At 32.6% G+C, this 69,330-nt stretch overlaps 1 protein-coding gene across 5 annotated transcripts; it reads right to left on the bottom strand.

The window, feature by feature from the left end:
* Positions 1-40,598: 40,598 nt before the first annotated feature.
* Positions 40,599-46,548, bottom strand: LOC105114550 (uncharacterized). Of its 5 annotated transcripts, none has more exons than XM_011011124.1 (5): positions 45,913-46,548; positions 45,031-45,751; positions 44,862-44,965; positions 41,261-41,390; positions 40,599-40,961 (listed from the first exon to the last, which is right to left on the bottom strand). In XM_011011124.1, exons 1-4 carry the CDS (start codon positions 46,413-46,415, stop codon positions 41,306-41,308), a joined length of 1,413 nt encoding a protein of 470 aa, XP_011009426.1. In that variant the 5' UTR covers positions 46,416-46,548; the 3' UTR covers positions 40,599-40,961; positions 41,261-41,305. The 5 variants fall into 5 exon arrangements, with proteins under 5 accessions (XP_011009426.1, XP_011009425.1, XP_011009422.1 ...); XM_011011123.1 differs by having other exon boundaries at positions 40,599-41,006; XM_011011120.1 differs by lacking the exons at positions 40,599-40,961; positions 41,261-41,390 and adding exons at positions 44,359-44,579; positions 44,633-44,789 and having other exon boundaries at positions 45,913-46,545.
* Between the last annotated feature and the right edge of the window lie 22,782 nt (positions 46,549-69,330).

The following is a 69,330-nucleotide window of genomic DNA, read 5'->3' on the forward strand; positions in this document are numbered from 1 at the left end:
ACGTCCACTCCTTATCAGTTCGTTCCCCATCTGTATCACCTCCCATTGCGTCAATATCTACATTCAGCTCATGACTATTAAGAAAAGAACCTGGTTCACGGTCGCACAATCAGATGTAGTGGAGATGGCTAAACTTTGATCTGAAGCAGTACATGTACCCCCCTGCTCCTACTTCATGTCTCCTTGTGAACTCTTCAAAACAAGAGGAGATGTAGGATTTTCATCTTCATAACAATCAGCATTGCTCACATCTGATGCAGCCTTCTCATTCATATTACGATCAGAAATATTTGTACCAGATGTCGAACAACCATTCTCATTACAGTTACGCACTTTAGATGCCAAAGGACCATTCTCACCACTCACAGAACCCTTATTTCGTTTAGCAGCTACCTGCCATTGAAACTGATTCTGCTGTTTATCCGCAGATTTAGAGTTCGCAGCTCCTAGTTTCCTCTTACCCTCTGCCTCCATTGTAAGATTTTCACCGTTATTTGTAGCACATATCGCTGTCGTGTGTCCAAAGACATTACAATTATTGCACTTCGATGGTATCCAGTCGTAATCAGCTGAAATTGTTATGAATAACCCATTTGGACAGCGAAGGTCGTATTCCTTAACCAGCGTCTTCGTAGCATTAATCTCAACACAAACTCTTGCGTAGCTAAGCCTTTGACGCAACAATGTAGTCTGATCAGCATGAAGAGGAACCCCAATAGCATTCGCTACACAACTCAACCCCTTAATAGTCCAATACTCAAGAGGAACATTATACAGCCTAACCGATACCGGAACTTTGACCAAATCACCTTTCAAAAATTGCATGTTCGGTTGCCAACGTTTAAGCACCAAAGGTCTGCTTGCCATGTGCCATGGGGCTCTTTCCAGCACATTAGTGGCATGATCAACAGAATCAAAAGTGAATAGGAAGAAACCATTATCCGAAGATAAAACTTCTGATAGACCGTAGGAGCCCCAGATTTTTTTGGCAATAGAATTAACAACGGGATATGGTAATTTCTGACCCACAAAATGACCAACTAGGGTGGATTTCCAAAGTTCGCAGCCATCCTCAAACACATCAAGTGGAGGAGCTACTGTCACACGACCATCAGTCATAGCAGGGGGAGCAAAATGCAAATTACGAACTAGAGAAATACCAAGGTTCTTGCTACCCTCATTGTTATCAACATTAGAACCCTTCAAAGCATTTAAAAAATTCAATTTGGGGCGAAGGCTTTGCTGGTCTTGTTTCTGAGACCCTACCTTCAACTCATCAACTTTAGAACCCAACATATGATTCATTTCTGAAACAACATTAGAAGCTTGAGAATTAGAGTGTTTCTTCTCTATGCTAGCTTCAGAATCAGCTTGATTAACACTAGTAAACTGAGAAATCCTCATCCCATGGTTGTTCAACATATCTTGTAGCTCTAATCTTAATATATGTCCAGACTTGACTTCATTGTGTTGTTCATTGTTAGAGGTAACCATTGGAACAGAATCCACAGCAGAACATAAGGACATTATGGCAGCATACAAATACTAGAGATACCAAATTCTAAGAAGAGAAACTGAGTCTAAGACGTAACCTAAGCTCAGAAACAACAACAATGTAATCTCAGAAACAACAAGATTCAGATTTGTTCATGAAGGGAGAAGAGAATTACAGAATTATGAGGCCGGTATCTTCGCGATTATTGATTGGAATGATGATCCGTGCGGTCAAGCTGTAGAGTATGTTCTGACGAACAACATACTAAACAATGGTGACGATCCAACGGTGAACAAAGAAGATCAAGCTTCAACAAAACCCAATTCACGCTGTTGCAACTAAAAATGCAGAACAGTAGAAATATTACGAGATCAATATCTCCCACCTCGTTGATTGGCATGAAGATCCATTCAGTCAATGTTTCTAGAAGGCTGGAATGAACAGCATAGTAAGAAATAAGGATGATCCAACGGTGGACGGAGTAGATCTAGCTCCGACAGTTTGATTTCTAATTTCTCTCTCTCTCCAGATCTCTCTCTCTCCAGTCTCTTCTTCTTGTTTTTTCCCCCTATTTCTGTTTTCTTGTTCTATGCGTGAATTGCTTGTACGTGAAGCACATGGAGGCGGGTTGATGGGCCATTTTGGTGTTGTTAAGACTTTGGATGTGTTGCATGAGCATTTTTATTGGCCTAAAATAAAAAAAGATGTGCAACGCATATGTGATAAATGCATAACTTGTAGGAAAGCAAAGTCTAGGACTCAACCGCATGGCTTGTACACCCCTTTGCCTGTTCCGAAAGAACCTTGGGTAGACATTTCGATGGACTTCGTCTTGGGTTTACCTAGGTCAAAATGGGGCAGGGATTCCATCTTTGTAGTTGTTGATAGGTTTTCAAAGATGGCACATTTCATTCCATGTCATAAAACTGATGATGCAACTAACATTACTGATTTGTTCTTTAGGGAGATAGTATGACTTCACAGGGTCCCTAAGAGCATTGTTTCTGATAGAGATGTTAAATTCCTTAGCTATTTTTGGAAGGTGTTATGGGGGAAAATGGGTACTAAATTGTTGTTTTCAACTACTTGTCACCCCCAAACAGATGGACAAACCGAAGTAGTTAATAGGACCTTAACACAACTTTTGTGTGTTGTCATTCAAAAGAACTTAAAGAATTGGGAAGATTGTTTGCCATTTATAGAGTTTGCATATAATCGTAGTGTGCACTCTACTACTGAATTTTCACCATTTGAAATTGTGTATGGATTTAACCCTTTAACTCCAATAGATTTGATTCCTTTGCCTATTGATGAAAGGGTTAGTTTGGATAGTAATTGTAAAGCACAGGTGGTGAAAACTCTTCATGAGAGTGTGCGGCAACAGATTGAAAAGAGGAATTGCGTGTATGCAGCCAAAGCTAATAAGGGGCGCAAACATGTTATCTTTCAGCCTGGCGATTGGGTTTGGGTGCATATGCGCAAGGAGAGATTTCCGGCCCAGAGGAAGTCAAAGCTACAACCACGAGGAGATGGGCCATTTCAGATCCTTGAGAGGATCAATGACAACGCTTATAAAGTTGATTTGGGTTATGCCTTTATTTATACTGAATTTGAACTTAAAGAAACCCTAATGAACCCCCCTTAGGTGGACTTATATGTAGCCCACTTACAATTGACCTAAATAAGTAATAATAACCCAAAGACTATGAAGAAAATAATAAAAATATAAAAATCCGAAAATTACTATCCTAAATATGCTAGAATCAGATTTGTCACCATTAAGAAGTCCTAAATAGACTAGGAAATCTGATCTGAAGGTAGAATGTATTCTAAAGTCTTCTTTCCTTTTGTAGCTCGGATGAATAAGGAATCCTTGTAAGAAAAGGATTCTGAAATAATTAGGAATCCTTGCCACTTGGAAACTATGTTGCAGCCCATTAAACATCCTTGTAGAATTAGTATATTTGCAAAATAAGCTGCCACATCCCTTTAGGAAAAGAATCCTAGCCAAATAGGAAGTCCACAAGTCAAAAGGAAGTAAATAACAAAATCCGTACAGCCTCTGTTGACCCGTATTGAGATACCTTCCCGAACTCTGATTGACCTGAAATTTTAACCCAAGGTAATACAATATGTCAGGAGACTCCACGTAAACTTTCAGCGCGATCCAACGGTCGGATTGAGAATTATGACTATTGCCGTAAAATTGGATAGTTGCACATTTTACATCAAAATTCAAATTTGACCTTGCTTGAATCGTATCAAAAGGTTTATGAAATAAAAAACACAATTAATTTTTTTTTAATATCAACTACTACCCTCTCTCCCCAACCAAAATGAGACATTGTCCTCAATGTTTTAAGGTAGAAAGATAGAGTATAGAGAACATTACCTGAAACAACGACTACTAACAAACCTGAAATACACTTAAACAAATATAAGAAACAACAAAACTGATGCGGATCAGCCTAACACCAAACGTAATCATGCCAACAACCCATTGGAGGTGCCAATTGGGCCAATCACAAGAGTTAGGGCTAAGAAGCTTAAAGAAGCATTGAATGGGCTTGTTCAGAAGTTATGGAACAAAATGGACCTAGAGGGGCTCGGGACATTTAAGGAGCATGAAGGACAGCCTTTAATTCATTTATTTCAGGTCCAAGAAGAGCCCAATTCATGTGGAACAAGGGGTTGATGTGTCCGGCCCAATACCAGCCTTGTTAGGCTTGTCTTTTTCTAATACTACAAGGATAAAGAGTCAGCAATTTATTCTCCTAACTAAGTAAGGAAGTTGGCCAAATCTTATTCCTAAAGAGTGGAGGACTATTTAATGCTTTTCCTCACTTAGGAAGGAAAGTAATTAAATCAGCAACAAAGGAGAAAATTTGTTTTCTTATTTGTCCAAGTTAAACAAGGAATTCCAAGCTAATCAAGGACATCAAAGGGGGCAGCAACACAAATTTTCCAAATCAGATTTTTCCAATTTTGTTTAGGACTTCTTAAGGGTGACAAATCTGATTCTAGCTTATTTAGGATGGTATTTTCGGATTTTTAGTATTTTTAGTATTTTCTTCTTAGTTTTTGGGTTATTATTACTTATTTGGGTCAATTGTAAGTGGGCTTCATATAAGTCCACCTAAGAGAGGTCCATTAGGGTTTCTTTAAGTTCAAATTCAGTATAAATAAAGGCATAACCCAAATATGTAAAGGTTACGCAATTTTCAGATTAATAAAACTTCTTTGCTGCACTTATTGTGTGATGGTGGGATAATCTCCCTTCCTTGGTTCTCTAAAGAACTGAAAATGACATATCGAAGAACAACTGTCTTCGTGGCGTCATCCTTATACTTCTCGTTCGCGAATCAATATTCGTTGGGTGGGGGTTTTCGTTTTCAATAGTGCTGGTGCCTAGATACAAGTTATCTTTATGTCACACTCCTATCAAACCTGATTTACTTGGCTTTCCGGGAATTGGCGTCTTTGCGTGTGGGTTGCGTGACCATGTGATCACGAGGTTCGCATCAAAAACTCAAATATTATGCTTTATTAATAAAACCAAAAGATATAAATTTTTACAAATTAAGACTAAAATCGTAGTTGTGATTGTGGCTCACACCTTCCCTTGGTTTTACATCCAAGAACGGCTTAAACGCCCTTTATAGGTCAGGGATAGGCTTCATGTTCTTTATGAAAATGGGGCCATAAATCATGAATTGCACGATGCACATCTCCACTAGGATGCGTCTCAAGAGTTAATAGAAGATTATCAAAAGACTCCTTACTTAAGCCATCCTTAATGAATTGTATTTTATCTTTACGGTTTATAGATACTATTCGTAAAGAACGACATGGTGCATTACAAGTCCATCTGCACATCGATGACAGACTTTCAATCATTTTACACGACGTTTCTTTGTAAAAGTACTTTTACATGTTTTAGGCATGTGTGAAATGAAAGAATTAGAGAACTCACCTAATAATCGGACCTTTGCTTTAATCAGTCATCGAATATCTTCAGGAATTCCATGATTCATTAACAACCTCAATCTTGCACATCTAGCACAATAAATTTTTGTAATTGCATTTTGAGGCAAAGCGGGAACATACATTTTCAATTTTTCAAGAGTGATGCCTATTTTCAAATGAGATTTGGAAGAGAGATTCAAAGAATTGCACAAATATATACACAGATATTAGTTATTATAGGAAACTAAAAGAACCGACTTAAATCATAGAGTACCATTGTTCGTCATTTGACCAGGGTGAGAGAAATTAGCAAAAATCAGTCAAAAAGAAACTCAAAAATAATGCGAGGAAAAAAATCAATCTTTATATACAAGATCACACCCAATTCAATAGTCATTTTCAATTGAAAAATTATCAAAGTAAACTTTCAAATGATGTCCATTTACCTTGAAAATATTGTCATTCTTTGGATTCTCGATATCACAGGCCCCATATGAATACACATGTTTCACAATAAAAGGACCGCTCCATTTTGATCCTAGTTTTCTAGGAAATAAATGGAGTCGAGAATTAAAAAGCAAGACTTTTTGACCAATATTAAATGTTTTTCTCAGTATTTTCTTGTCATAAAACTCTTTGATTCTTGCTTTATGAATTCTTGAATTTTCATATGCATCATTTCTTGTTTTCTCAAGCTTATTTATTTGTAATTTTCGTAGTTGACTAGCATCATTAAGATTTGAATTGAAAGCTTTAATAGCCCAATAAGCTTTACGTTCAAGTTCTAAGGGCAAGGAACAAGGTTTTCCATAGACTAGTCTATAAGGTGACATACCTAATGATTTTTATAAGCAGTTCGATAACTCCAAAGTGCATTATTAAGTCTTAAAAGACCGGTCTTTCCTATTAGGGTTCACTGTTTTTTTTTAAGATCTGTTTGATCTCTCTATTAGCAAGCTCTACTTATCCACTTGTCTGAGGTGATAAGGGGTGGAAACTTTATGCGTGATTTCATATTTTTCATTAAAGACTCAAATGACTTGTTGCAGAAATGTGTTCCACATCGTTTATCAGGACTCGAGGGATTCAAAATTGACTCAAAATATTTCATTTCAAAAACTTTATCACTATTTTATGATCATTATTTTGACTTGGAATTGCCTGTATCCATTTTGAAACATAATCTACTACGACTAATATGTAAAAGAAACAAAATGATGGAGGAAATGGACCCATGAAATCTATACCCCAATAGTCAAAGATCTCAATGACAAGAATAGGATTTAAAGGCATCATGTGATGTTTTGAAATAGATCCCAACTTTTAACAATTTTCACAAGTCTTGCAGAATGCATGTGATTCCTTGGACATGGTGGGCCAATAAAATCCACTTTGTAAGATTTTTGTAGTTGTCTTTCTTGATGAGAAATGGTCCCCACATGCTTTAGAATGATAAAATTTAATGACACTACTTACCTCATTGTCAGGAATGCATCTTCAAAATATTTGATCAAGACAATATTTGAATAAATAAGGGTCATCCTAATAAAAGTTCTTTACTTTGTTCAAGAACTTTCTTTTAACAAAGACTTCTTCACAATGTTCAGTCCATTCAAAAATATTATCATTTGTTAGAATATTACTTAAGGGCTTAGATATTATACTAAAATCTTTGATGAACCTTCTATAAAAACTAGTATGTCTTAAGAATGATCTAACATCTTTAATAGATTTTGGTGTTGGCAAGTTAACAATTAACTTGATTTTTGATTTGTCAACCTCAATTCCTTTTGATGAAACAATGTGACCAAGTACAATTATGTTTGTTACCATAAAGTGATATTTTTTCCAATTCAGTACAAGATTCTTCTCTTCACACCTACTCAAAACCTTTTCTAAGTTAGTCAAATAATCATTAAATGTATCGCCAAAAACAGAAAAATTATCCATAAAAATCTCAAGAAAATGTTCAACCATATCACTAAATATACTGACCATGCATCTTTGAAACGTGGCTGGTGCATTACATAATCCAAAAGGCATCCTTCGATATGCAAAAGTACCAAATGGAGATGTGAAAGTAGTCTTCTCTTAATCTTCCAATGCAATTTTTATTTGGTTGTAACTTGAATAGTCATCTAGGAAACAATAAAATTCATGACCTGCAACTCTTTGTAAGATTTGATCCATGAAAGGTAATGGAAAATTATCTTTTCTAGTCATTGAATTAAGTTTTCTATAGTCCATGCACATACGCCAACTAGTAACAGTTCTAGTGGGAAGCTAAAAAGGCTTTATATTTCAATAAAGCTAAAAATGCTTTCTTTTTCACATTCAGTTTTCTCTTCACAATGTATAGATCTTTTAAAAATTTAGCATAAGAAGGAACCTGTTTAATAGCATCTAGCAAAGGTATATTGATCCTTACCTGTTTGAAAGTTTCAAAGATTTCAGAGTTGTGATTAACTTTTCTTTGTTTGGTCATGACATGAGGAAATGGAAATGCTGGCGGGGAATCAGTCGTTTCTTTGTAATTTTCAGATTCAACCCCTTTCTTACCCTCAAAAATTGACTCATCATTTTTATCACAAGGTTTAAGAGTGGTTTTTTAATAACCTTACCACTACGAAAAGTAGTGACTGATTGACTTGATCCATGTGTTAGCTTCCAAAACTGCTTGCATTTGCATTGTATTGCCTCTTGGGATTTTATTGTGGTTGAGATGGAAACTTACCTTTCTCTTAGAAATTAAGAGTAGATGTCACTTTTGCAAGATTATCTTCAAAATCTATCATGCTTCGAACAAGTTGAGTATTGATTGTCTCTTGCTTTTCAATGAATGGATGCAATGTTTCTTTAAAATTTCTTATAGGAGGTAAAGCATAAGGAGGTGCATATCCATGAAAATTTTAAAAATTATGATGTGTTTGAAATGGTGGTTGTAAAATTTGTGCATTATTGTTATCACTCTTCCAACTAAAATTTGAGTTATTTCTCCAACTAGGGTTGTATATTTGCAAGTATGGGTTATGATTGGGCATTTAAAAACTATTTAAAGCATGGGCTTGTTCATGGAGACATTTCTTAAAAGAAGGCAAAGTTAGACAGTCATTAGTTGAGTGATTTGTCTTTTAAAAGAGTTTGTTCTGTGAGATGGGAAAAACTTATTTAAAAACCATTGTTGCATTTCATCCCAAGCATAAATAGATCTAGGTCTCAAATTTTATAGCCATGTTTTAGCTTTATCTTTTAATGAAAAAAGAAAACGCTTTATTTGATGGTGTTCATGCTACAATTTGAGTCATTATATGTTCCAGACCTCCTCAAATTCCCTTAAATGCAAGTATGGATTTTTCAAATCTAAGCCATGAAAAGAAGGTAAAAGTTGAATAATGTCTGGCTTAAAATTAAAATGAAATGCATTAGGAGGGAAAACTATTCATGATGGTGCACTTTGTGGGATTCATGTGATCTCTAAGTGTTCTAACACGGTTATTCTCATTATAAAGTGACTGGTTATCTTCTTCGGCCATAATTTTTGAAAATGATGAGGATAAAGTCTACCACTTAGTGTATGTGACTACACTCTCGTGCACGTGTAGGAATATATGACACGACTAAAAGATTGATGTCTTCTCCCAAGTGCAGGAGTGTCAAAGTAATAAATAACCCGTCAAGACCGGGGTCGAACCACAGGGAGGTTAGTTGTACAAATTATAAATAACAATAATACAACAACAACAACAACAATAACAACAACAACAATAATAGTAATAACAACAACAACAACAACAACAATAATAATAATATAGTACTAATAATAGTAGTAGTAGTAATACTAATAATAATAATAATAAAGAAAAAGAAAAAGAAGATGATGATGAGAACTTTGAGATAAAATATTAACGTAAAGATTTAACAACGATAACAATAAATGTCAAGGTTAGAGGATCCACTAATGGTATGTTAAACAAGTATAGTATAAACTCTTATTAGTCAATTGGAAACCACACACAAAGGAGGTTCCAATCAGATTATAGATTGTTAACATGATTACATTAGTCATCTTATTCGATTAATGCTACTACTTGTAAATCTCGTCAAGCATTCATGATTATAACTTATGTTAACAACAAATCAAGTTCCTTTCATAGCTCAGGTGTCGGTTATACCATACAGTATGGGCTATGAAAGTGTCAAGCATTTGTTGTACCAAGTGTTATACAACACAAATCAAGATTAGTCATTTAACAAGCAAATTATTAAAAAGTGAACAAGATAACAAATACAAAACATGTTAGTATCAAATATTAAAGTCCATATTAAGTTTACAATATACTTATTCTTACACTATTAGAGTAACCTTTTCACCTTGACATAATAAACTTAGCTAGACATAATGAAAGAAAGAAAAATAAATAAACAAAATAAGAACATAAATAAGATAAAAGTTAACTAAGGAAATGAAAGGCATAAAATTGATATTAATGAAAGCAAAACATAAACATTACAAAAAATACAAAGAGAGAAAGCAAGAGCATGATCTTGATCTGGAAACCAAGATGCCTAAATGCATGGCAAATGCCTTCTTTTATAGGCTAAAATTGGAAACTATTTATTTGATGACTAATTGATAAGTGGGTGACCAACTTTTGACTTGGTGACAATCCTTATCTTTTCTTGTCTGCCCAACACGTCATTGATAACGTCAAAATTGGAGCCACTTGAAAACATGAAAGTTGTAGGAAATTGTCTCAGCTTTCTTGTGTAAAATAGTTAGCTCATTTTGACTTCTAGAACTCCAGATATGACCAAAATACTGAACAGTGCTTGGGCTAGAGGACAAATTCGGGCTTTTTTGTTGTTACTACAATTTGGACTTGAAAATGACCTTTTTAGATCTTGGGCTCTATATGAAAGTTGTAGGCCTATGTCTTACATTTCTATCCATATAAAGTAGACCTAAATTTGAGATCTATAGCTGCAGATATGACCCAATTACCGAACAGTATTCTAGTTTGGAGTGCACGGACATCTCTTTTCTAAGTTTGGCCATCTCTTTATCCTTTCAATTTCAGTTCTTAAATTCATCAATCAATCCTTTCATTTATGTGATAGGCCTACATTTAAAATAAACATTTACCACAAATTAAAGGTATCTTATATTATTAGATATATTATTATAAAACATGCTTTAGTTAAGGAGTTATTGATACTTTAAGTGTAAAATGATGATATAAAATATTGATAAAAATACACTTTTAAGTATCAATCAATATAATAAAATGAAGAGAAAAACAAAAGTAGAAGAAACAAAGGAAAAGTGAAAAGAGAAAATAAAATAAACACTATAATTTATACAACTTACCTCCCCAGCAATGGCACCAAAAACTTGACACGACCAAAAGATTGATATCTTCTCTCAAGTGTAGGAGTGTTGAAATAATAAATAACTCGGCAAGACAGGGGTCGAACCACAGGAAGGTTAATTGTATAAATTATAAACAACAATAATAATAGTAATAGTAATAAAACTAGTAATAATAATAATAATGATGATAATACTAATAATAATATTAGTAGTAGTAGTAATAGTAGTAATAAAGAACCAGTGTCTTTGCCAACCCCTATGGTCCATGGAGAACCGGTGTCCAACTATGAGACTACTGATTTCAGACAGTGCTGCTATGAACTTGGGCTAACTAATCTCAACTACTCTGGTTGCCATTACACATGGTCCGATGGTAGGGTTTGAAGCATACTGGACCGAGTCCTTGCCAACCTCCTATGGTCTCTTGTTAATGTTTCAATCCACGTCCACTTTGATAACCCTGAGGCTTTCTCTAATCTTTCTCCTGCCATGGTTTCCTTCCTTTCTCAGCAATTAGTCGATAAGCAATACTTCAAATTCTTTAATATGTAGGCAAATTATGCTGGCTTCCTAGAGTTGGTTGCCAACCAATGGAATCATGCAGTTCATAGGTCCCCCATGTTCATTCTTAGTAAGTGTCTTAAGCATCTTAAGGGGCCTCTCAAGGCTCTCAATAAACTGCATTACAGTCACATCTCTAAAAGGGTTGCACATGCCGAATCTGCCCTTGATGCTCACCAAACTCTTTTCTCTCATGATCGTGACAATGCTCAGCTTTATGCAGTTCACAAGCACCTTCGGCAAGACCTCCTCCATCTTAAAGAAGTAGAAAGGTTCTTCTTTTCCCAAAAGCTTAAATGTAATTTTCTCAAAGAGTGCGACAAAGGCACTTCTTTCTTTCATGCCCTAAAGAACCGGAAGCATTGGCAGAATTCCATTCCTGCCATTCAACGACATGATGGCACTATTACTACTTGTATTGATGAGGTTGGGGTTGTTTTTGTGGACTTTTATAAGCAGCTTCTTGGCACTCCAAAGCAAACTCTTCTTATTGATTCTAATATTGTTCAGCATGGCAATCATCTTGGATGACTCTTTACATGCCTCTCTTCTTGCTCTAGTTTCTGATTTGGATAACAAGCATATGCTTTATTTACTATAGATGAGGCTAAAGCCCCTAGGCCTGATGGTTTCTCTTCTGGCTTTTTCAAAAAGGCCTGGCATATGATTAGTGAGGATTTTTATGCTGCTGTGCGGGATTTCTTTATCTCTGGTGCCCTCCTCAAGCAAATTAATCACTCTATCATTACTCTTATTCCTAAATTAACCCATACTACATCTGCTTCAGACTTTCGCCCCATCTCATGTTGCAATGTCATATATAAGGTGATCGCTAAGATTCTAGCTGGGAGACTATCCCATGCTCTTTTGACTATTATTAGTCCAATGTAAAATGCCTTTCTAGGTGGTCGGTTGATGGCAGGCAATATTCATCTTGTCCAAGAGTTGCTCAGGAACTATGTTGGTCTATTAGGAAGTGAAGCTCCTGATTAGTACTTAAAAGTGCATTCTCATTAAGGATTTATGTCATCATATTGCACCTAAAGTATCATTAAATTCCCTAACAAAAGCATGTTTTATATTAGCAAGTCTAAAAATATAATATACCTTTAATTCATGGTAAATGTTCATCCTAAATGCAGGTCTATCACATAAATAAAAGGATTGATTGATGAGTTTAAGGATTGAAATTGAAAGGATAAAAAGAAGGCCAAACTTAGCAAAGTGTTGCTGGTGCATTCCAAACTCGAACACCGTTTAGTAATTTGATCATATCTGGAGCTGTAGATATCAGATTTAGGTCCATTTTATATCGATGGAAAGGTAAGACATAGACCTACAACTTTCATATGAAGTCAAAGACTCAGTTCTGCCGTTTTCAAGCCCAAATCTTAGCAACAACGAAGACGTCGGAAGCTGTCTTGCAGCTCAAGCACTATTCAGTTTTTGGCTCATATCTTGAGTTCTAGAAGTCCAAATGAGCTCTGGTTTTTTTTTTTTATGGAAAGCTGAGACAATTGCCCAGATTCCACAATTCAGTTGGCTATAATTCTGATGTGAGCAATGACGTTTTGGCCAGCCAACCACAATTCAGTTGGCTGTAATTCTGATGTGAGCAATGACGTTTTGGCCAGCCAACAATATCAAAAATCAGCCCATAATATCAAAAAAACAGCAGCCATTAATGTCAAAAACCAGCCACCAAATCAATGGATGCCCACCAATTCTTCAATCAATCAATAGTTCTGAAACTTAGCCTATAAAAGGAGGCATTGTCCATGTATTTAGTCATATTAATTTTCAGATCAAAGTTATCTTCTTGCTTTCTCTCTACATCTTTGTAATGTTCAAGTTTTCTTTTATGCTATAGTAATCTCTTGTTTATGCTCTTTCATTTCCTTTCCTATACTTAGTTAGCTTATATTATGTTTATGTTCTTATATTGTTTATTTGTGTTTTTCTCCTTCTTAATGTTTAGCAAAGTTAATTATGTCAAGGTGAAAAGGTTTCTCTAATGGTGTTAGAATAGGTATAATATAAACTCAACATGAGCTTTAAATGTTTATATCCAAGAAAGATTGTTATTAACATGTTTTATCTTTTTATCTTACTAATTCTTAATGCCTTGCTTATTAAATGTTTAATTTAGATTTGTGTTGTATAATATTTGGTACATCAAATGCTTGATCTTTCATAGTTTTCGGCCGAAATTGTTATTATGATAGAAACTTGATTTGTTGTTAACATAAACTAGCAACATGAATGCTTGATGATATTTATAAGTATGGTATTGCTTATATAAGATAATTAATATGATCATGTTAGTAATTTATAATGAGCTAATAACGAGAAATCATCCGATTAGAACTTCCTTTGTGTGTGGTTTCTAGTTGAGTAATAAAAAGAGTTTATATTATATTTATTTGAAATATCATTAGTGAATCCTATAACCTTGACATATGTTTTATTATTGTTTAATCCTTACATCAATATCACATCCCAAAACTTTCTTCAACTCCTTTTCTGTTATTATTCTCTTCAAATCTTTTTCTTTATTTGTAATTTATATAATTCACCTCCCTGTGGTTCGACCCCGGTCTTGCCGGGTTATTTTACTTTGACACTCCTGCACTTGGGATAAGACATCAACTCTTTGATCGTGTCAGTATGTCAAACAAGTATAGTATAAACTCTTATTATTCAATTCGAAACCACATACAAAGGAGGTTCCAATCAGATTATAGATTGTTAACATGATTACATTAGTCATCTTATTCCATTAATGCTAATACTTGTAAATCTCGTCAAGCATTCGTTATTATAACTTATGTTAACAACAAACCAAGTTCTTTTCATAGCTCAGGTGTCGGTTATACCATACATTATGGGCTATGAAAGTGCCAAGCATTTGTTGTACCAAGTGTTATACAACATAAATCAAGATTAGTCATTTAACAAGTAAAGTATTAAAGAGTGAACAAGATAACAAATACAAAACATGTTAGTATCAAACATTAAAGTCCATATTAAGTTTACATTATACTTATTTTTACACCATTAGTGTAACCTTTTCACCTTGACATAATAAACTTAGTTAGACATAATGAAAGAAAGAAAAATAAATAAACAAAATAAGAACATAAATAAGATAAAAGTTAACTAAGTAAATGAAAGGAAATGAAAGGCATAAACTTGATATTAATGAAAGCAAAGCAAAAACATGGCAAAAAATACAAAGAGAGAAAGAAAGAGCATGATCTTGATCTGGAAACCAAGATGCCTAAATGCATGGCAAATGCCTCCTTTTATAGGCTAAAATTGGAAACTATTGATTTGATGACTAATTGATGAGTGGGTGGCCAACTCTTGACTTGGTGACAATCCTTATCTTCTCTTGTCTGCCCAAAACGTCATTGATAGCGTCAAAATTGGAGCCACTTAAAAACATGAAAGTTGTAGGCAATTGTCTCAGCTTTCTTGTGTAAGACATTCAGCTCATTTCGACTTCTATAACTCCAGATATGGCCAAAATACTGAACAGTACTTGGGCTGGAGGACAAATTCAGGCTTATTTGTTGTTGCAACAATTTGGACTTCAAAATGGCCTTTTTAGATCTTAGGCTCCATATGAAAGTTGTAGGCCTATGTCTTACCTTTCCATCCATATAAAGTAGACCCAAATCTAAGATCTACAGCTCTAGATATGACCCAATTACCGAACAGTGTTCCGGTTTTGACTACACCGGCATCTCTTTTCTAAGTTTGACCATCTCTTTATCCTTGCAATTTAAGTTCTTAAATTCATCAATCAATCCTTTCATTTATGTGATAGGCCTGCATTTAAAATGAACATTTACCATTTAAAATGATTTCTAAAATTTCTTTACAATAATAAATCATTCATGAAGAAAATAAGAAGATAAACATTAAGATTCATTCATATCCTAAAGAGCTCACCTCAATCACCATTATCCTTGATTTGGATCCAAAAAAGAGTTTAGCCAACCATGATTATATATAAGAACACTTCAATAAACATGAAAGAACTTGAATCCAACTGAAATAATAAGTTTTACAAACTAAAGAACCGAAATCTATAAAGAAGAACACAATACAATTTCAGAAAAAATTCGGACACAAATCTGACTCTAACTTTGGACAGCAATTCAACCCCCTTAGAAGCTTTTTTTCGAGAAGTCTATTAGAGACATATTTATAGGAAATTCTATTACCTTTCCAGATCATTAAGGAACAGCTCATTTGGACACCTGAGTCAAAAGGTATGGGCAAAACACCGAAAGGTGTTCTGAAAAATCAAATCAAGACAGCTTTACAACTACTTTGGTGCACGTTTTTCTTCCTCATTTATGAGGTGTCTCCTTCTTCTTTTTGACCCAAAATAATGTTAAAATATCCCCTCCAACTTTCCATCCATGTGCTTGCCTTCTTGGATCAATGGATTACCCAAAATAAATCATATGATATTCTTTTCTAGAATTGGAATAGAATTGATTTTTGGGACAAATTTGGAGAACTTATTTGAACCAAGATTTGCTTCAATCTTCAACTAAATGTCTCTTCAATTCTTTGTTCTGAATTCCGACGTTGAATTTTGTGAATTAATTCATTTAAGCTCCAAAAACCTATCGAAACATTAAAACAAACTTCATTACTAAAAAACACATCAATTATTATAAAAACAACCAAATAAAAACAATAAATACATATGTAAAAACAATAAACACATCAATTATTATAGCTTGAAAGACGAGACAAATGATCAGCCACTACAAGACCAATCAGGAGCTTGTATGATTGGTGCAGTTGTCAACAACCCTTTAAGCTTTTCAAAAGCTTCTTGACATCTTGATGTCCAATCAAATGGGACATCTTGTGACAACAAGTTACACAATGGTTTGGCAATGGTACTAAAAGAATGAATGAATCTTCGATAAAAACCAGCATGTCCTAAAAAGGATCTCACATCTTTCACAGTCTTAGGGGTAGTTAATTTTTGAATGACTTCCACTTTTGACTTATCTACCTCTATCCCTTTTAAAGAGACAATGTGACCTAAAACAATGCCATGTGTCACCATAAAATGACACTTCTCCCAATTGAGTACAAGATTGCTCTCTTCACACCTTTCAAGAACTTTTTCTAGATTCATTAGACACAACTCATAAGAATCCCCATAAACTGAAAAATCATCCATGAAAACTTCCAAAAAATTTTCCACCATGTCACTAAAGATACTCATCATACACCTTTGAAAAGTGGCTGGTGCATTACACAAACCAAATGGCATTCTTCTATAAGCATAAGTACCAAAAGGACAAGTGAAAGTGGTTTTTTCTTGGTCTTCTAAAGAAATCTCAATTTGGTTGTAACCTGAGTATCCATCCAGAAAACAATAGAAAGCTCTTCCAGCTACTCTTTCAAGCACTTGGTCTAAAAATGGAAGCGGAAAATGGTCCTTCCTAGTCACCATGTTCAATTTACGATAATCAATGCACATACGCCATCCAGTTTGGATTCTAGTTGGTACCAGCTCATTATTTTCATTCTTCACTACCGTGACTCCAGATTTTTTTGGGACAACTTGGGTTGGACTAACCCATTTTGAGTTTGCAATAGGGTAAATGATACCTACATCAAGTAGCTTAAGCACTTCACCTCTCACTACTTCCTTCATGTTTGGGTTCAATCATCTTTGCATTTGCCTCACAGATTTAGCCTCTTCTTCAAGATAGATTCTATGTGTACATAAAAGAGGGCTAATTCCTTTCAAGTCAGTAATTTTCCACCCAATTGCTTTCTTGTGTTTTCTCACCACTCTCAAAAGTTTTTGTTCTTGCTCTATACTAAGTTTTGATGAGATCACAATAGGATATGATTCATCTTCCCCTAGAAATACATACTTAAGATCACTCGGTAAAGGCTTCCTTTCTAGTTTATCAGGCTGGACAAGAGATTCCTCAACTTTCACTTGGGGTGAAATCAAAGGCTCAAATGATGGGGTCCATTGACCTATTGACATAATAGGCATTGGATCTAGATAAGTCTCGAGTTCTCTTACTTCCTCATCAACACATTCCAAAGAACAAAATCTTTCATCATGAATTAAAGTTCTCTCCAATGGATCCTTGATCCACACTCTCTCAAAGTGTTCTTGACAAACTGTTTGGATGAAATCTACCTCTCTAATGTCCTCATGTTCCCCGATTTGTTTGGAGACATTGAATATGTTCATCTCCACAGTCATATCCCCAAAAGACAATTTCATCACCCCATTCCTACAGTTAATTAAGGCATTGGATGTAGCTAGGAAAGGTCTCCCTAAGATGACTGGGATGGGGGCATTAGAACCTTGAATTGGTGCGGTGTATAACACTACAAAATCAACAGGAAAGTAGAATTTATCTACTTGGACCAACACATCCTCAACGATACCCCTAGGAATCTTGATTGACCTATCAGCTAATTGAAGGGTGATTCGAGTAGGCTTGATTTCTCCTAAACCTAATTGTTCGTAAATAGTGTATGGTATTAAATTCACACTTGCTCCTAAATCCAACAAAGCTTGATCTATCATATGACTTCCAATAATGCATGAAATGGTAGGACAACCAGGATCTTTGTATTTGGGAGGGGTCTTAAACTGGATGATAGCACTAGCATGTTCAGTTAGAAAAGCTCTTTCTTTCACATTCAATCTCCTTTTGACTGTGCATAAATCCTTAAGAAACTTTGCATAAGATGGAACTTGTTTAATTGCATCAAGGAGTGGAATATTGACTTTCACTTGTTTGAACAATTCATAGATTTCTGAGTTCATAAGATCTTGTTTAGGTTTCCCTAACCTTTGTGGAAATGGTGCTCTAGGAACAAATTCTAAATCACTCATTTTGACTCCAATTTTTCTTGAATCATCTCCTTTCTCACTCATCTCTTTCTCATTTATCTCACCTTCTTTGTCACTCAAATTCTCATTTGTCACTTGTGTTTTGATTCCCTCTTCACTTTCCCTAGATTTCTCCTCTATAATACCTTTAGGAATCCTAAAACCTACACCTTTGTCAACAATCTTTCCACTTCTAAGGGTAGTGATGGCTTGGACTTGTTCATGGTTTGAAGGTTCACTCGGTGAGGATTCACTCATGTGTACCTGACCTCTAGGATTGGGCATTGGTTGAGCTGGGATTTTTCCCTTCTCTTGAATGCTTAGTGATTGAGTCAACTTAGTTAGTTGACTTCGAATGTCATCTAAGGTCCTATTGGTTTGGTCTTGGAATTTGTAAACTTGGTTGTTGATTCCTCCTTGTGTTTGCATGAATTGTTGAAGAGTATCCTCTAAGGATCTCTTATGAGGTGGTTGGTATGTGTTATGTGTGGGAGCATGAAATGGTTGGGGTGGAGGCTGAAATGTTTAAGGTACTGAAGAGCCCTCATTTCTCCATCCAAAATTTGGGTGGTTCCTCCATCCAGGATTATACGTCTCAGAGTAGGGATTGCCTACTTGGTTTGGAAATGGCTTTCTAACATTACTTGAATTAGAAGTTTGGCCATATAGCACTTGCTTGAAGGCTGGAATGGTAGGACACTCAGTTGTCCTATGCCCTTTGCTCTCACAAACAACACAACTTTCCTCTTGTTGTTGACTTATAACATGCACTTTTTTAATCTCAAGAGACTCTACTTTCCTAGCCAATGAGGCTAATCTAGCATTAAGGTCATCGGTCTCTTTCAATTGAAACTTCCCACTTGAATGAGAAATGGTGTTTCTAGACTCAACATGAACTGGGAGAGAAGTCTCCCATTGCTTTGTATTTTCAGCCAATTGATCAAAAAAATCAAAGGCCTCACTTGGTTCTTTGTCATAAAACTCATCATTACACATGGTTGACACTAGCTTTTTAAAATCTGCGGTAAGAGAGTCATAAAAGAAACTCACTAACCTCCACATCTCAAAACCATGGTGAGGGCATGCATTTAACAAGTCTTTGAACCTTTCCTAAGCTTGGTGAAATGACTCATTTGGACTACAAGAAAAATTCATCATTTGACGTTGTAAAGCTGCTGTCCTATGCGTGGGGAAGTATTTTTTCAAAAATTCAGCTTGCATTTCTCTCCATGTACCTATAGACCTAGGACGCAAGGAGTTTAGCCAAAGCTTGGCTTTATCCTTTAGAGAGAATGGGAACAATTTAAGCCGAATGGTTTCCTCGGTGCATGTTCTATCAATAAAAGTATTACATACCTCTTCAAAGTCTTTAATGTGTATGTATGGATTTTCAGAATCCATACCATGAAATGTGGGAAGAAGTTGAATCATGCCCGGTTTCAAATTGAAATCTTGGCTTTATCCTTTAGAGAGAATGGGAACAATTTAAGCCGAATGGTTTCCTCTGTGCATGTTCTATCAATAAAAGTATTACATACCTCTTCAAAGCCTTTAATGTGTATGTATGAATTTTCAGAATCCATACCATGAAATGTGGGAAGAAGTTGAATCATGCCCGGTTTCAAATTGAAAGCTTGTTGGTTAAGAGGTAAGATAATACACGAAGGTGTACTTTGTCTAGCCGGGTGAAGATACTCTCTAAGAGTTCGAAAATTAGGTTGATCATTGAATTGTGGAGGTCCATTACCTTGAACACTCCCTTCACCCTCTACATCTTCAACATTAGCCATGATAAAATAATAACAATAACAATAATAATAATATAACAATTATATGAATATGAAAAGAAAGGAAAGAAAAGAAAAAAAAATTGCAAATAACAGTAATAGCTCAAAAATAAAAATACAACAAATTAAGAAATTCACTCTCCAATTAATAAACACTATTAACAACAATAAACATTAAAAGATAATTATAAGAAGCTTGAATAAAAAGGTGGTAATACCGGCCAAGCACTTCAAACAATAAATATAAGAAAAATAATCATAACAAAACAACAAAATAAACTGAAATAAACAAGAGGCGGTAATACCGACCAAGCACTTTAGACAATAAATATAAGAAAAATAACAACAATAAACATTAAAAGATAATTATAACAAGCATGAATAAAAAGGCGGTAATACCGGCCAAGCACTTTAGACAATAAATAAAAACAATATCAACCAAATAAAATGAAATAAAAAAGAAAAATATTAGCAACTAATAAGAATAGACAATAAAAGAAAAATGGTTGAACCAACCAAAATCCAACAATTAATAGTCCAGTCCACAGTCCAATATCCAAAACGTTAAGATCAAATTTTTTTTAGGCGGTAAAACCAGCCAATTTAATTTTTTTTTATATGATTTTTTTTAATTTTCCAATAATCAAATCTAAATTTGTTACCTTTGCTTGCTAGCTCCCCGGCAACGGCGCCAAAATTGCTTGACCGCTTTTTATGATCGGCTTGTTTTAACTCGCAAGTGCACGAGTGTGCGATGTAGCAATTAACTCGGTAAGATCGAGGTCATATCCACAGAGAGCTAGATCTGGAAATTAAGCTAAGTAACAAAAAAAAACTCAAGAGAAATTAAATTAACAATAACTTGGTTGAAAATAATTGATGGATTTGTTTTCAAAGATAAAAAAAATGTAAATAGATTTTAAATGACAAGAAAAGTAAGTCTTGGTCCAAATCAATTTTAATGGTGATGTATTGGTGATTTCTTCAACATATATAAGATAACTCAACCTAATCTCAACGATGGTGATATTAGATCGGAAGATATTACAATGAAGATTAGAAAGATGAAGATTGATTATTGCTTAAGAATGAACTAATACTTTCATATTAAGTAAGACATTGAATCAAGCAATCTCTATACCAAAACTAAAGTTTGTGCATAAAAATTCAAGATTATAACATTACCTAAATGATTTCTAAAATTTCTTTACAATAATAAATTATTCATGAAGAAAATAAGAAGATAAACATTAAGATTCATTCATATCCTAAAGAACTCACCTCAATCACCATTATCCTTGATTTGGATCCAAGAAAGAGTTTAGCCAACCATGATTATATATAAGAACACTTCAATAAACATGAAAGAACTTGAATCCAACTGAAAAAATAAGTTTTACAAACTAAAGAACCGAAATCTATAAAGAAGAACACAATACAATTTCAGAAAAAATTCGGACACAAATCTGACTCTAACTTTGGACAGAAATTCGACCCTCTTAAAAGCTTTTTTTGGAGACGGCTATTAGAGACATATTTATAGGAAATTCTGTCACCTTTCCAGATCATTAAAGAACAGCTCATTTGAACATCTGAGTCAAAAGTTATGGGCAAAACACCGAAAGGTGTTCTGAAAAATCAAATCAAGACAGCTTTACAACTACTTTGGTGCACGTTTTTCTTCCTCATTTATGAGGTGTCTCCTTCTTCTTTTTGACCCAAAATAATGTTAAAATATCCCCTCCAGCTTTCCATCCATGTGCTTGCCTTCTTGGATCAATGGATTGCCCAAAATAAATCAATTGTTATTTGTTGTGTGGACATGTAAGATCATGGATTGTGTTTGGGTTGATTTGAAGGTTGATTTGGGGTTGATTTAGGGCTGATTTGGAGCTGATTTAGGGCTGAATTTGAGCATCAAATAAGTATACAAATGTACTTATTATTTGGGCTAAGATTGACATTGAAACCTTGAGTGTTTAATGGTTGAAGTTTGCACACAACATAAGGCAAATTTGGGCTTGAAATAAATCATATGATATTCTTTCCTAGAATTGGAATAGAATTGATTTTTGGGACAAATTTGGAGCACTTATTTGAACCAAGATTTGCTTCAATCTTCAACTAAATGTCTCTTCAATTCTTTGTTCTGAATTCCGACGTTGAATTTTGTGAATTAATTCATTTAAGCTCCAAAAACCTATCGAAACATTAAAACAAACTTCATTACTAAAAAAACACATCAATTATTATAAAAACAACCAAATAAAAACAATAAATACATATGTAAAAGAAGAGACTTAATGACACTTTTGATGCACAATCAGAAGATTATCTAAAGACTCCTTACTCAGGCCATCCTTAATGCATTGTATTTTATCTTCACAGTTTATAGATACCATTCCTAAAGAACGACATTGTGTATTACAAGTCCATCTAGCACATCGATGACAGACTTCTAGTCGTTTTGCACGATGTTTCTTTGCAAAAGTGCTTTTACCTGTTCTAGGCATGTGTGAAATAAAGAAATTAGAGGACTCACCTGATAATCGGACCTTTGCTTCAATCAACCAGCGAATATCTTCAGGAATTCCATGATTCATTAACAATCTCAATCTTGCACATCTAGCACGGTAAATTTTTGTAATCGCATTCTGAGGCAGAGCGGGAAAATACTTTTTCAATTTTTCAAGATTAGTGTCCATTTTCAAATGAGAATTGGAAGAGAGATTCAAAGAATTGCACAAATATATACACAGATATCAGTTATTGTGGGAAACTGAAAGAACCGACTTAAGTCACGGAGTACCGTTATCCGCCATTTGACCGGGGTGAGAGAAACTAGCAAAAATCACTCAAAAAGAAACACAAAAACAATGTGAGAAAAAACAAAATAATCAACCTTTATCTACAAGATCATCCTAACCAGTTGATTCATTTTCAGTAGGAAAATTATCAAAATAAGCTTTCAAACGATGTCCATTTTCCTTAAAATCATTGTCATTCATTAAATTCTCAATATCACAGGCCCCATAAGGATTGCTCCATCTTGATCTTAGCTCTCTAGGTAATGAATAGAGTTGAGAATTATAAAACAAAACTTTTTGACCAGTATCAATCTTTTGACAATTTTCACAAGTTTTGCAGAATGCATGCGTGTCCTTGAACATGGTGGGCCAATAAAATCCATTTTGAAAGATTTTTGCAGCCGTCTTTTTTGACGAGAAATAACTTCCACATGCTTCAGAATGATAAATTTTAATGACACTACTTACCTCATTGTCGGGAATGAATTTTTGAAATATTTGATCAGGACAATATTTGAATAAGTTAGGGTCATCACAATAAAAATTCTTCACTTCGTTCAAAAACGTTTCTTTGTCTTGATTACTCCAATCAGCTGGCAAATCTCCTAAAGCAAGAAAATTAATATTTTTATCATACCAAGGCATTGGACTAAGAGAAAGTAAGGATTCGTTAGGAAAGTAATCATCGATTGGTGTGATGTCAGATGTCGAATCTGTTGACACTATTGACAAAAGATTCGCATCAATATTTTCGGTGCTTGTTTCATCCGTGATTTCTTCCTTGTTTTGAAGAATAGCACTTACTTGTTCGGCTAGAAAGGCTTTCTTTTTCACATTCAGTTTCCTCTTCACAATGCATAGATCTTTTAAAAATTTAGCATAGGAAGGAACCTGTTTAATAGCATCCAGCAAAGGTATATTGATCCTTACCTGTTTGAAAATTTCAAAAATCTCAGAGTTGTGATTGACTTTCCTTTGTTTGGTCATGGCTTGAGGAAATGGAAGTGCTGGCGGAGAATCAGTCTTTTCTTTGTAATTTTCAGATTCAACCCCTTCCTTACCCTCAGAGATTGACTCATCATCTTTCTTATAAGGTTCAAGAGAGGGTTTTTCAATAACCTTACCACTACGAAGAGTAGTGACTGATTTGACTTGATCCATGTGTTGGCTTCCGGAACTACTTGCATTTGCATTGTATTGCCCCTTGGGATTTTGTTGTGGTTGAGATGGAAACTTACCTTTCTCTTGGAAACTGAGAGCAGATGTTAATTTTGCAAGAGTATCTTTAAAATCTGTCATGTTTTGAGCAAGTTGAGTATTGATTGTCTCTTGCTTTTCAATGAATGTATGCAATGTTTCCTCAAGATTTCTTCTAGGAGGTGGAGCATAAGGAGGTGCATATCCATGAGAATTTTGGAAATTATGGTGTGCTTGAAATGGTGGTTGTGAAGTTTGTGCATTGTTGTTCTCACTCTTCCAACTAAAATTTGGGTGATTTCTCCAACCAGGGTTGTATGTTTGTGAGTATGGGTTGTGGTTGGGCCTTTGGAAACTGTTTAAAGCATGAGCTTGTTCATGGAGACATTCCTTAAAAGAAGGCAAGGTTGGATAATCATTGGTTGAGTGTTCATTTGTTTCACAGATTTGACACGCAATGTTTTCAACAGATTTCAATTGACCACTCTTTTTCAATTCTAGTGCCTCGACTTTTCTAGCTAAAGATGCAAACTTGGCTTGAAGGTCATGATCTTCCCTAAGGTTGTACATACCTCCACTAGATGTATGAGGTTGAGTTTTACTCGGTGCCTCATAAGTACCCGCGGTGTCCCAATTTTGAGCATTTTCAGCTAACAAGTCTAAGTACTCCATTGCTTCATCAGGGTCTTTATCTTCAAAAGTTCCATTGCACATCAATTCAACCATTTGCCTATCTGTAGGTGTTAACCCTTTATAGAAATGTGAAACCAATCTCCATGTTTCAAAACCATGATGAGGGCAAGTACTAAGCAAGTCTCGATACCTATCCCAAGATTGGTAAAATGTTTCTCCTGGTTTTTGAGTGAAAGTGGTGATTTGTCTCTTGAAAGAGTTTGTTCTATGAGATGGGCAAAACTTCTTTAAAAATTGATGTTGCATTTCATCCCAAGTACGAATGGATCCTGGTCTCAAATTTTATAGCCATGTTTTAGCTTTATCTTTTAATGAAAAAGGAAAAAGCTTTAATCTGATGGTGTTCATGCTATAATTTAAATTATTATATGTGTTGCAGACCTCCTCAAATTCCCTTAAATGTAAGTATGGATTTTCCAATTCTAAACCATGAAAAGAAGGTAAAAGTTGAATAATACCTGGTTTAAAATTAAAATGAGATGCATCGAGAGGAAAAACTATGCATGATGGTGCACTTGTTCTTGTGGGATTCATGTGGTCTCTAAGTGTTCTAGCGCGGTTATTCTCATTATTCTCATTATGAAGTGATTGATTATCTTCTTCGGCCATATTTTCTGAAAATGATGAGGATACCCTACAAAGTCTACCACTTGCTGTACGTGACCACACTCTCATGCACGTGTAGGAATAGAATAAAAGGAAAAAGAAAACAAAAGAAGAAGAAACAAGAGAAAAGAAACAAAGTTATATACAAGAAAAGTGAAAAGAGAAAATAAAATAACTACTATAATTTATACAAGAACTTACCTCCCCGGCAACGGCGCCAAAAACTTGACACGACGAAAAGGTTGATGTCTTCTCCCAACTGTAGGAGTGTCGAAGTAATAAATAACCCGGCAAGACCGGGGTCGAACCACAGGGAGGTTAATTGTACAAATTATAAACAACAAAGACCGGGGTCGAACCATAGGGAGGTTAATTGTACAAATTATAAATGACAATAGTATAACAACAACAATAATAATAACAACAACAATAATAATAGTAATAACAATAATAACAACAATGACAATAACAATAATAATAATAATAATAATAATAGTAGTAGTAGTAGTAGTAGTAGTAGTAATAATAATAATAATAAAGAAAAAGAAGAAGAAGAAGATGATGAGAACTTGGAGATGGAAAATTAATGTAAGGATTAAAGAATAATAATAACAAATGTCAAGGTTAGAGGTTCCACTAATGGTATGTCAAACAAGTATAGTATAAACTCTTATTATTCAATTGGAAACCACACATAAAGGAGGTTCCAATCAGATTATAAATTGTTAACATGATTACATTAGTCATCTTATTCGATTAATGCTAATACTTGTAAATCTCGTCAAGCATTCATGATTATAACTTATGTTAACAACGAATCAAGTTCCTTTCATAGCTCAGGTGTCGGTTATACCATACAGTATGAACTATGAAAGTGCCAAGCATTTGTTGTACCAAGTGTTATACAACATAAATCAAGATTAGTCATTTAACAAGCAAAGTATTAAAGAGTGAATAAGATAACAAATAGAAAACATGTTAGTATTAAACATTAAAGTCCATATTAAGTTTACACTATACTTATTCTTACACCATTAGTGTAACCTTTTCACCTTGACATAATAAACTTAGCTAAACATAATAAAAGAAAGAAAAATAAATAAACAAAACAAGAACATAAATAAGATTAAAGTTAACTAAGTAAATGCAAGGAAATGAAAGGCATAAACTTGATATTAATGAAAGTAAAGCATAAACATTACAAAAAATACAAAGAGAGAAAGGAAGAGCATGATCTTGATCTGGAAACCAAGATGCCTAAATGCATGGAAAATGCCTCCTTTTATAGGCCAAAATTGGGAACTATTGATTTGATGACTAATTGATAAGTGGGTGGCCAACTCTTGACTTGATGACAATCTTTATCTTCTCTTGTCTGCCCAAAACGTCATTGATAACGTCAAAATTGGAACCACTTGCAAACATGAAAGTTGTAGGAAATTGTATCATATGTCTTGTGTAAACAATTCAGCTCATTTGGACTTCTAGAACTCCAGATATGGCCAAAATACGGAATAGTGCTCGAGCTAGAGGACAGATTTGGGCTTCTTTGTTGTTGCTACAATTTGGACTTGAAAATGACCTTTCTAGATCTTGGGCTCCATATGAAAGTTGTAGGCCTATGTCTTACCTTTCCATCCATATAAAGGGGATCTAAATATGAGATTTACAACTCCAGATATGATCCAATTACCGAACAGTATTCTGGTATGGACTGCACCGACATCTCTTTTCAGAGTTTAGCCATCTCTTTGTCCTTTCAATTTCAATTCTTAAATTCATCAATCAATCCTTTCATTTATGTGATAGGCCTGCTTTAAAAATAGACATTTACCATAAATTATAGGTATCTTATATTATTAGATACATTATTATAAAACATGTTTTAGTTAAGGAGTTATTGATACTTCAAGTGCAAAATGATGATATAAAACCTTGATTAAAATGCACTTTTAAGTACTAATCAGTGATGAAGTAGATTTTTTTCAGATGATTTTAACGATAGAATGATTGAAGGATTCAAACCAAAATCTCCATACAATGACGTGACACATTCACTGGTGGATTTACTAACGGGTATAGCGACAGGATGTGTTCGTCGGTGATTCTATTAGTAAAAGCTAATATATACCAACTTTGCTGACTCTCTCTTTGTCTATTTCTCCTTCTTCTTCCCCATCCCGTCGGTGATTTCATAGGTAAAAGCCAATATATATTCACTCTGCCAACTCTCTCTTCATCTATTTCTCCTTTATCTTTCCCATCCCAACTCTCCCTTTTCAAATTACAGCCAACCACCCATCCCAACTCTCCCACTCTTCCTAACACAAGCACTCAAGTTTCTTATACTTTTGTACATGGTCACAATATCCGTTCTCCGAGCAATTTATTATGGATTTTATTATTTTTTATAAGTAAATCTATCCTTTTTAATTTTAACATTTAAATGTCAATTTTATTTTTTTAATTTGTTTTTTAGTATATGTAATTTATTAATATATGTACTTATTTGATTGTTATTTGTCAAAGAAACTTGTAATATGAATATATCATTTTGTAATTGTTATTGTTTGTGAATTTTTGAAACTTTGTTTATATTATACCGAATTAGATGTGTTGTGATGAAATAAATAATAGCTTGTTTAATGGGTTCGTTTTATTTCTTATCAATTCTATTAGGGAGTTGTGATTAGTACTTAAAAGTGCATTTGATTAGTACTTAAATAATAAGCTGGTTGGGGGGTGTGATTAGTACTTAAAAGTGCATTTTTATCATGGTTTTATATCATCATTTTGCACTTGAAGTATCAATAACTCCTTAACCAAAGCATGTTTTATAATAATATATCTAATAATATAAGATACCTTTAATTTGTGGTAAATGTTCATTTTAAATGCAGGCCTATCACATAAATGAAAGGATTGATTGATGACTTTAAGAACTTAAATTGCAAGGATAAAGAGATGGCCAAACTTAGACAATAGATGTCGGTGCAATCCAAACCGGAATACTGTTCGGTAATTGGATCATATCTGGAGCTATATATCTCAGATTTAGGTCCAATTTATATGGATGGAAAGGTAAGACATAGGCCTACAACTTTCATATGGAGCCCAAGATCTAAAAAGGCTATTTTCAAGTCCAAATTGTAGCAACAACAAAGAAGACCGAATCTGTCTTCCAGCCCGAGCACTGTTCAGTATTTTGGCCATATCGGGAGTTCTAGAAGTCCAAATGAGCTGAAGTTTTTACAAAAGAAAGCTGAGACAATTGCCTACAACTTTCATGTTTTCAACTGGCTCCAATTTTGACGTTATTAATGACGTTTTGGCGAGACAAGAGAAGATAAGGATTGTCACCAAGTCAAAAGTTGGCCACCCACTTATCAATTAGTCATCAAATCAATAGTTCCCAATTTTGGCCTATAAAAGGAGGCATTTGCCATGAATTTAGGCATCTTGGTGTTCAGATCAAGATCATGCTCTTGCCTTTCTCTCTTTGTATTTTTTGTAATGTTTATGCTTTGCTTTCATTAATATCAAGTTTATGCCTTTCATTTCCTTTCATTTACTAAGCTAACTTTTATCTTATTTAGGTTTTTGTTTTGTTTATTTATTTTTCTTTCTTTCATTATGTCTAGCTAAGTTAATTATGTCAAGGGGAAAAGGTTACACTAATGGTGTAAGAATAAGTATAGTGTGAACTTAATATGGACTTTAATGTTTCATACTAACATGTTTTATATTTGTTATCTTGTTCACTCTTTCATACTTTGCTTGTTAAATGACTAATCTTGATTTATGTTGTATAATACTTGGTACAACAAATGCTTGGCACTTTCATAGTTCATACTGTATGGTATAACCGACACCTGAGCTATGAAAGGAACTTGATTTGTTGTTAACATAAGTTATAATCATGAATGCTTGACGAGATTTACAAGTATTAGCATTAATTGAATAAGATGACTAATGTAATCATGTTAACAATCTATAATCAGATTGGACCCTCCTTTATGTATGGTTTCCAATTAAATAATAAGAGTTTATACTATACTTGTTTGACATACCCTTAGTGACACCTCTAACCTTGACATTTGTTATTATAATTGTGTAATCGTTACATTAATATTCCATCTCAAGGTTCTCATCTTCTTCTTCTCCTTCTCCTTCTTTTTCTTTATTATTATTATTATTATTATTATTATTATTGTTATTGTTATTGTTATTATTGTTATTATTATTATTATTGTTGTTGTAGTTATTATTATTATTGTTGTATTATTGTTATTTATAATCTGTACAATTAACCACCCTGTGGTTCGACCCCGGTCTTGCTGGGTTATTTATTACTTCGACACTCCTGCACTTGGGAGAAGACATCAATCTTTTAGTCGTGTCAAGTTTTTGGTGCCGTTGCCGGGGAGGTAAGTTTTGTATAAATTATAATATTTATTTTATTTTCGTTTTCTTTTCACTTTTCTTGTATATAACTTTGTTTCTTGTCTTTTATTTCTTCTTCTTTTGTTTTCTTTTTTCATTTATTCTATTCCTACACGTGCATGAGAGTGTGGTCACGTACATCAAGTGGTAGACTTTGTAGGGTATCCTCATCATTTTCAGAAAATATGGCGGAAGAAGATAATCAATCACTTCATAATGAAAATAATGAGAATAATCGTGCTAGAACACTTAGAGACCACATGAATCCCACAAGAACAACTGCACCATCATGTATAGTTTTTCCTCCTGATGCATCTCATTTTAATTTTAAACCAGGTATTATTCAACCTTTACCTTCTTTTCATGGTTTAGAATTGGAAAATCCATACTTGCATTTAAGGGAATTTGAAGAGGTGTGCAACACATATAATAACTTAAATTATAGCATGAACACCATCAGATTAAAGCTTTTCCCTTTTTCATTAAAAGATAAAGCTAAAACATGACTTCAAAATTTGAGACCAGGATCCATTCGTGCTTGGGATGAAATGCAACAACAATTTTTAAAGAAGTTTTTCCCATCTCATAGAACAAACTCTTTCAAGAGACAAATCACTACTTTCACTCAAAAACCAGGAGAAACATTTTACCAATGTTGGGATAGGTATCGAGACTTGCTTAGTACTTGCCCTCATCATGGTTTTGAAACATGGAGATTGGTTTCACATTTCTATGAAGGGTTAACACCTAAAGATAGGCAAATGGTTGAATTGATGTGCAATGGAACTTTTGAAGATAAAGACCCTGATGAAGCAATGGGGTACTTAGACTTATTAGCTGAAAATGCTCAAAATTGGGACACTGCGGGTACTTATGAGGCACCGAGTAAAACTCAACCTCATATATCTAGTGGAGGTATGTACAACCTTAGGGAAGATCATGACCTTCAAGCCAAGTTTGCATCTTTAGCTAGAAAAGTCGAGGCACTAGAATTGAAAAAGAGGGGTCAATTAAAATCTGTTGAAAACATTGTGTGTCAAATCTGTGAAACAAATGAACACTCAACCAACGATTGTCCAACCTTGCCTTCTTTTAAGAAATGTCTTCATGAACAAGCCCATGCTTTAAACAGTTTCCAAAGGGCCAACCACAACCCATACTCCCAAACATACAACCCTGGTTGGAGAAATCACCCAAATTTCAGTTGGAAGAGTGAGAACAACAATGCACAAACTTCATAACCACCATTTCAAGCATACCATAATTTCCAAAATTCTCATGGATTCCCTGCCAGCACTTCCATTTCCTCATGCCATGACCAATCAGGAAGACATCGATGATGAAAAAGGCACCGAAAATGTTGATGCGGATCTTTTATCAAAAGTGACAACAAATTTGACACCCGACATCACACCAATCAATTATTCTTTTCCTGATGAATCTCTACTTTCTCTTAGTTCAATGCCTTGGTTTGCTAAAAATATCAATTTTCTTGCTTCAGGATTTTTGCCAGCTCACTGGAGTACCGAAGACAAAAGAAAATTTTTGAGCAACGTGCAAAACTTTTATTGGGATGACCCTTACTTATTCAATTATCGTCCTAATCAAATATTTCAAAGATGCTTTCCCGATAATGAGGTAAGTAATTTCATTAAATTTTGTCACTCTAAGACACGTGGGGATCATTTCTCGTCAAAAAAGAGGACGGTAGAAATCTTACAAAGTGGATTTTACTGGCCCACCATATTCAAGGAGTCACATGCATTCCGCAAAAACTATGAAAATTGTCAAAAGGTGGGATTTATTTCAAAACATAGAGAGTCTTTAGATAACCTTCTATTGACTCTTAAGTTTAATCATAGTCGAGATAAGTATCGTGCAATTCATGACTTATAAACCTATTTTCATAAAGAACATGCTTGACATAGTCTTGGGAATCTGACTAAAAAAGACCCTGTTTGCTAGTTTTTAAGAAAACTAGATGGGAAGCCTATCCCCGACCCATAGAGGGCGTTTGAGCCGTTCTTGGACGTAAAACCAAGGGAAAATATGAGCCACAATCACAACCACCTATACATATGCTTTTTTTTAAAAAAAAAAGAAATAAATAAAGAGAGAGAGAGTGTGTGTGAGACTCCAGCTGGCCTACATATAGGTGGTATGATTGCCTTTCTAATTTCTCATCTATAAAACCCTCTCTTCCTTCCTTTCATTTCTACTCAACCCATACATTCAACAAATACAGAAGTGTATAGAAATGGCAAGTTCCTCAGGTCATCAAATAAGAAATATTTGTGTTTTCGGTGGATCTAGTCCTGGGAAAGAAAAGGAGTTTTTAGAATCAGCAAATCATCTTGTTCAGGTGCTAGCTGAGAGAAAGATTCATTTAGTGTATGGGGGAGGCAGTCTTGGGTTAATGAGAGGTGTGTCAATAGCTGCATTTTTAGGAGGTAGTCAAGTTTTGGGGGTTGTCCCCGAAGCTTTAGCACAAGGGGACATCATTGGAAAAACAATTGGAGAGGAACTTCAGGTCTCCACAATGTCAGCTCGAATGAATGCAATGTTTAACCATGCTGATGCCTTCATTGCTTTACCAGGTGGTCTAGGCACATTGGAAGAGATCTTTCATATTTCCTCTTGGGCTCAATTGCACATTCACCATAAACCCATAGGTTTGTTAAATGTTAATGGTTATTATGATAAGTTGTTGTCTTTTCTTGATCATGCTGTGGAACAGGAATTTCTAACATCTTCTGCACGACAAATCATAATCTCTGCTGCTACTGCTGAACAATTAATTGACCAACTACAATCCTTCATTCCTGTAATTGATCCTTCCATGAGTCGTATAAATTGGTCAACTAAGGAAAGCCGTAAAAAGCTTAGATTGGATTTGAGCCTTCATTTGTGAATTTTTATGTCTTTTGGTTTTATTATTGTGTTTTGTTATTTCTTATTTTTGTTTCAGTGTGTTTCAGGTTTTGTCAATGTTCGTTATTTCAGGTGATATCTTCTATACTCTATCTTTCTACCTTAAAACATTGAGGACAATGTCTAGTTTTGGTTGGGGGGAGAGGGTAGTAGTTGATAAAAAAAAAAAATTCATTTCATAAAGCATGTGCATAATTTTTGTTACTAGGATGGCAGAGTAAAGGAGCTCTTTTGTTAAAGTGACTCTTGAGACGCATCTTAGTAACCATTCTTAACAAGGTCTATTATAATACTTCTTGAAATATTCAGGTTTACAAACTCTCGCATTGTTATCACTTAATTTTGCTCATATACTTATTTAACATGTATTCTTAAACCTTAATTTACACACACACACTTTAACATATGATTGTGGGTTGCATATTGGATTATTACATTATTTATGTTCTTTTGTTAAAGGTAACAACTAAGGGAAAGGGATTGTATATAATTAAAAAAAAAACATGAAAAAAAATGAAAAAAAGAAAAAAAAAGAAAAAAAAATGATGATAATAAAAATGTAGATAAGTTTGGTTTCGTAGCCTCCCTAACCTAAGCAATTAAGCCCGAAGGGGTGTTTTAACACCTAATACCCTAAAGTCAACTAACTTGGGAGCTATTGGCCCAACGCTTGTTACATGGGTTGAGGAAAAAAGCTTAAGGGAATCAAACATTGCACTATCTACATATCAGTATCTGCGACCCGAGTTACTAAGCTCGTAGGGGTGTCTTAACACCTAATGCCCTAAGACCAACTGGTCTGGGAGTCAAGCTCATAGGGGTGTCTTAACACCTAATGCCCTAAGACCAACTGTTCTGGGAGTCATTACCTAAAAGCTCATTACATGGGTTAAAGATGCATGCTGTTTTTAACTTATATGTATATATATTTAAAAAAAAGAAAAAAAAAAGAAGAAAAAAAAAAGACAAAAATAATAATCCCAACCCAAGGAAGTTAACCTTAAACATTAGAACAAAAATTTTGTTTTCTTTCAAGAAAAGCCCCATAATTATGTGTTGATACATTGAGCACAAAAGAAAGGTTTATTAATAACTTGTTAAGAGGTATTGAGCAGATATATAAATTTAATGAGAGTTTGTTTATCTGGATAGATTAATGGAAGTTAAATGATGAATACCTTGCTTTGTGGAATTTGCAAATTGTTTTTCTATTTAACGCTTTGATTACTAGGGACTAGTAATAAGCTGGTTGGGGGGTGTGATTAGTACTTAAAAGTGCATTTTTATCATGGTTTTATATCATCATTTTACACTTGAAGTATCAATAACTCCTTAACTAAAGCATGTTTTATAATAATATATCTAATAATATAAGATACCTTTAATTTATAGTAAATGTTCATTTTAAATACAGGCCTATCACATAAATGAAAGGATTGATTGATGGCTTTAAGAACTTAAATTGCAAGGATAAAGAGATGGCCAAACTTAGAAAAGAGATGTCGGTGCAATCCAAACCGGAACACTGTTCGGTAATTGGGTCATATATGGAGCTATATATCTCATATTTAGGTCCAATTTATATGGATGGAAAGGTAAGACATAGGCCTACAACTTTCATATGGAGCCTAAGATCTAAAAAGGCCATTTTCAAGTCCAAATTATAGCAACAACAAAGAAGCCCGAATCTGTCTTCTAGCCCGAGAACTGTTCAGTATTTTGGCCATATCTGGAGTTCTAGAAGTCCAAATGAGCTGAATTTTTAACATAAGAAAGCTGAGACAATTGCCTACAACTTTCATGTTTTCAACTGGCTTCAATTGTGACGGTATCAATGACGTTTTGGGCAGACAAGAGAAGATAAGGATTGTCACCAAGTCAAAAGTTGGCCACCTACTTATCAATTAGTCATCAAATCAATAGTTCCCAATTTTGGCCTATAAAAGGAGGCATTTGCCATGCATTTAGGTATCTTGGTGTTCAGATCAAGATCATGCTCTTCCTTTCTCTCTTTGTATTTTTTGTAATGTTTATGCTTTACTTTCATTAATATCAAGTTTATGCCTTTCATTTCCTTTCCTTTACTTAGTTAACTTTTATGTTCTTATGTTGTTTATCTATTTTTCTTTCTTTCATTATGTCTAGCTAAGTTAATTATGTCAAGGTGAAAAGGGTACACTAATGGTGTAAGAATAAGTATAATGTAAACTTAATATGCACTTTAATGTTTGATACTAACATGTTTTATATTTGTTATCTTGTTCACTCTTTAATACTTTGCTTGTTAAATGACTAATCATGATTTATGTTGTATAACACTTGGTACAACAAATGCTTGACACTTTCATAGTTCATATTGTATGGTATAACCGACACCTGAGCTATGAAAGGAACTTGATTTGTTGTTAACATAAGTTATAATCATGAATACTTGACGAGATTTACAAGTATTAGCATTAATCGAATAAGATGACTAATGTAATCATATTAACAATCTATAATCTGATTGGACCCTCCTTTATGTGTGGTTTCCAATTGAATAATAAGAGTTTATACTATACTTGTTTGACATACCATTAGTGGAATCTCTAACCTTGACATTTGTTATTATCATTGTTTAGTTGTTACATTAATATTTCATCTCAAAGTTCTCATCATCATCATCTTCTTCTTCTTCTTCTTCTTCTCCTTCTTTTTCTTTATTATTATTATTATTATTATTATTATTATTAAAATTTTTGAAATTTTCAAACAGGTAAGGATCAATATACCTTTGCTGGATGCTATTAAACAGGTTCCTTCCTATGCTAAATTTTTGAAAGATCTATGCACTGTGAAGAGGAAACTGAATGTGAAAAAGAAAGCCTTTCTAGCCGAACAAGTAAGTGCTATTCTTCAGAACAATAATGCTTTGAAATATAAAGACCCTGGTTGTCCTACAATTTCTTGCTTTATTGGAGAGCATAAAATTGAAAGAGCTTTACTTGATCTTGGTGCTAGTGTGAATTTACTTCCATATTCAGTTTTTCAGAGTCTCAATCTAGGTGAGTTAAAACCAAATTCTATAACTCTTTTACTTGCCGATAGATCTGTGAAAGTGCCTAGAGGAATAGTCGAAGATATGTTAATGCAAGTTGATAAATTCATTTATCCTGTGGATTTTGTTGTCTTGGACTCACAACCTGTTGAAGCATGTAATTCATTTCCTGTTATTTTAGGACGTCCGTTTCTTGCAACTTCTAACGCATTGATTAATTGTAGGAATGGACTGATGAAGCTATCATTTAGAAACATGACATTAGAGATGAATATTTTCAACATTTGCAAGTAACCTGGAGATGATAATGATTTATAAGAAGTAGATCATATGACGAATTAGTTTATGATCAACTTGAATCTACTTTAAGTAAAAATGAGTTGGATGAATCTGAAGATTTACAAATGATTTACTCTGAGTAAGAAATCACGGATGAAAAACGCACCGAAAATATTGATGCAGATCTTTTCTCACCGATTAGAACCTCCTTTGTGTGTGGTTTCCAATTGAATAATAAGAGTTTATACTATATTTGTTTGACATACCATTAGTGGAACCTCTAACCTTGACATTTGTTATTATCGTTGTTTAATCTTTATATTAATATTACATCTCAAAGTTCTCATCATCATCTTCTTCTTCTCCTTCTTTTTCTTTATTATTATTATTATTGTTGTTACTACTACTACTTCTACTACTACTATTATTATTACTACTACTATTATTATTGTTGTTATTGTTATTGTATCATTGTTATTTATAATTTGTACAATTAACCTCTCTATGGTTCGACACCAGTCTTGCCGAGTTATTTATTACTTCGACACTCCTGCACTTAGAAGAAGACATCAATCTTTTAATCATGTCACAATACACTAGAATCAATGTTAGCATATACCTCTCCAACAATTCCTAGTAGCTCATCTCTGATTATAGCGTATTATATAGGGAAGGCCTTATCAAGAAAAGTGATTTTGGTGTAAATGCTGACCAATGAAAATGGATCTAGTGTCCTAGATGATTGTCTAAAACTCACCATATAGCCACGAGTCGTTAAGTATGGCAATGAGCTTTGCATATGACAACCTTCCCATGAGGACTTATTAATCAATTAAACTTAAGAGTAGAAGTGTGTGTTTGGCTGTGTATAAATGAAACCTAACAAACTAATCTGGCAAACACCAAAACTATGTTCTAAAGTTCTTCTAAATAGAACTAAGAAAAAAAATTAGGTTTAGAAAGGTCAGAGCTAGAAGCGATGATCAAATTTTGAGATCAGGTGCATTTTTAAAATTAGATGCAATTTTTAAAGATTAGAGGTGTTAGTAAAGTCTTTATAATTTAAGATTAGATTACGTAACAGAAAAATATATCACATCAATTTAAGATTAGATTAGGCACAAATTAGGTGTTATTAAAATCTTTATAATTTTTCTTTTGTAATCATTAGTCGTAATCTCCTATATGGTAAAAGAAGAACTAGGTGAAATTCAATTTCACTAAAAAAAAGCAAGCAGTGAGGAACTCTTTGAATTATCACTAAGTTTGGCCAAGCAAATCAATCTTGAACCCCCGTCACCCTAATTATTTGCATAGTTTGAGTTTTAAATCAACATAATGTAAGTTTGCCTGATATAATAATGTTGATTTGATGGGCCAAAGGTAACTTTGATGATAGATAAAAACATGAGTTAACTTTCAGAAATAAATTAGTATGACATATTTTCTTATTATAATTTGAGATAAAAACATATCGAAGTACTCTTGGTCAACCCGTGCACTTGAGTGATGTGCACGATCACAATGTGCTCACTCGATCAGTTGACTATCTTTTTTTTTACCTTGTTCTTTTCTCTCTCCCTGGTTGGACCTTCATCAGGCTTTGGGATGCGTGAAATTATGATTTAAATTGAAGAGTTATTAGATAATTTGAGACTAAATTAAAAGAAAAGGGTTTGGACCTAGGTAGATTAAAATTTGAAATTAATTGATGGGTTCTTATACATTTAAAGACTAAAATTAATGGAAAGGGAAAAAAAAGCTTGCATGTGGAAAACACACACTCGCATGTCGGAGGACCTACAACATTGTGGTGGCATATACGACGTCCTTCAATCTCCAAAAGTTGTCTTCCTTGGTGTCTCCAAAAACAACTTGATGGCAACATCCAATAGAGATGGCGAGAGGCAACTAATTTTCCCATTAATAGTGTCGGCGACCATTTTTTCTTCTCTTTCTTTTCTTTTTTATTTGTTCTTTCCTCCATTTGAATTCCAAAGATTTTTTTTTCCCCTTTCCTTAAAAGCGTTATTTTCCTCTAATTGTTAATAATAGTGTTGAGAATTAAAATGATTTAACAAAGTAGAGATACTCTATGTTATAATGTCTAAATCATAACATTATTGATTAAGTGATAGTAGTTACATTGAGAAACTCATCACTAAAATGTTAAGTCAAACCACTTATATATTTTTTAATATTTAAAGAAACATAACAGGTTGTTAAACATTTTACTTGATCTTCAAAAATAAGTCAATCAATTATTGAATTGATAACAAATTAAATTGTTTAATTTATTTAACCTTATTTTATTTAGGATTATGATTTATATTTCACCAAAATTATTAGGAAACCTAATAGGTCACATATATAAGAACCATTAGTTATAAATTAAAATGACAATTGTTAATCAAGTGTGACTTAATTGTAAATAAGTTTTAGAAATTAAGAACTAAAATATAATTAACACAGGGGATTACAATTCTAGATTTAGAAACAATAAATGACTTGGAAGAATAAATTTCTAAAATTGGTCTAAAACACTATATGTGATATTATTTAAGGAAAAAATTAATATTTTTTATTTATAAAGTTTTTTAGGTTTCTCTATAAATAGAAAGTTGTGTCTTTTATTTTTTGAGAGTAGTGTTTAATGCATAAATACCTAAACATAAAATAAAAGAGCTAATACTCAAAGGTATAAGAATTCATCTCTCCTAAAAGAGTTTAAGAGATTTCTTATGGATAATTCATATGGATTACTATTAGAGGCCAAACATTTAGATAACTTGTGGTTTGCAATAACCCAACCTTGAAGCAATTATTTGAAGCATAAAAGAACATCTTATCTTCAATTAATCTTTATATAAACATTAAAAAAATTCTAGATGTGTCCAAATGGATCCTTGAAACTCTTCAAAAATTTTAAATTTACCATCTGTTTTGCTTGTATGCCTTTTAAGAAACCTAACACTAATATCAGAGCATTTATTAAATAATTAAGGTTGTTGATTACATGTTTGAATTTTTGTTGGAGATAATTACAAATTAATTTTATTTTTGAAAAGTATTTTTCCCAAAAGTAATTTTTTCTCATGATTTAAAAATAAAATCCTTTTAGCTACTATTTTGGTAAAATTTGGCTAGATTTTTTGAATATGCTAGAAATTAAAAAGAAAAAGAAAAAGTAGAGGCAGTATATCTATCAATGTGGCTGGTGAGCCAAGTTTTGCTACACGCATAGCTAGTGGCCACTGTCAGTAGAGGCAACATCAATACCTGGTGTTGCTAAACTAATCTTCGTCTTGTGTCTTGGGTCAATAGTTTAAATATTTGCTAAGTTTAAGTTTTTTTTTTAGATCCTTTATTAAAAATTGATATTTTTTTAATTTAATTATTCAATATTAGATTATTAGGTCTTGAGTATTGTTCTTTGCTTCACTTGCCTTTTTTTGAGTTTACCTCGATTTTATATCATAGGTTATGGGTTAGTTAAGTTAACTCGAATATTTTTTTTTTGAATTTTTTTATGAAATTGATTTCCTTTTTTATTTTATTATTTGACATTATGTTATTGATCCTTGAGCTTTATGTCTTTTCTTTTTTTTTCTATTCAGTTATCTCAAATGCAAGATAGTCAAGTCAAGTCGAGTTTTTTTTTCAATATTTTTTTATTTAACTCTGTTTTTTTTGCTAGTTTTTTTTTAATTTTTTTTTTCTAATCTCATATCACGGGTTACAAGTTAATCAAGTTAACCCATATTTATCTGGAGTTTTTTCTTTAACATTACTTTTTTTAAATTGATTTTTTTTGTCAATTTCATTCTTTGATATTAGAATTTTAGGCCTTGAGTTTTGTGATTTTTTTTAATTTTTTTTATATTGAGTTATCTCAATCTTATATCATAAGTTACTTGTTGAATAAGTTAATCTAGGTTTGGTCAAGTTATTATTGCCTAAACATTTTTTTTACATTAGGAAAACTCTAAGACAACTCAAAATGGAGTGCTAGTCATCTATTTAGTGAAAACAAAGTAACATGATAGAAAATTTTGACTAAAATATCTTACCCTAAATAAGAAAATCATTTTCAAAAATTTAAAAGAAGTCATTTTCAAAAAATGATATCCTACATATGTTTTATTAAGAAAAAGAATTGTAAAATTTTAAAAATGTTTGTTTTTATAATTATTATTATCGCAGAGCATTTTAGTAAAACATTGTGTGCCATTTGACTAATATTTTCCCCATAAGATATGGATGTTTGTTAAAAATTGATGGAAGTTGAATTGAATTATCTAAATGAAACAAACATAGGGTAGAATTTGTCAAATTATTTACACAGTTTAATTTTTCGATAATGCAAACACAAGGTCTCAAAATGATTTATTTTTTTCAACAATATTGATAGCAATAATATTAGAAGAATTGTGTCACTTCATTTGTGTTTTTTTTTTCCCTAAAAACTAAAAAACTATGAGCAAATGAAAAATATAAAAACATATATATAGGATCCGGTGTCTATCATCATTGTATCAATTCAAATATAATGCTGTGCAACTGTCTTCACTTTTCAGGCTTCATGGTATTCCGTTTGTAAGAAGATGCAATCATCAGAATGCTGCAAAGTTTCCCAACAGCCACATTCTTCATCTTCTACACCGACAGAAAATTGCGTACGCAACAAATTCAGAGTCCAAACTGTAACTGTGCACTCAACATTAATGACAATCCTCTCTATGTTTTTTTTTTTTACCTCTTTCTTTGCACTCAATTTGCAATGTGTTCTCAGGTTTACAAAGGAACTCTTCCCACTGGTGTGCTAGTTGGCATTAAAAGAGATCATCGCAGGGTAGTCTTGAGTTCAAAACTGTGCTTGAGCTTCTTTCAAGGGTTCATCACAAGAATCTAGTCAGCCTTTTTAGATTTCTGTTATCAGTCAAGAGTAAGTTGAATTAAAAATTGTAGTCTAACAGGTTGTGTTTTTCAGGTATCTTCACATTTCTTACAACAAAAGAAAGTACTTGTTGAGACCTCAATTGTGCTTTTCATGAAAATTGAATCAAGTTGCATTCTTTACAGAATATTTATTATTATCCATAAAACACTGAAGACAACAAAACTGCATAACCTAATCACATCAGCATACAGTGCAATTCCAACAACAACAGAATAAAACTTACAGTAACATATCAGTGACAAAGTTGAAAAGTAAATTGGGGAGTATCTCATGTGTAGATGCAGGTTGGCCATCTTAGAAATGAAGTTTCTTTGGGAACGTCGCAGGTTCTCAGCTTCTCATTCGATAATATCCTGCAGTGAAGTCGGTCTTCCAGTTAAGTTGGGTGAAGAGACTTAGAATAGCACTCGATTCAGCTAGAGATATTGCTTATTTGCATGAGCTTGCCAATCCACCAATCATACACAAAAGTTACTGATTTTGGTCTATCGAAATCTTTGGACAATGCTGAAGGCCAGGTTTGTACTGGAGTCGAAGGGTCACTGGTTAGTATTTTTTAAATCTTTACTCCTGAAACGATGGATACAGTTTCGATCTAAACAAGAGAATTTGAAAATGGCAGTCTTTTCAGGACCAAGTTCCCAGCTGCCTCGAAATATTAATAACGGAGCCCATCTTTTTTCCCCCAAGTTTGCAGGATGAATGTCAGTAGAACATAAGCCAGTGATAATGCACGTGCTAGCTAGCTAGCAGTCTAAATTATCTTGTCAAACAAGAGTTATTAATGACGTCAAAACAAGTCAAGATTAAACAAATTTATAGAAGCTCTAAAGACTAAAGGCTAAAGTTTATTGAATATCGTAACGCACTAATATAAAATGTGACTGGTTGTATTTTCTTCACTATCCATTTGCTGTCCCAACAAGCTAAAACCTACAATTCAGCCCGAACCCCCGCTCAAATTAATTTAGGTATTTAAAGAAAAGGTTGCCAGATAATTGTTTTTCCTCTCTTCTTCTTTTTTCTTTCCTCTACCATGACTTCGCTTAAAAATACAAGGATTGCAGTTTTAAATTTAAATTTTTAAGTTTCAAGAAGGGTTGAAGAAACAACTAAGTATTTTTTTTTATTGTTTTTTATTAGCAATTTGATTGTTGATGAATTAAAAAAATATTGGAGAATTGTATTATGATTTGATGTTTGTATAACTTAAGAGATTTAATTGATATTTTAGGATGTTATTTGACTTAAAACAAATTGATTAGATGATTGGAATTATAGGTTTAAAAATAACAAGTCAATTATTTTTAGATCTTTAGATTTGAAGACTAATAAATCAGGATTCTAAAATCTTGATAAACTAGTTAACTGGTTGGCTTAACATTGTCGGTCAACCAGTTGGTCTAAATCAGTCAATTGAATGGCTTGTGTGGTGGCGACCAACTAGTTGGTCATTTAAGTTGTTTGGTTGACCCCACAGTAAAGTTTAATAGGATTTGTTAAATTTGACTAGTTTAAGGTATTTTTGGAATCAATTGGGTAAATTAATTTGGCTTTATAATTACATTTTGATCTCTAATTTTAGAGTGTTAATTTTTTATATTGTTTTCTTTGATTTTTTTGTGAGTATTTTTTGTATCTATTATACGTTATATTGACATTTCTACTAATAATTCTCAGTAATCTCTGGTTCTGCATTTGTTTGTCTTTTGCTTCATTTTACGGATGAATAAAATAATATTTAATATGCATGTAATATAAATAATATATATATATGTTTATTATATGAAGAGTTCAATTGGTTAATTCTTGAATAAATATGTGTATATGTTGGTTATTTTTATGAGTATTTATGTATTGTTAAATTTTCACTCGTATTCTATTAAAATAAATACTATTCAATACAACATTTCTTACTTTGATAATTATACGAGTATATTTGTTAAAAACTTCATACTAACAGAGAGTAATTAATCTATGTACATATATTATTCTGTATACTTAGCTGATAAAAGAGACATTGGCCTATGACAACTGATTCTCCCATAATGATTGAGGCTACAAATCTTATCTGTTACCGGAATCTTAAGTTTTGTTTGTTATTTGAGTTTGTAGCTTTATTTTGATATCTGCCATGTATTTCATTACCATACACTATTATGCTTAATATGTATGTATATATATATATTTATTTAAGTTCTTTTACTTCTATATTATCTTAACTGATGGCATATACTCATAAATATCTATAATGTATATTAATTGTTATTCCCTCACTGAATAAATTGAATTCACCTCTTCATTTTAATATTATTTCAAGTTCATAACTTCAATTAGTAGGTTGATTTTTAATTAAAAGTTTCTGCTACTTTGTTTGTATATTTTGTTTTCTTGAAGCTTCTATCTTATAAACTTGTTTAATATCTTAAAATGCTCCACTATTACATTGTTTTTGTGAAAGTTTGGATTTTAATTTTGTAATAAATATTATGGATTATTATTTGATTTTATTGGATTTGAAGAATTTTTTGAAAGTTTATGAAATGTTATGAATTTTATATAATTTTATTTTATAATATGTATGCTTCAAGATTTAGCATAAATGAGATGTTCTCATGCTACCGCTCCTGCATTTTCAGTCAAGACCCGGAGTTCAAGTCATGTAAGGTGCAGGGCTACATGGATCCTGAATATTTCATGACCGGACAGTTGACTAGAAAAGCAATGTTTTAAAGCTTTGGAGTGGAAATATTGGAGTTAGTTACCGGTCAAAAACCAATAGAACATGGGTATTTTGTTGTGAGAGAGGTGAAGATACCAATGGATAACCAGAAGACAAAAGATTCATACATCCTTGATCCCACTCTTAGTCTGTGCACACCAGTGACAGGTGTAGAAAAGTTTATTGATCTGGCAATTGGGCGTGTCAAAGAATTGGCAGCCAATAGGCCAACAATGAATGAGGTGGTTAAAGAGCTTGAGAGCATCTTGCAGCTGGCTGGTGTCAACGGCAATGTTGAACTCTTTCATCTTCCTCGTACTCCAGGGCTGTAAGTAGAATGCATGTTCTAATGGGTGTGAATTGGACTTTGCTTCTGCACTTAGTAAATACCATCCTGGTACATGTTTACCATTGTCACAGATATATCTGCAGCTAATAATCCTTAATTCCCAAAAGTCTAAGAGAGAGACAAATTTTCAACAAAAATACAAAACAATAGCATCCTTCCATGGAGTTGGTTGGATCTTCGTTGCTGTATTTTTTATTGGATGGGTGCTTGTCATATCGAAGTATATATCATGGGGATGATGCAAACTACATTAATGAACAATAAGCATCAATAGAGCAGTATAAAATCATTGGGCACAAGAAGCACATTGATGAAGAACAAATATTACAGTACTGGAAAACTAAACAAGAACTATCACAAATCAGATGACATTATTTGAATGGGGTGACAGAAAAATTTTCAAAGAGCCACAATATGCATTAGTTGTGTGGTCATACATAAAGATGTGAAAGTCAACAAGCACATAACACTCTTACATTAGCACAAAAAACAAGCACAAATTTTGACCTACTTTCTTAATTAACTTAAGGTAAGGGCGCTTTCCATTAGCATCTTTTAGTCCTCTTATTTTTATGACCACCTTTACTTCTCATATTGCTGGCGGTAATAAGTTTATAATCAGATATTGGTATTTCACTTAGCTTCCCAAATCTTTTCTCATAGAAGTGCCATAACTCAGCCCTGAACATAGAAATTCACGTGGGTAAGATATTGGCATGGAATAATTAAAACTTCAGCACACTCCATAATTACCAGTATGCTAGGAACTGGAAGGGCGCATAGTTTCCATATATCTCTTCAACATCCCTTTGAACTGTTTGAATGGTGGATTTTTTGGCATGCACCTGTATTGACAGCTATGGGACATTGGAAGCATATCTTCAACAGTTGACAGAGCATTGGGGTAGAAACAAAAGCTGACCTGTTTTAGATGTCTCACTGTCTCAGAATCAGTTGGAATGATATGATAAAATCCCAAGCACATAAGCACATTTGCGCATGTGAAAGGACCAAATCCATCTATCTGTCTAAACTGATCAGCCAACTTGTTATAGCAAGAAGAGCTTGCTCCATTAGCACAACCTTCTTCAATTTCTCTTAGCGGAATCCTCCCTTCTACAATACTCTGAGCAAGTTTTATGATTCGAATTGCTCGGTAGCCAAGATTGCAGCGCTTGGCCAGAAAACTTTCATCAAGATTTGCTAGTTCTCTTGGACTGGGGAAATTACAAATCATCTTGTTCACACCAGGTTGTATTCCATGCTGAGATTGAAGACTATCAGGCGCACAGGAATCAGACCCATGACATGAAATGCATCTTGCACATGAATCATTTTCTACACTCTCCAGAGTTTCTCTTCCAATATGGGCACTATCTGTTTTCAAGTTAGCATCAGCTTCCAAGAGGGTTCCTGTTTCCACAATCTTGCTTGCTAAGTTTTTTGAAACTTTAGATTCTCTGATATTTCTCTTGGACTCTTTACCAGCAGAAGTGTTCGGAATAAAATTATGAGCAGTGTCATTACATTTATTCTTGACAGTCGCATTCACAGCTTGAGCAACAAACACACCAGATGATTTACACTGCAGTTCACACTGTAACTCACAAAGTGCTCTAGCCATGCTCAAAGTCCTTGGCCATCTGTTCAAGAGAGAGAGAGAGAGAGAGAGAGAGAGAAGACACCATCATATTATTCTCAGGGACATTTTATCAAACAAAGCCAAGGCATGCCAAAGACATGGAGAAAAAGGACTCGACTTTCGTTAATAAAAGAAAAGATAGAGTGGAGAGGAGAGTATTACTGGCAATTACAAAGAAGAATGCACTTGACCATATCCTCAAACAAAGTGGGAGACCTAAACACTCTCCCACCAAAACCTGTCAACCAAGAATTATTTTCCGCCTCTGCCATCTTTCTAAACTCTCTTGCATTCCTTTCATCTGTTTCCGACAACCTCAGCATCCTCACCACCTGAGCCACCAGTGATTCTTGGTGCTTTGGAGAGAGAAAACGCGTGCCATAAACGCGGACGCTGAGAGAGCGAGGGAGGTGAGGAGGGTGAGAGATGGAGACAAAGAGTGAAGTAGTGGGAGTGGAAACTTGAGGATCAGAATCAGATAGAGAGAGACGCAAAGGTCGCGAGAATGTTAGGGAGAGAGGGTCCCAAAGGTTGGGAGACATCATGAATAAGCCATGGCTGCACACTGCTTTCTCTAAGTTGAAAGTGTCTGCTGCGTCTCCTAGTGGAATTTCCAACACTACACTCTCTTCTTTTTCATTTACATCAGTTTTTGTGTTTTCCATTTCTCTTCTTCTGCTTCAAGATTCCAACCCAACTAGCTTTTAATATACGTTATTAACTTTTGATTTTCTTAACACCATTCCTTCACTTTTTCCTTAAGCTCACACCCATAACCATAATCCTCGCTTAGGGTATAAAGCAAGAGTTTTTAGGAAAACTTATAAATAATTTAAAAAAATATTTTATATATATATATATATATATATATATATATATATATATATTTAACAAGGGACATCTAAACTATTTTATTTTCTATGTAGAGTAATTTTTTTCAGTGGAAATAATTTTTATTTTATAAAAATTAATAGATAAATATAATATATTTAAACTTTTTTTAAAAGAAGATCTTAAACTATTGTTCAAATAACCCTTAGTTTAAATAAGTTTTGGTACATCTAAAACAATATTCAACTAGAGTTTACTTGAAATAATGAAAAGAGTTTTTTTATCAAATATTTTTTTTTAATTTTATTTTTTTAAATTATGTTAAAATTGTTTATACGTTGACATTTGCATTTATTTACATAAAATCATGTATGTACAGTTTTAGAAAATTCCAGAATCAAATTAACTAAAATTGTTTACGAGATACAATTTAAGATGAAAGTTATAAAAATAAAAACAATTAAGGATTAAAATAAACCAAAAAAACATTCAACCATGGTCTTAAATTATGATTTGACATAGCCAAGGCCCTAGTACCAACATGTTACTATTGTGTTGGTTGGTTTGACATAAAAATTTATTAAATAATAACAACTATGTTTTATGCTACCAAAGGAAAAAATTTTCAAGAATAGATTTATTTAGAAAAAAATAAATTAAAATAACTTTTTTTAAAACGTAGCAAAATTTTTATTTACTCCACAAGTGTTTTGGGCTTTGTTTTTAAATTGGCTAAATAACTAATTCATATCTAATTCCATTTAATGTAGGATTTTTTAATTAGGTAAGTTTATTATAAGGTGTTTCATTGTATGTTATTTAAATAATTTATAATAAATTTTTTGTTAGTTAACTCATGACCCGAACAAATCTGGATGAAACCCGATGTTATTTTTTTATTTTTCTTTTTTAAATGTAGTTTTTCTTTTATATCTCTCTCTTTTTTATATTTTTTAGTTGGTTATTAATATTTTTTAACACTTACTATATAAATATTAAAAAAATATTTTAATTTTTTAAAATGAGATTTGAAACCCTTTAGTATATATATATATATATATACACTCTATATTCCTAAAAAAAAATTATTTTTTAAATGTGAAATTTGAAGCCCTTTTATATATATGCTCTATGTTTATAAGAAAAAAAATTATATTTTTTCGATGTAGGATAAAAAAATTTTGATTTAAATATTTTAACTTAAAAAGATAACATAATATCTTTTTAATATTGAATTTGAAATTCTTTAATATATATACTTTATGTTTATAAGAAAACAAATTATTTAGAAAAGTCAAATTTTTGATATAGCTTATTAATTAGGCTAAATATAGTTTTTTTTTTCCTTATGTGCATTCATATAAAGAAAAATTATTTTAACAATCCGTTTGTATTTAAATATATTTAATATTAATACTTTTATTTTTTAAAAAACGTTTTGATGATGAAAGAATGAAGATTTAAATAATCCATTTTAATTTTTTTTGCTTTTTTGATTGATATATAGGAATTGTTTTTCTTTGATAAAAAAAAGTTATTTTAACATTTCATTTGACTATTCTTTTGATGTTGCAAAATTAGGAGAGAAAAGCTTAATAAATTAGTTTTTATTTTTTTATTTTGCCTTTTCCATTAACCCTAGCATGCTATTTTTAAATGTTTTTAGGCAAAAATAAATTAAAAATAAGTTTTTTAAATCTAAAAATCCAACACTTGATTTTAATGGCTAAATTTAAATTAGATAATGATATTTCATTTATCATAAAAAACCATTCATTGTCCATTTTATTAGGGTGGGACTTCATCATTCACCCTTTAAGATATGGAGGCAAGGGACGGTGGCATGACATTACCGGTATGGGCGCACAAGGGCTTAATTTTTGTACTAGGCACACAAGCCCATCTTTCTAGCCCTAACACCTAGCCTTCTTTTATATCTCTTTTGACTTTTACATAAACCTTACTTTTTTATTTTAAGTAAAATTAACTATAAACAAAATACTTAAACTATTATTTAATTTTGCCATATTTTTCAAATAGGATTATATTTTTTATGATAATATTATCAATTACTATGTGAATTATTATATATATGTACCTAAACTAAAAAAATTATGAAACAATACGCTTATGAATATTACATGAGAATAAATTATTTATTTTATTTAGTTTATTTTTAATTGTTTTAGAATAATTAATATTTTATCTATTCCTCTATTGCATACATATAATTGAGTCATGATTGTTTTATTTTTGAATGAAACTAGTTTTTTAGATCCTTCTTTTTTAAAAAACAATGATTTTTATAAAAAGAAAATCATGTTTTCACCAAAAAAAAATTAAATGAACAAGGAAATGAAGTCTTGATTGAAAAGTTATATTTTTCCTTCTTAATTCAAATGATTAAATTTTTTATGAATATGTATTTAATTGCCTTTAGTTTTTTATTCAAAAAACAAGTTACTAATTAAAAAATATATATTTTTATAAAAAAAAATAATGAATAAAAAAATCACCTAATAGAATACATATTTTTTTACAAAATTTGAATTATTGTTGTTTTTGACAAATATCTATTTTAATTACAATAAAATTAAATTAGCATCCATGTAAAAGGGTTAGGGTTTAGTAATGGTAAGTATAAGAAGGCATGATGGTTGAAAATCAACCTTTATCTTGTTTGGATATGCAAAGAGAATGAAAATAAAAAAAATTTGAAAAATAAGATTAATTAATAAATTATAAGAAAAATCCTTAATTAATGAAAGTAATATTTTTATTTTAAGTTAAGAATATTTTATAATAATTTTAACCCCCTTAACATCCCAATTCAGGGTATTAATATTTTTAATTAGTTGAGGGATTTGAACCCTCCTATCCCTCACCTTTTCTTGTATGAGCATTGAAAGTCAAACAAAGATGGAGGATCTTAAACTCACATTTCCCTTCCATATCCCTCAAAACCCTCTTAAACAAATTAGTAATGAAGTTTAAAATTTTCTTTTTAACAAAAAAAAAATAATTAAATAAAAGCCTTCCATGCAACCATAGTCGTAAACTATGATTTGTCATAGCCAAGGCCCTGGACCAATTACTATTGCTTTGGTTGGTTGGCCATACAAATTTATTAAATAATATAAATATTAGAAAGAAATATAAAATTATCAGTGGTTTACTCTAGACCAAAATACATTATATAAAATCATTTAATAATAATAAACACATAATTAAAACATTATATACATGATTTCTAAACACAAAAGATATCATGAATAATTTATACATACAATCATAATAATCACTAGAGATTATTTAGTATAGATACATTTAATGTCATAATTTAATATTTTTAAATCATACGTAGCATTGATATTTAATGTGATTTAGAAAAATAAGATTATTGGCTATATACATGAGATTAAACAATATGCTATTCAAATAAATAATTTTTTAAAAAAAAACACCACTTGACATGACCTTAGCAGCACTTTTAATAATGGAAAAGCTTTATAGGTAGTGTTTGACATGTATATTTAATATTTTAATAACTATCTATTTTTTATATATTTATTTCATAAATAGATATTATACTCAATTCATATTTTATTTATCAATTCATATTTATCTAACTTTTTGAAAACGTTTAGGAACTAAAATGAATTGTAAAAACAATTTTATTTACTTTGGGCTGTGTTTTTAAATGGGTTAAAAATGTGTTTGGTATTGCGGTAGCTGTTGTGGTTGTGGTTTGAAAAAAGTTGTTTTATAAAAAATACTTTTAGTTGAGGTTGGTTTGAAAAAATAGGTATTTGGTTAAAATTGTGATTGAAATTGAAGTTGAAGAAAAAGTAATTTAATGCGTTTGATTTAGAATGCTTTTAAAATTAAGATTATAAAATAATTTAAAAAATATATATTAATATTAATATTGATAATTTTTAATTTAAATATTATGAATTTAACTATTGCTATTAAATATATCCAACAAGATTCCACAATTTTTTAGAGTGTAATAAAATTAAATAAAATATTATCATGTATAAAATTCACTCTAAACTATTTTTTTAAGAAAACATGTTAAAAAAATTAATACACAAAAAAAAATGTCCACGCAATGCAAAGTGAATAGTTTAAGAGAATTGCACTGTTCACTATTTTTAAGTGCAAGGAATTCTTACTTTTCAAATACTGCGTTTCGAACGCAGAAAAGAAATGAGACCCAATGAACAGTATGCCTTTTTTTTCTTTAACCAAACAGTTACAACTGCGTTTTAAATAAAACGCAGCCGCAGCCGTAGAGCCAAACAGACTATAAATAACTAATTCTTATCCAACTCCATTTAATATAGGATTTCTCAATTAAAATAGTTTGTTATAAGGTGTTTCACTTATGTTATTTAAATAATTTATGATAAATTAACTTTTTAACAGATTGTTTAGAATAATTCATAAATGAATAGATTTATTTTTTATTAAATAAATAAGTTTGATTGTCAAATAATGATAAATTAAATTAATTTTTATAATTTAAGAATCATATAAAATAATTTATTGCAAGTAAACAATTAGAGACATGAATTGAAATATCTTTCAAAATATAATAATTAATAGGGAGGATAAATCTTTCTAAAATCTTAAAAATAATAATTACTAAAACATTTGCGTGTAACATTATATATATATACTACTACTATTAATATTTTTAATTAAAAGAATCTTTCAATTATATGTGAAAATATAAATTAATAATATATACATGAATAAAAGGTATACACGCAATTGATTTAATAAATATTTCAAAATAATAAAATAGGATACTGACACGACTAAAAGATTGATGTCTTCTCCCAAGTGTAGGAGTGTCGAAGTAATAAATAACCCAGCAAGACCGGGGTCGAACCACAGGGAAGTTATTTGTACAAATTATAAATAACAATAATACAACAACAATAACAATAACAATAACAATAATAATAATAACAATAATAATAATAATAATAATAATAATAATAATAACAATAATAATAATAATACTAATAATAATAATAATAATAATAATAATAAAGAAAGAGAAGAAGAAGAAGATGATGAGAACTTGGAGATGGAAAATTAATGTAAAGATTAAACAATAATAATAACAAATGTCAAGGTTAGAGGTTCCACCAATGGTATATCAAACAAGTATAGTATAAACTCTTATTATTGAATTGGAAACCACACACAAAGGAGGTTCCAATCAGATTATATATTGTTAACATGATTACATTAGTCATCTTATTCAATTAATGCTAATACTTGTAAATTTCGTCAAGCATTCATGATTATAACTTATGTTAACAACAAATCAAGTTCCTTTCATAGCTCAGGTGTCGGTTATACCATACATTATGGGCTATGAAAGTGCCAAGCATTTGTTGTACCAAGTGTTATACAACATAAATCAAGATTAATCATTTAACAAGCAAAGTATTAAAGAGTAAACAAGATAACAAATATAAAACATGTTAGTATCAAACATTAAAGTCCATATTAAGTTTACATTATACTTATTCTTATATTAAAGTCCATATTAAGTTTGCATTATACTTATTCTTACACCATTAGTATAACCTTTTCACCTTGACATAACTAACTTAGCTAGACATAATGAAAGAAAGCAAAATAGATAAACAAAATAAGAACATAAAAGTTAACTAAGTAAAGGAAAGGAAATGAAAGGCATAAACTTGATATTAATGAAAGTAAAGCATAAACATTACAAAAAATACAAAGAGAGAAAGGAAGAGCATGATCTTGATCTGGAAACCAAGATGCCTAAATGCATGGCAAATGCCTCCTTTTATAGGCCAAAATTGGGAACTAGTGATTTGATGACTAATTGATAAGTGGGTGGCCAACTTTTGACTTGGTGACAATCCTTATCTTCTCTTGTCTGCCCAAAACGTCATTGATAACGTCAAAATTGGAGCCAGTTACAAACATAAAAGTTGTAGACAATTGTCTTAGCTTTCTTGTGTAAAAACTTCAGCTTATTTGGACATCTAGAACTCCAGATATGGCCAAAATACCGAACAGTGCTCGGGCTGGAAGGCAGATTCGGGCTTCTTTGTTGTTGCTACAATTTGGACTTGATAATGGCCTTTTTAGATCTTGGGCTCCATATGAAAGTTGTAGGCCTATGTCTTACCTTTCCATCAATATAAATTGGACCTAAATCTGAGATCTGTAGCTTCAGATATAACCCAATTACCGAGCAGTGTTCCGGTTTGGATTGCACCGTCATCTCTTCTCTAAGTTTGACCATCTCTTTATCCATGCAATTTAAGTTCTTCAAGTCATCAATCAATCCTTTCATTTATGTGATAGACCTGCATTAAAAATAGACATTTACCACAAATTATAGGTATCTTATATTATTAGATACATTATTATAAAACATATTTTAGTTAAGGAGTTATTGATACTTCAAGTGCAAAATGATGATATAAAACCATGATAAAAATGCACTTTTAAGTACTAATCACACCCCTCAACCAGCTTATTACTAGTCCCTAGTAATGAAAGCGTAAAATAGAAAAACAATTTGTATATTCCACAAAGCAAGGTATTCATCATTTAACTTCCATTAGTCTATCCAGATAAACAAACTCTCATTAAATTTATATATCTGCTCAATACCTCTTAACAAGATATTAATAAACCTTTCTTTTGTGCTCAATGTATCCATAAACCTTTCTTTTGTGCTCAGTATATTAACACATAATTATGGGGCTTTTCTTGGAAGAAAACAAAATTTTTGTTCTAATATTTAAGGTTAACTTCCTTGGGTTGGGATTATTATTTTTGTCTTCTTTTTTTTTTCTTTTTTTTTAAAAAATATATATACATATAATTTAAAAACACCATGCATCTTTAACCCATGTAACGAGCTTTCGGCTAATGACTCCCAGACCAGTTGGTCTTAGGGTATTAGGTGTTAAGACACCCCTACGAGCTTAGTAACTCGGGTCGCAGATACTGATATGTAGATAGTGCAATGTTTGATTTCCTTAAGCTTTTCTCCTCAACCCATGTAACAAGCGTTGGGCTAATAGCTCCCAAGTCAGTTGACTTTAGGGTATTAGGTGTTAAAACACCCCTTCGGGCTTAATTGCTTAGGTTAGGGAGGCTACGAAATCAAACTTATCTACATTTTTATTATCTACATTTTTTTTTCTTTTTTTTCTTTTTTTTTTCTTTTTTTTTCATGTTTTTTTTTTAATTATATACAATCCCTTTCCCTTAGTTGTTACCTTTAACAAAAGAACATAAATAATGTAATAATCCAATATGCAACCCACAATCATATGTTAAAGTGTGTGTGTGTAAATTAAGGTTTAAAAATACATGTTAAATAAGTATATGAGCAGAATTAAGTGGTAACAATACGAGAGTTTGTAAACCTGAATATTTCAGGAAGTATTATAATAGACCTTGTTAAGAATGGTTACTAAGATGCGTCTCAAGAGTTACTTTAACAAAAGAACTCCTTTACTCTGCCATCCTAGTAACAACAATTATGCACATGCTTTATGAAATGAAAAACAATTTTTTTTTATCAACTACTACCCTCTCCCCCCAACCAAAACGAGACATTGTCCTCAATGTTCTAAGGTAGAAAGATAGAGTATAGAAGATATCACCTGAAATAACGAACACTGACAAAACCTGAAACACACTAAAACAAAAATAAGAAATAACAAAACACAATAATAAAACCAAAAGACACAAAAATTCACAAATGAAGGCTCAAATCCAATCTAAGCTTTTTACGGCTTCCCGTAGATGACCAATTTATGCGACTCATGGAAGGATCAATCACAGGAATGAAAGATTGTAGTTGGTCAATCAATTGTTCAGCAGTAGTAGCAGAGATTATGATTTGTCGTGCAGAAGATGTTAAAAATTCCTGTTCCACAGCATGATCAAGAAAAGACAACAACTTATCATAATAACCATTAACATTTAACAAACCTATGGGTTTATGGTGAATGTGCAATTGAGCCCAAGAGGAAATATGAAAGATCTCTTCCAATGTGCCTAGACCACCTGGTAAAGCAATAAAGGCATCAGCATGGTTAAACATTGCATTCATTCGAGCTGACATTGTGGAGACCTGAAGTTCCTCTCCAATTGTTTTTCCAATGATGTCCCCTTGTGCTAAAGCTTCAGGGACGACCCCCAAAACTTGACTACCTCCTAAAAATGCAGCTATTGACACACCTCCCATTAACCCAAGACTGCCTCCCCCATACACTAAATGAATCTTTCTCTCAGCTAGCACCTGACCAAGATGATTTGCTGATTCTAAAAACTCCTTTTCTTTCCCAGGACTAGATCCACCAAAAACACAAATATTTCTTATTTGATGACTTGAGGAACTTGCCATTTCTACACACTTCTGTATTTGTTGAATGTATGGGTTGAGTAGAAATGAAAGGAAGGAAGAAAAGGTTTTATAGATGAGAAATTAGAAAGGCAATCATAACACCTATATGTAGGCCAGCTGGAGTCTCACACACTCTCTCTCTCTTTTTATTTATTTATTTATTTACTTTAAAAAAAGCATGTGTATGTACAGGTAGTTGTGATTGTGGCTCACATCTTCCCTTGGTTTTACGTCCAAGAACGGCTTAAACGCCCTCTATGGGTCGGGGATAGGCTTCCCATCCAGTTTTCTTAAAAACTGGCAAACAGGGTCTTTTTTAGTCAGATTCCCAAGACTAAGTCGATCATGTTCTTTATGAAATAGTGGCCATAAATCATGAATTACATGATGCACATCTCCAATAGGATGCGTCTCAAGAGTCAATAGAAGATTATCTAAAGACTCCTTACTCAGGCCATCCTTAATGAATTGTATTTTATCTTCACGGTTTATAGATACCATTCCTAAAGAACGACATTGTGTATTACAAGTCCATCTAGCACATCGATGACAGACTTCTAGTCGTTTTGCACGACGTTTCTTTGAAAAAGTGCTTTTACCTGTTCCAGACATGTGTGAAATGAAAAAGTTAGAGGACTCACCTGATAATCGGACCTTTGCTTCAATCAACCAGCGAATATCTTTAGGAATTCCATGATTCATTAACAATCTCAATCTTGCACATCTAGCAAGGTAAATTTTTGTAATCGCATTCTGAGGCAGAGTAGGAAAATACTTTTTTAATTTTTAAAGATTAGTGTCCATTTTCAAATGAGAATTAGAAGAGAGATTCAAAGAATTGCACAAATATATACACAAATATCAGTTATTGTGGGAAACTAAAAGAACCGACTTAAGTCACGGAGTACCGTTGTCCTCCATTTGACCGGGGTGAGAGAAACTTGCAAAAATCACTCAAAAAGAAACAAAAATAAAATAAAATAAAATCAATCTTTATATACAGGATCACCCAATTCAATAGAGTTATGTTCAACTGAAAAATTGTCAAAGTAAACTTTCAGACGATGTCCATTTACCTTGAAAACATTGCCATTCTTTGGATTCTCGATGTCATAGGCCTCATATGGATACACATGTTTCACAATAAAAGGATCGCTCCATCTTGATCTTAATTTTCCAGGAAATAAATGCAGTCGAGAATTATAAAGCAAGACTTTTTGACCAACATTGAAGGTTTTTCTTTGTATTTTCTTGTCATGAAACTCTTTAATTCTTGCTTTATGAATTCTTGAATTTTCATATGCATCATTTCTTATTTCCTTAAGCTCATTTATTTGTAATTTTCGCAGTTGACTAGCATCATCCAGATTTGAATTGAAAGCTTTAATAGCCCAATAAGCTTTATGTTCAAGTTCCACAGGCAAGTGACAAGGTTTTCCATAGACTAGTCTATAAGGTGACTTACCTAATGATGTTTTATAAGCAGTTCGATAAGCCCAAAGTGCATCATTAAGTCTTAAAGACCAGTCTTTCCTATTAGGGTTCACTGTTTTCTCCAAACTATGTTTGATCTCCCTATTAGCAAGCTCTACTTGTCCACTTGTTTGAGGGTGATAAGGGGTGGCAACTTTGTGTGTGATTCCATATTTCTTCATTAAAGACTCAAATGGCTTGTTGCAGAAATGTGTTCCACCATCACTTATTATGGCTCGAGGGACTCCAAATCAACTCAAAATATTTTCTTTCAAAAACTTTATCACTGTTTTGTGATCATTGTTTCGACTTGGAATTGCCTCTATCCATTTTGAAACATAATCTACTGCGACTAATATATATAAGAAACCAAATGATGGAGGGAATGGACCCATGAAATCTATACCCCAACAATCAAAGATCTCAATGACAATAATAGGATTTAAAGGCATCATGTGACGTTTTGAAATAGATCCCAACTTTTGACAATTTTCACAAGACTTGCAGAATGCATGTGAGTCTTTGAACATGGTGGGCCAATAAAATCCACTTTGTAAGATTTTTGCAATTGTCTTTCTTGATGAGAAATGGCCCCCACATGCCTCAGAATGACAAAATTTAATGACACTACTTACCTCATTGTCCGGAATGCATCTTCGAAATATTTGATCAGGACAATATTTGAATAAATAAGGATCATCCCAATAAAAGTTCTTCACTTCGTTCAAGAACTTTCTTTTATCTTGGGTACTCCAATGAGCTGGCAATTGTCCTGAAACAAGAAAATTGACAATATTAGCAAACCAAGGCATTGTAGAGACAGAAAGTAAAGATTCATCGGGAAAGTAGTCATCGATTGGTGTGATGTCAGTTTTCGAATCTGTTGTCAATCTTGACAAGTGATCTGCGACAACATTTTCGCTGCCTTTCTTATCTTTGATTGTGATATCAAATTCTTGAAGTAATAAAATCCACTGCACCAATCTAGCCTTAGAATCTTTCTTAGAAAGAAGATATTTCAATGTTGCATGATCACTAAAAACAACAACAGGTGAGCCAACAAAATAAGATCTGAATTTTTCACATGCAAATACTACTGCAAGTAATTCTTTTTCAGTGGTGGTATAATTCATTTGAGCACTATTTAAAGTTTTACTTGCATAGTAAATTACATAAGGTTTCTTATCTTTTCTTTGTCCCAAAACAGCACCTACGACATAATCACTAGCATCACACATTATTTCAAAAGGTAATGACCAATCGGGAGGTTGAATGATAGGAGCATAAGTAAGCAAGTTTTTAAGTTTAACAAAGGCTTCTTCACAATGTTCAGTCCATTCAAAAATAGTATCCTTTGTTAGAAGGTTACTTAAAGGCTTAGATATCACACTAAAATCTTTGATGAACCTTCTATAAAAACCAGCATGTCCCAGGAATGATCTAACATCTTTAAGAGATTTTGGTATTGGCAAGTTTGCAATTAACTCGATTTTAGATTTGTCAACCTCAATTCCTTTTGATGAAATAATGTGACAAAGTACAATGTCGTTTGTTACCATAAAATGACATTTTTCCCAATTCAACACAAGATTCTTCTCTTCACACCTGGTCAAAACCTTTTCTAAGTTAGTCAAACAATCATCAAATGAATCGTCAAAAATAGAAAAATCATCCATGAAAATCTCAAGAAAATGTTCAACCATATCACTAAATATACTAAGCATGCATCTTTGAAATGTGGTTGGTGCATTACATAATCCAAAAGGCATCCTTCGATATGCAAAAGTACCAAATGGACATGTGAAAGTAGTCTTTTCTTGATCTTCCAATGCAATTTCAATTTGGTTGTAACCCGAATAGCCATCTAGGAAACAATAAAATTCATGACCTGCAACTCTTTCTAGGATTTGATCCATGAAAGGTAAAGGAAAATGATCTTTTCTAGTCATTGAATTAAGTTTCCTATAGTCAATGCACATGCGCCAACCAGTAACAGTTCTAGTGGGAATTAACTCATTGTTCTCATTTATTATCACAGTGACTCCAGACTTCTTAGGTACAACTTGGGTAGGACTTCCCATTTGCTGTCAGAAATAGGATAAATGATTTCATTATCTAGAAGCTTAATGACTTCATTTTTCACTACTTCTTTCATATTAGGATTTAGCCTTCGTTGCATTTCTCTAGAGGGTTTAGCATTTTCCTCTAAATAAATTCTGTGTGTACAAATCAAAAGACTAATTCCTTTTATATCAGTTATGGTCCATCCTAATGCATTTTTGTGCATTTTCAGAGTTTGTAATAACTTACCTTCTTGATGTGCATTAAGTTTGGAAGAGATTATTACCGGAAAAGTTTCATTTTCTTCTAAAAATGAGTATTTGAGATTGGATGGCAACGACTTCAAATCAGGTTTTGGTGGTTGAACACTTGAAGGTATGGACTTAATTGATCGTGGTGGCAATTCCTCAATTTGTGGCCTCCAATTACTTGTCTTTGATTCTTCCTGAAAATAAATCATTTCCAAATCATTAGATTCATCAATCTCAATTTCATTGGAAGTGGTTGGAAATTGATCATGAATTAATTTTTCAGTAAAGTCCACTTCCTGTAAATCATTATCATCTCTAGGTTGCTTGCAAATGTTGAAAATATTCATCTCCAATGTCATGTTTCCAAATGATAGCTTCATCAGTCCATTCCTACAATTAATCAATGCGTTAGAGGTTGCAAGAAACGGACGTCCTAAAATAACAGGAAATGAATTACATGCTTCAACAGGTTCTGTGTCCAAGACAATAAAATCCACAAGATAAATGAATTTATCGACTTGTACTAACACATCTTCAATTATTCCTCTAGGCACTTTTACAGATCTATCGGCAAGTAAAAGAGATATAGAAGTTGGTTTTAACTCACCTAGATTGAGACTTTGAAAAACTGAATATGGAAGTAAATTCACACTAGCTCCAAGATCAAGTAAGGCTCTTTCAATTTTATGCTCTCCAATAAAGCAGGAAATTGTAGGACAACCAGGGTCTTTATATTTCAAAACATTATTGTTTTGAAGAATGGCACTTACTTGTTCAGCTAGAAAGGCTTTCTTTTTCACATTCAGTTTCCTCTTCACAGTGCATAGATCTTTCAAAAATTTAGCATAGGAAGGAACCTGTTTAATAGCATCCAGCAAAGGTATATTGATCCTTACCTGTTTGAAAGTTTCAAAGATTTCAGAGTTGTGATTAACTTTCCTTTGTTTGGTCATGGCTTGAGGAAATGGAAGTGCTGGCGGTGAATCAGTCGTTTCTTTGCAATTTTCAGATTCATCCCCTTCCTTACCCTTAGAGATTGACTCATCATCTTTCTCATAAGGTTCAAGAGAGGGTTTTTCAATAACCTTACCACTGCGCAGAGTAGTGACTGATTTGATTTGATCCATATGCTGGCTTCCGGAACTACTTGCATTTGCATTGTATGGCCCCTTGGGATTTTATTGCGATTGAGATGGAAACTTACCTTTCTCTTGGAAACTGAGAGCAGATGTTAATTTAGCAAGAGTATCTTTAAAATCTGTCATGTTTTGAGCAAGTTGAGTATTGATTGTCTCTTGCTTTTTAATGAATGCATGCAATGTTTCCTCAAGATTTCTTCTAAGAGGTGGAGCATAAGGAGGTGCATATCCATGAGAATTTTGGAAATTGTGGTGTGCTTGAAATGGTGGTTGTGAAGTTTGTGCATTGTTGTTCTCACTCTTCCAACTAAAATTTGGGTGATTTCTCCAACCAGGGTTGTATGTTTGTGAGTATGGGTTATGGTTGGCCCTTTAGAAACTGTTTAAAGCATGAGCTTGTTCATGGAGACATTCTTTAAAAGAAGGCAAGGTTTTCAACAGATTTAAATTGACCACTCTTTTTCAATTCTAGTGCCTCGACTTTTCTAGCTAAAGATGCAAACTTGGCTTGAAGGTCATGATCTTCCCTAAGGTTGTACATACCTCCACTAGATGTATGATCTTCCCTAAGGTTGTACATAACTTGGCTTGAAGGTCATGATCTTCCCTAAGGTTGTACATGCCTCCACTAGATGTGTGAGGTTGAGTTTTACTCGGTGCCTCATAAGTACCCGCAGTGTCCCAATTTTGAGCATTTTTAGCTAACAAGTCTAAGTACTCCATTGCTTCATCAAGGTCTTTATCTTCAAAAGTTCCATTGCACATCAATTCAACCATTTGCCTATCTTTAGGTGTTAACCCTTCATAGAAATGTGAAACCAATCTCCATGTTTCAAAACCAAACCAATCTCCATATTTCAAAACCATGATGAGGGCAAGTACTAAGCAAGTCTCGATACCTATCCCAACATTTGTAAAATGTTTCTCCTGGTTTTTGAGTGAAAGTGGTGATTTGTCTCTTGAAAGAGTTTGTTCTATGAGATGGTTTGAAAGAATTTGTTCTATGAGATGGGAAAAACTTCTTTAAAAACTGTTGTTGCATTTCATCCCAAGCACGAATGGATCCTGGTCTTAAATTTTGTAGCCATGTTTTAGCTTTATCTTTTAATGAAAAAGGAAAAAGCTTTAATCTGATGGTGTTCATGCTACAATTTAAATTATTATATGTGTTGCAGACCTCCTCAAATTCCCTTAAATGCAAGTATGGATTTTCTAAATCTAAGCCATGAAAAGAAGGTAAAAGTTGAATAATACCTTGTTTAAAATTAAAATGAGATGCATCGGGAGGAAAAACTATGCATGATGGTGCACTTGTTCTTGTGGGATTCATGTGGCCTCTAAGTGTTCTAGCACGATTATTCTCATTATTTTCATTATGAAGTGATTGATTTTCTTCTTCGGCCATATTTTCTAAAAATGATGAGGATACCCTACAAAGTCTACCACTTCATGTACGTGACCACACTTTCATGCACGTGTAGGAATAGAATAAAAAGATGAAGAAAACAAAAGAAGAAGAAACACGAGAAAAGAAACAAAGTTATATACAAGAAAAGTGAAAGGAGAAAATAAAATAACTATTATAATTTATACAAAACTTACCTCCCCGGCAACGGCGCCAAAAACTTGACACGACTAAAAGATTGATGCTTCTCCCAAGTGCAGGAGTGTCGAAGTAATAAATAACCCGGCAAGACCGGGGTCGAACCACAGGGAGGTTATTTGTACAAATTATAAATAACAATAATACAACAACAACAACAACAACAACAACAACAACAACAATAATAATAATAATAATAATAATAGTAATAGTAGTAATAATAGTAGTAGTAATAATAATAATAATAATAATAAAGAAAGAGAAGAAGAAGAAGATGATGAGAACTTGGAGATGGAAAATTAATGTAAGGATTAAACAATAATAATAACAAATGTCAAGGTTAGAGGTTCCACTAATGGTATATCAAACAAATATAGTATAAACTCTTATTATTGAATTGGAAACCACACACAAAGGAGGTTCCAATCAGATTATATATTGTTAACATGATTACATTAGTCATCTTATTCAATTAATGCTAATACTTGTAAATCTCGTCAAGCATTCATGATTATAACTTATGTTAACAACAAATCAAGTTCCTTTCATAGCTCAGGTGTCGGTTATACCATACATTATGGGCTATGAAAGTGCCAAGCATTTGTTGTACCAAGTGTTATACAACATAAATCAAGATTAGTCATTTAACAAGCAAAGTATTAAAGAGTAAACAATAAGCAAAGTATTAAAGAGTGAGCAAGATAACAAATACAAAACATGTTAGTCTCAAACATTAAAGTCCATATTAAGTTTACATTATACTTATTCTTACACCATTAGTGTAACATTTTCACCTTGACATAACTAACTAAGCTAGACATAATGAAAGAAAGCAAAATAGATAAAAAAAATAAGAACATAAAAGTTAACTAAGTAGAGGAAAGGAAATGAAAGGCATAACCTTAATATTAATGAAAGCAAAGCATAAACATTACAAAAAATACAAAGAGAGAAAGGAAGAGCATGATCTTGATCTGGAAAACAAGATGCCTAAATGAATGGCAAATGCCTCCTTTTATAGGCCAAAATTGGGAACTATTGATTTGATGACTAATTGATAAGTGGGTGGCCAACTTTTGACTTGGTGATAATCTTTATCTTCTCTTGTCTGCCTAAAACATCATTGATAACGTCAAAATTAGAGCTAGTTGCAAACATGAAAGTTGTAGACAATTGTCTCAGCTTTCTTATGTAAAATATTCAGCTCATTTGGACTTCTAGAACTCCAGATATGGCCAAAATACTGAATAGTGCTCGGGCTGGAAGACAGATTCGGGCTTCTTTGTTGTTGCTACAATTTAGACTTGAAAATGGCCTTTTTAGATCTTGGGCTCCATATGAAAGTTGTAGGTCTATGTCTTACCTTTCTATCCATATAAATTGGAACTAAATCTAAGATATATAGCTCTAGATATGACCGAATTACCGAACAGTGTTCCGGTTTGGATTGCACCGACATCTCTTTCCTAAGTTTGGTCATCTCTTTATCCTTGCAATTTAAGTTCTTAAAGTCATCAATCAATCCTTTCATTTATGTGATAGGCCTGCATTTAAAATGAACATTTACCACAAATTAAAAGTATCTTATATTATTAGATATATTATTATAAAACATGCTTTGGTTAAGGAGTTATTGATACTTCAAGTGCAAAATGATGATATAAAACCATGATAAAAATGCACTTTTAAGTACTAATCACACCCCCCAACCAGCTTATTACTAGTCCCTAGTAATCAAAGCGTAAAATAGAAAAACAATTTGCAAATTCCACGATGTGCATCAAGCAATTCATGATTTATAGCCCCATTTTCATAAAGAACATGATCAAATTAATCTTGGTAATTTGACTAAAAAAGACCTTGTTTCTCAGTTTAAAAAAAAACTAGATAGGAAGCTTATCCCCGACCTATAGAGGGTATTTAAGCCATTCTTGGACGTAAAACCAAGGGAAGATATGAGCCACAATCACAATTACGATTTGAGTCTTACTTTGTAAAAATTTGTGTCTTTTGGTTTTATTAATAAAGCATAATATTTATGTTTTGTTGTTTCTTATATTTGTTTAAATGTGTTTCAAGTTTGTCAATAGTCACTGTTTCAGGTGATGTCTTCTGTACTCTATCTTTCTACCTTAGAATATTAAGGACAATGTCTCATTTTGGTTAGGGGAGAGGGTAATAGTTGATATTAAAAAAACAAAACTAACTGTGTTTTCTATTTCATAAATAATTTGCAAAACTGTTGTTACTAAGATGACAGTGTAAGTAGGAATTTTATTGATTCTTGAGATGTATCTTGGTAAATATTTTTTAATGGTTATTTGCAATATTCATAACAAGGTCTATCAGAATACTTATTGAAATATTTAGGTTTACAAACTCTCAAATTGTTATCACTTAATTCTGCTCATATACTCATTTAACAAGTATTCTTAAACCTTGATTTTCACACACACACTTTAACATTTGATTATAGGTTGTATATTGGATTATTGCATTTAACAACTAAGAGAAATGGATAGTATATATATAAATTGTAGATAAAAAAAACAAAAATAAAAAAAATGATAATAAAAATATAGATAAGTTTGGTTTCGTAGCCTCCTTAACCTAATTAATTAAGCCTGAAAGGGTGTTTTAACACCTAATACCCTAAAATCAACTGATTTGGAAGCTATTGGCCCAACGCTTATTACATAGGTTGAGGAAAAAAGTTTAAGGGAATCAAGCATTGCACTATCTACGTATCAGTATCTACAACCCAAGTTACTAAGCTCGTAGGGGTGTTTCAACACATAATGTCCTCAGACCAACTAATCTGAGAGTCATTAGTTGAATGCTAGTTACATGTGTTAAAGATGCATTGTGTTTTAAGTTACATGTATATATATTAAAAAAAAAAGAAAAAAATCCCAACCCAAGGAAGTTAACCTTAAACATTAGAACAAGAATTTTGTTTTCTTCCGAGTAAAGCCCCCTAACTATGTGTTGATATATTAAGCATAAAAGAAAGGTTTATTAATATCTTGTTTAAGAGGTATTGAACAGATGTATAAATTTAATGAGAGTTTGTTTATCTAGATAGATTAATAAAAGTTGAATGATGAATGCCTTTGTGAAATTTGCAAATTGTTTATCTATTTTAATACTTTGATTACTAGGGACTAGTAATAAGCTGTTAGAAAGTGTGTTAGTATTTAAAAATATGTTTTTATCAAGGTCATATATCATCATTTTGCACTTGAAGTGTCAATAACTCTTTAACTAAAATATGTTTTATAATAACAAGTCTGATACCATAAGGTACCTTTAATTTATGATAAATGTTCATTTTAAATGCAGGTATATCTCACAATTCAAAGGATTGATTGTTGTGATTAACTATTAAAAGTGAAAGGACAAAGAAAAGGCTAAGCTTAGAAAGAAGATGTCAATTTAATTCAAATTCAAACACTGTTCAGTCATTGGATTATATTTAGAGCTATGAATCTTAGATTTTAGTTTGATTTATATGGTTAAAAACATAAGAAATAGCCATACAATGTTTATGAATAATAAAAGACCTAAATCTGCCATTTTCAAATTCAAAGTTTGGCCACAAAAAAGAAGTCAAAATATGTCCTGCAATCCAACTCAAACACTGCTCAGAATTTTACCCATAACTAGAGTTCTAGAAGGTAAAATAAAGTGAAATTTAGTAGGTGAAAGGATAAGACAATTTCCAACAACTTTCATAAAAAAGACCTACTCAAATTATGATGTTAGCAATGACATTTCATTCAGACAAGAGCTTGAGGGCTATCTACCATATCCACCAGAAGCACTATTAAGTATTTTAGACATATCTTGAGCTTTAGTGATTAAAATGCTTTGAAATTTGATGGGTGGAAGGATGCGACAATTTCCAATAACTTTCATACAGAATAATTTGTCAAATTCTAATTGCATCAATGTCATTTCATCTAACCAAAATGCTTGAGTGCTACTGTCCACCAAGTCCACTGAATCAATAGTTGGCCACTATATCAATAATCAATCACTAAATGAATATTTCTAAATTTTAGCCTATAAAATGAAGCATTTTCTATTCATTTAGGTATTTTAGTTTTCAGATAAAAAAATTTTAGGCTTTCACAGTTTTGGTTTGTATATTCATAATGATAATATGAGCGTTTTAGGGCGCCTTTAAGATATCTTTTCAGATACTACTACACAATTACAACCCGTCTTTGCTCAATGGATATAAAGCATGCATGCTTTAGCACCCGATACAATGGCAAGCACCAGTTTAACTTAGGGGGGTGATGATTTAGTGGCAATGGATTGGCAATGGTTGCTTTATTACCTATTCCACTAAGAACCACGAATTTCTTTTTTGGTATATTTATGCATTTATGATTCATGTGACGGTATTGATACTCCTAAAAGAAGTTCTATTTGCCCATAGCTCTCGTTTGATATTGAATAAAGCGAATCTTGGTTTTCATTTCCTAACCTAAAAGATGGGGGACAAAGTATTCGTTTAGGATCATATTTTTACTCTTTCTCTTTATATTTTTTTAATGCTTAAGTTTTGCTTTTATTAATCTCTTATTCATGCTTTCCATTTCCTTTATTATACTTAGTTAACTTATATCATGTTTATGTTTTTATATTGTTTATTTATGTTTTTCTTCTTTATAATGTTTAACTAAGTTTATCATATTAAGGTGAAAATGTTTCACTAATGGTGTTAGGATAAGTATAATATAAGCTCAATATGAACTTCAATACTTATATCTTAAACAATTTACTATTAACATGTCTTATTATTTTTTTCTTATTAATTCTTAATACCATCTTGTAAAATGGTTAATCTAGATTTGTGTTGTATAGCACTTGATACATCAAATACTTGATCCTTCATAGTCTTCAGCCGACATCATTGTTATGAGAGGAACTTGATTTGTTGTCAACATAAGTTAGCATCATGAATACTTGATAGTGTTTATAAGTATGATGTTACGTAAATAAGATGATTAATATGATCATGTGATAATTTATAAATAATTTATACTTTACTTATCTCTAATACTATTAGTGCATCTTCTAACCTTGACATTCTTTGTCAAATTTAAAAATGAATTTTTTAAAGATCATGTTTAGAATACCTTATCCGGTACAAATTAAGATTTTGATCTTCAACCAATTGAAGATTTTCAACTCCCTCCTTTCTTTTTTTCTTGTTCATTTTCTCAGCAATCCTTTGCTCTCAAGTGTTTATTCTATCTATAAGCTCTTAATCTTGGACGGGTTCTTGAAATTTTAGTGTTTCTCTCTTGATTTCTCAAAAATGGGTATAAAACTCCCTATCTTCTCTCTTTATGGTTCCCATAGATTTTTTGGGTGAAGAGAGAGTATTTATACTTTATATTTTCCTTTATTTGCATTTAGGCCCCCCGTTTTCCTTTAAATGTATTATTCTCTTCAATTAAATCCAACTCTCAATAGTACCGGGTTTATTATAATGTCGAATTATTTCCCCTAGAAATTTATATTAATTTTTTTTTGAATTTTTATTTATTTATTATATATAATTTTTCTTTTCTCGAGGTTTACATTCTCCCCTCTTAATAAAAAATTTTTCCTCGAAATTTAAGTGATGTACCTGAGTTTATAAACAAGTCAGGGAATTTTTGTCTCATTTCTAATTCTCTCCCCCATGTTTCTTCCTCGACTTATGAGCTTCCCCATAAGAGTCTAACGATGGTAACTTTCTTATTACGAAGTTCTTTCTCTCCCCAATCGAGTATCTTTATCGGTCTTACCTCAAGTGTTAAGTCTTCTTTTACCTCCACTAACACTTGAGGTAACACTCTTGAAGGGTCTATATTGGTTTTTTACAACAAAGAAACATGGAATACATTGTGAACCTTGACCAACTGTGAGGGTAAGTTTATTTCAAATGCTATAGGTCCCATATATTTTTGGATTTGAAATGGTCCAATGAACCTCAGAGCTAACTTCATTTTCATGCCGAATCTCAGCATGTGCTTCCATAGAGCTACCTTCAGAAATACTTTATCTCTAGGACAAAATTTAAGTGGTTTTCTTTGAATATCTGCATACTTCTTCTGTCTATCCTAAGCAACCTTTATTCGATCCTTAATAATCCTCACTTTTTTAGTAGTGATTTGTACTAATTCTGCCCCATACAACTTTTTGTCCCCAACTTCTTCCTAACACAAGGGTGTCCTACACTTTTTTCCATAAAGAGCTTTAAATGGGGTCATTCCAATTATTGCCTGATAGCTGTTGTTATATGTGAATTTTACTAATGATAGGTGCTCTTCCCAGTTTCCGCTAAATTCCAAAGCACATGCCCTTAGTAAATCCTTTAAGATCTGAATAATTCTCTCAGATTGGCCATCAGTTTGTGGATGAAAGGCAGTACTGATACTCAAATTTATTTCCAAGGCATGTTGTATGCTTGGCCAGAGATGTGAAGTAAATCTTAGGTCTCGGTCTGAAACAATAGATATTGGGACTCCATGAAGCCTTACAACTTCATTCATATAAATCTTAGCCAACTTGTCAACTGGATCTGTCATCTTTACTGGTAGGAAAAGGGTAGACTTAGTTAGTCGATCCATAATAACCCAGATTGCATCATTTCCCCTCTTTCCTCTGGTTAGTCCCAACACAAAGCCCATTATGACCATCTCCCACTTCCACTCAAGGATTGGTAATGCTTGTAACAGCCTTGCCGGTTTTCGGTGTTCTACTTTTACTTGTTGGCAAATACTACACTTTGTCATATAACCAGCAACTTCTTTTCTCATATTTGGCCACCAGTAGTACTTCTTCATATCTGGGTACATCTTAGTACTACCTGGATGTACAATGAACTTAGACTCATGAGCTTTTCATAGTAACTTTTGTTTAAGGACTTTGTTGTTAGGCATATACATATATTGCCCCAACATCACTATTCCATCATCACCCATTCAAAAAAGAGTTTCACCCCTTGATTCCAGTTTGATTCTCACTTTTAACACCTCATCATCATGCTGTTGTGCCTCTAATATTTGCTCTTGATATCCTGACTTCACTATTAGTTGAGCCATTAAGGATCCTTCCAGACTCACACCTAATATTGCCCCTAATCTCTTTAGCTTAATCATGGTTTCCTCATTCCAAGTCGTTGGTAATCACCTTGTCTTTACGGCTGAGAGCATCCGCGACTACATTCTCTTTTTCGAGATGATAATCTTTAATACATTCATAGTCTTTAATTAATTCTACCCATCTCTATTGTCGCATATTCAACTCCTTCTGCAACATCAGATATTTAAGACTCTTATGATCTGTGAAAATTTAGACTCGGGATCCGTATAAGTAGTGCCTCCATACTCGTAAAGCAAAAACCACTACTGCCAATTCTAAGTCGTGAACAAGGTAGTTGACTTCATAAGTCTTCAGTTGTCTCGATGCATAGGCAACTACTTTTCTATGCTGTATTAGAACACAACCTAGTCCTTTTCTTGAGCCATCACTATAGACTACAAAGCCTTTTATTTCGGATGGAAGGATTAGTATGGGTGTAGTAGTAAGCCTTCTTTTTAATTCTTGAAAGCTCTCATCACACTCTTTTGACCACTCCCATCTTATGTTCTTCCTGATGAGTCGTGTTAATGGAGTTGCTATCATTGAAAACCCTTCGATAAATCTTTTATAATACCCTGCTAATCCAAGAAAATTATGAATTTCAATTACCATAGTAGGCCTTTCCCATCTTAAAACTGCTTCCACCTT

Source organism: Populus euphratica, unplaced genomic scaffold (assembly GCF_000495115.2).
Source record: "Populus euphratica unplaced genomic scaffold, PopEup_1.0 scaffold537.1, whole genome shotgun sequence".
NCBI classification, from domain to species: Eukaryota; Viridiplantae; Streptophyta; class Magnoliopsida; order Malpighiales; family Salicaceae; genus Populus; species Populus euphratica.

Excerpts from the sequence above, each read along its gene's own strand:
- LOC105114550 (XM_011011120.1), bottom strand. The coding sequence starts at position 46,415 with ATGGAAAACACAAAAACTGATGTAAATGAAAAAGAAGAGAGTGTAGTG. Across the intron at positions 44,966-45,030 it reads CAGTGAGACATCTAAAACAG|CTGTCAATACAGGTGCATGC; the intron begins GTCAGCTTTTGT and ends AATGTCCCATAG. Across the intron at positions 44,790-44,861 it reads TTCCAGTTCCTAGCATACTG|GGCTGAGTTATGGCACTTCT; the intron begins GTAATTATGGAG and ends TTCTATGTTCAG.